At 45.8% G+C, this 72,089-nt stretch overlaps 1 protein-coding gene and 1 long non-coding RNA gene across 2 annotated transcripts; one reads left to right on the forward strand and one right to left on the reverse strand.

Moving 5' to 3' along the window:
- The first annotated feature begins 8,211 nt into the window (after positions 1 to 8,211).
- Positions 8,212 to 12,789, forward strand: LOC136612280 (uncharacterized). The gene is made up of 2 exons (XR_010790382.1): positions 8,212 to 8,586; positions 12,527 to 12,789. It is a non-coding gene; the product is annotated as an uncharacterized lncRNA (long non-coding RNA).
- LARP6 (La ribonucleoprotein 6, translational regulator) lies at positions 8,212 to 59,956 on the reverse strand. Its single transcript, XM_066592517.1, has 3 exons — positions 59,603 to 59,956; positions 11,747 to 11,957; positions 8,212 to 9,270 (listed from the first exon to the last, which is right to left on the reverse strand). The coding sequence occupies exons 1-3, from the start codon at positions 59,833 to 59,835 to the stop codon at positions 8,221 to 8,223; spliced, it is 1,494 nt and encodes a 497-aa protein (XP_066448614.1). The 5' UTR covers positions 59,836 to 59,956; the 3' UTR covers positions 8,212 to 8,220.
- Between the last annotated feature and the right edge of the window lie 12,133 nt (positions 59,957 to 72,089).

Genomic DNA, 72,089 nt, shown 5'->3' on the forward strand with positions numbered 1-72,089 from the left:
TTCCGGACTTCTGCAGCCTTATGCCACATCCTGTAATGCACTGCACAGATCTAAATCCATAAGACCTAAACTGCTGTGCCCCATTCAGATTGAAGCCCATTCCTCCCATTTACAAAGTGGCAGTATGAAGAATGCTATAGTGCATCATCTGCACCTTAGTCCATTTCATTAGATTTTGCAATTGGTTTCTTTATGTATAGGCTGTTACACATACAGTTTTGGATATAAAGTCACCAGAATCCTTTGCCATGAAGCAGATTTCCTATAGCCAGAGTGTAGAGAAAATACAAGATCTGTGTTCCTACGAAACTTAGCTTTCGTCTAATCTAGATTAAAAGCCAACAGCTGGGATCTTCCCATAAAGTTTCATTGGCATTTGAAGGGAATTAAATTGAGAACATAGTGAGAAGTCTGCAGCTGTGACACGAAAATTACCAAAACTGCCAGAGAAAATACATTAGGCGGAAAAGAAAACAAACTATTGCCAAGCAAGGTTCTCTGCCTGCCCGTTGTGCCCGTTTTCCACATCACTGTTATAATATTGGACTCAACAGTCATTTGTTCCCTGTAATTCCAAGACCCTTTGCCCTAATTGAGTTTGTTCCAGTTAAACTGTTCACAGATACAATTTTCAACTGTCTCCTTGGGCTTATGCAATATGAATCAGACATGCGTGACCACCACTCCATTGACTGTAGAGATAGCCAAGCACTGATCTCTATCAGCCCCATAGAAGTGATGGTCTGACAAGGGCCCTGCGGCTCCATTCACTATGGGGACTCAGAATCTGCCATTTATCATCATCCCTGGGGGTCTCAGAATCTGCCATTTATCATCATCCCTGGGGGTCTCAGAATCTGCCATTTATCATCATCCCTGGGGGTCTCAACAGTTGGACCCTGAGTGGTCAATCATTTGTCGTATGGCACAGAGTGTTAAGGCAGCAGAAATGCAGTCCTAAACTCTCGCTCATGACCTGAAGGTTGTGAGTTCAATCCCTGCATGGTTCAGGGAGCTGGCTCAAGGTCAACTCAACCCTCCTTGGTGGGGGGTAATAAATTACTTGCTATACAAATAAGTTTTTTTTTTTAACCTGTGCAAGCCATTAAAGAAAGTCTCCAAGGCGGCGATACATGATAAAGTTTTTTCCTGTGGGAGAATCCATTTAGGATCTATTCACACAGGGCAGAAACACTTTGGAAATGCAGTGGCATTTGCAGCAAAGTTGTCAGAATAAAAACCTATGGTGCAGATTTTAGCCAGGAATCAACTGCCTATCCACAGCTGATTTTAGTAGCTACACCGCTCCCACGCATCCCGGCAGTCTCTAGTGAACACCATGCCACTAGTCAGGTGATACCACTTTTGCATCACGTGAGCTGTGCTGGCAGTGCCACGTAGCTACTAAAATCAGCTGTGGCTGCGCCATTGATTCCTGGCTAAAAGCAGCATTTATGGTGCTTTTTTAAGTGGATTTTTATCCAGAATTTCTGCCTATGTAGACATTTTAGGGTGTTTGATTTTAGGCCCATAGCAGGTACTATAGGTGGGGATTTTTGCCATCACAGATTTTATGTTTTACAATTCAGCAAATAAAGGATCTGCATTGGGAACTCAGCCTGCGCCCCCGCTAGGGAGGGTTGGGGTCCTTCAGTAAAATGCCTGTCAGTCTTCACCGTGTAACAGATTTGTTTCTTAAATTGCAGCTGCTGTGGAATAACAAAGGAGAGGGGAATATCAAGTAATACGTTTTTGTTTTTTTTTGTGAATCTAGTCTCTGAAGGGGAAGACAAGTTCCAACTAATAGTTGATCAACCTTAAGGCTATATTCAGATGGTGCGGTTGTGGCGAGGTGCTGCAGGTAACAGGTTAAGCCCTTGTAAACCAACACTTAGCTGTACCAACATGTGGTTCTCTGCTGAACAGTTCTCAGCCATACGGCAAGAACACCTCCACATGTCTGCAGCAGCTGTGTATAACCCAAGAGTAAAAGGACATATTGTAGCTGATAACCATCAAAATAACACAAAAAATATCAAGTGCTTTTACTATTTATTATGGCTTTGTCACGCAGTTACAGTGAAACTAAAACCCGTATAGCCACCCATATTACAAGACCGTAACAAATAGCAGTAAAGCACATTTTTTATGACGTTATTAACTCCAAATGTAGTGGAAATATCCTGAAATCAGCGTGTGTTACATATAGATTTGGCTACATAGTTTACCTTTTACATTTCCACAGACTAGCCATGCTGTGGTGATGGAGATCTGCATCATTAGTACATTTGTACTTGGATTGAAATTAGCTGCAGATTACTCCACCTGGAATCTGTATGTAAACTTTTCCTTGTTCCTAATTTTCGTTAAAGAATATCCAGAACAATTAGGTACCATAAGGGGGCATTAACAGAGCAAAATCGCTGCGGAATGTCCATAGGGACCCTCTGCACGGAGATTCCACAGCAATTACAGTAGCAGCAAAGTGGACGAGATGTGGAAATAACCCATGCGGAAATTTACTTGCCGCGGATTTGAATCCCACGGCACATCAATTTTATTGTAAATTCGGCACAGACATTTACGATGAAACCAACACCAAATGGTGCGGGATTAAAGGCAGGCAGGCCACAGCGGATCTGCAGCAAAATGCCCGCTGCAAACATTTTACTTGAAATCCGCCCCATGTGGAAGCAGCCTTGTACTGACCACAAGCATTAGGTCCATGAAAGATAACAGAAGTGTGTTTATTGGGGTATAACTCCAGGCCTTTTACTGTATAATAGCACAGTACCTAGGCCCCCTGTCCACGGCCATGACAGAATATTCCACCACTGGGGAGCAGGGGGAAGAGCTGTCAGGCTCACTGCGGAGAATCGTGGCATGCCGGGATTTGAATCCTGCGAGCGGAGAATCGCTAGGATTCTCCACTCGTGGACGTCGGGGCTGCACGTTCATTGCGTTACCTGCGGCCGAATTATCTCCGTGGATAACACAATGAACTATCACCTGTGGACAGAAGCCCTAAAAAGGAAAAAAACGCCACATTGTTCAGATGATCCCATTCATCTCCACCCCATTTAGTATACAGGCAGACAACCCTTGATAAATCACACCTGTGATCACACACCAACATGCTATAACCCGCTCCAATAATGACCTGTTATTACACACTGCCTGAGTATGGGGAAGAACACCTGATGAGAACAGCTTTAGGTAATTCTTTTGATGCACACTTTCTGGATTTTTACATATAATCATATGTCAAAGCAAGCAAATCTATAGTCTGCACCAAGAGGTTCCAGACAACTGATGCTCATCATGATAAATGAATAAATACAAGTTTTAAAAGAAGTGATTTTTCCCATGACCGTCAGATACCAGCTGTCATTTTGGAGAAGCTTGCACAATTCCAGAATCGGATAGCCAAGGGGCAACACCATATGTTGTATACCTAAAAAAAAAAGTGAAGATTTAAAGGCCTACATGTTGTGCCTCGAGATAATCTGCGTACAATATGGAATATAATGTTGTGCATGTAATATTTACTGCGGGGTTACTATACATACACACTTTAAACATTATATAGAACCAACACTGTTAGGCCGCCTGCCGACGGCCAGGTCAGATCCCCTGCGAGAATTCTCACAGCGGGACCCGCCCTGACCTCTGCAGGGACCAGTGCGGGGCTCAACTCTCCCGCGGCTTCGGCTCTTTGATGCACCAGCCAGCCGGCATATGCGCAGAGCAGAGCCGGGGCGCCGGCAGAGACATTTCTGTGTGAGCCTCTCATGAGACCTGCACAGAAATAGAGCATGCCGCGATTTGTTTTCCGCATGTATTTTCACGCGGGGGTGGGGGGTTGATAGCATTATTTGCCATGGAGAACAAAATCTTCATTTGCATACCTAATTGGTATTTAGGTAGCTGAGTGGCTACTTAAATACCAATTAATTTTTATGCAATATGATCGCTGAAATGACAGTTTTAGCGATTATGTCATAAAATGGGCCTTAAGCTTATACCATCTATTAGTTGGCTTAGGCTGGATTCACAATGCGAAGGATTTGCATGCACAATAAACAGAAAATAGAGCCCATTGATTTCGAATAAGTTCATTCACATGTGTGTATTTAGGGTGCGCAAAAAAAAAAAAAATACACAGCTTGCTTTATTTTCCTGAGCATTTGCACAGGGAAAGAACATTTTGAACTCGTGAAACTATTGCCCATTTCAATGGCTGAGCGCAGCTGACTGCGTTTTTTTTGCATGTGAAAAAGTACAGTAAAATACTCCGATATGTGTGCAAATACACAACACCTGCTCTACAAAAACACGTGCAAATACGCTGAGACTTGTGTACATCTGGCATTGTACACCAAAAATTGTGCAATTCATGGTCACTTTTTGGCACAATTTAGGCCACACCCTTCCCCCCCCCCCCCCCAGATAAGTCAGAAAAGCTATCTGAAAGTGAATAAAAACACATAAATGTGATGGCAAGCATGCAACATGGTTATCTGTTGTAAGTTGCAGCAGAAACGGTTGTACTTTGAATAGTAGCAAAGTCCCATTAAGTGGAAGTAGCAGAGTTGAGATGAAAGTTTTCGTGACTGTTGCATCATGTGGGCGCTTGTGGAGTAGAAGGTTCCAGAACACTCACTGCTCATGCAAAGGAAAAAGTTCTGGGAGACCATCTGCAGCAGAGGAAGAAGTAGCCACAAAGAACACTTGTAACTTAGGGCTCCCACACACTTGCATTTTTTTTTTTTTTTTAAACACGAATGTTGATAGGACATTCTAATGTTAAAAACGCATCACAAGTTGGTGCTTTGCGATTTTTGTGTGATGCGTTAACATTAGAAAGTCCTGTTGACAATTGTGTCAAGAAAACTAAAGTGTGTGGACACCCACTTGCGTTTTTTCCACCCGATAGCGCTGCTTTTTTGTCAATGGGACTTTCTAATGTTAAAAACACCGCACAAAAATCACAAAGCACAAACTTGTGATGCGTTTTTAACATTAGAAAGTCCCATTGAAAATCGCGTTATAAAACGCAGTGATATTGCGTGAAAAAACGTGCAAGAAAAACGCAAGTGTGTGGGAGCCCCTAGTCATACAAACTGAAGTCATACTGAAAAAATAAGTATTTGCACTATAACAGAAATACTTTAAATGTTCTATAGAAAAGAAAGTACCGTATTTTCCGGACTATAAGGCGCACCGGATTATAAGGCGCACTTTCTATGAGCGCATTATAAGCAATCTTGTTTCATATATAAGGCGCACTGGATTATAAGGCGCAGCACATTAGTGCTGTGCAGGGGCCGGAGAGGCTTCTATCAAGCCTGATAGAAGCCTGTCCGGTCAGATCGCGGTTGCTAGGCAGCCAGGGGCCTTCTGAAAGGCCCTAGGGCTGTCTATGCAGAGCGCCTAGCAAGTCGTGCGCTAGATGGGCACTCTGCATAGACAGCCCTGGGGCCTTTCAGGAGGTCCCCGGCTGCCTAGCAACCGCACAGCGTCCCGCGATCTCATCGTGGGACGCTGTACGGGCCCCCTGAACATCGGTTGCAGGCTGTTCTTACAGCGGGCACCCGGCGGCAGCAGTTCTGATGAGCCGCGCCGCTCGTTAGAACTGTTAACACTTTAAATACCGCTGTCAGAGCGGTATTTAAAGTGTTAACAGTTCTGACAAGCGGCGCGGCTCGTCGGAACTGCTGCCGCCGGGTGCCCGCTGTAAGAACAGCCGGCACCCGACGTTGTATGGAGCAGGATCCACCCGCGATCCCGCTCCATACTACTACTTGTTTGACTTGCGAACAAAACGGACTTGCGAACGGGCTCCCGGAACGGAACCTGTTCGCAAGTCGGGGAGCACCTGGACTGTCGGGTTCATATATAAGGCGCACCGGATTATAAGGCGCACTTTCTATTTCTGAGAAATTCTCAGCATTTTATGTGCGCCTTATAGTCCGCAAAATACGGTATCTTTTTTTCTCCCAGTAAGAGCTCAGCATAAAATGGCAACTAGAGCTGAAAAACAGACGTCACATGATATAACATATTGCTGCCTTACATCTATTTAAAAAATGTTTTTATGACGAGCTAGACCCACCGTGGGAGTCATTTATGCCTCCTTCAGCAGTTCAGAAGCAATGCAGAGAAAGAAAAAAAAATAAAAATATCACAGGAGTGGGGGGTCACTCCAGCAAAATTACATTTTTCCACCCCTGTCCCTCTCACACCGGAGGTCCCCTCTGTGTATTGCAGCCACTTGCATGATGCTAATCAGCCACCATCTTGATGGTGAGATTTTTTTGGTTTCACTTCCACATCAATCTCATAATGCAGCAGCACAGCATTAGCTAGAGGCTACACCATTTCTGCCTGCTTTGGGGATGGTGGGGCAGTTTATCATTACCTTCTATATTTACCCACATAGTTATAGTCAGGTAGAGGAGCTGTGACCATCAGTAAGGGTACATATACACATGGATAATTACTCCATCTGATTTTCTGACAGAAATCGGTCCGAACATTGGCTGGAAATAGGACCCATTCATTCGACTGGGTTATACGTGCAGTCCATTTTTTTTATATAGCTAGGAGGGAAAAAAATAAAATAAATCGCAGCATTTCCTATACTTGTCCAATTTTCAGATAGGAATTGTACGTATCAATGTGTGTGGGCCAACACCTCAAACAGTATCTCAGGAGCAACTTTTTAATTGTTTATGTGCATGTACCTCCAACTGTGATAGAAGTGCCTGTGTCCTCCCACTAATCAGTTATTGTGGTAGGGTCTATGTAATAGCATCACACAGACTGAGAAATTGACTAGTAACTGAATACATAAGCACAAGTAAATATGAGCTGGTCAGAATTGAGATCGCATGATCACCTGAGGAAAAAGACTGGGAGACAGACAAAGATAACTAAAGGCCCATTTAGACAACGATTATAGCTCAAAAGCCGTCTTTTGAGCAATAATCGTTGTGTAACTGCACTGACATCATGCAGTATTCATTATTCCGTCGCTCATCATTGTGTTTAAGCGTTCTGCAAGACTACGATGAGCCTTATCAGGGATTCACACCGGGATACAGCTGATACTATTGTTTCAGCTATATCCCGCTCCCTGGTAACAGGCTGGGTATGAAGAGCAGAGCGGTCCAGCTCTGTTCTCCATACCCGACACGGAGCGCTCGGCTGTATAACAGCTGGGCGCTCTGTGCTGAAAACATCTGGATGCAGAAGACAAGCAGGGACACCCCGCCTGTCTTCTACATCCTCCGCTCTGAGCGCAAGGTGACACAATGATCGCTTAAGTCACTTGAGCGACATCTTTTGAGCGATTACCGTTGTGTCTAAATGGGCCTTTACCAAGGTAACACTAGCTCATTTACATACACATTAGGGGGCTATCTACATAATGAATACGAAAAAAAAAAATCAGAGTGGCTTATAAAGTACACGATTCAGAAGCCCTCATGGGGAATAAATAATCATCTCATAGAACGGTGGAGAAAGACAATGTCTAAAATATGATGTTGCAGGTTTACTGGAGAGGTATTTGTCATAATCTGTCATATTTTCGGCTTAGCTGTTTTACAAGACAGATCTAGAGCACAATTCATGACTTTTCCATATATTTAACACTTCGTTCCTTTGGTGGCAATAAGTCCGACACAAGACGCTTCAATGCTTATGGAAGTTCATTTAATTCACAGCACGGAAAATATACATTCTTTATACACATCTGTCTTTGGAGGTGTACAGTGAGCATCGCAGAAAGATTGACAACGTCCTATTGGATGAACTAATTATAGCCGCCAATAGGGTTTGGAGATTATGCGACCTGTTGCGTTCCTGGCCTTAATATTTAGATAAGCGTCAATGAATAGCGATTGCTTCAGATACCCAGTAAGAGTGACATTGAAATTAAAAGGGTTTAACAAAAACAAAAAAGTCAAATAAAAATATAATGCAGCATACCTGCTGCCACCGTACAAAGTATGTGTACCCATGAAAAATCAGATAAAAAAATAATAAATACAGACTTATCAGTCTTTCTATAAATCCATTTCTTCCCAGGTAGAAGCTTTGTCCAGCCCTGGAATACATGAGGTTCCACATGCACAGTCTTGCATACGGGAGACTTCAGTACTAGTGGCTGGTGTTGATAGGTAGAATTACAAGTCCCATTAAGTTGCATGAAATTCATAGATTCTGCACGACTTTACTCCTTTCTGTTCCATTATGGAACCCTTTTGTACCATCAGGACCTCTTGGCAGCCTCAGGACACCAGGCGGCAGTCCATCTGCATTCTGTATCTTCCTCCCAAGCATTGGACTACATGCTGGACTCTTTTCCTGTGTGACAGTTTGGGCTTGTCGTCTTCTCTGGACCCAAGGGCTACTGGATGGTGTGATGCTGCTGTCGGAAGAGTACTCTGTAGACCTCCGTGAAGCTTCAGGGCTCATGCTTTCAGCAAGAGGGGAATGCTTGACTCCTTTACGTTGGCCACATGGACTACTCCAGGGGCTATTTCTGGGTGAAGCATTTGGACTCAGGTGATTATTTGGGTAAGCGGATGGACTCAGCTTATTGGTTGACTGAATCTTGCGTCCTACCATTGGCGAGTTGGGATTGCTATCAGGCTCTGAAGTGCTGTAACCTGTAGACTCGTCTCCTATATACTGTAGCTCTTCAACTCTCTTATTCAGAGACTTGTTTTTGCGGAGATTCTTTGAGTCCTCCTCTTTGCTCCGGTCTTTCTGAATCTTTTTCTTTGGTGGCTTCATGCCTATTAGAACAACCTTTATCCCATCATCAGTGTCGCTTTCAGCATTGAGGGTTTCATGAGCCTTAATAGCAGCTTCCACCTCCTCAAATTCAACTATTGCACAATCCTTGGTGCCAACCTGAGTGTATCGGCTGCTGAATCTTTTCACATCCGATGGAAGATCTCTACCGGGTTTCAGGATTCGTATAGAGGAGATGCTTCCAAAAGCTCCAAAATTCTTTAGTAGCTGTTCCATTATCTTTTCTTGCATCCCACCATTTTCTTGCTCCTTATTTAAACATTGCAGCTCCGGAATGAAGTGGAGGTCATAAACCAGGAGCATTTTGCTGGGAAGGTTCTCACTAGGAAAGACAGGAACTGGAGTTTTTCGTCTTACTTTCCTGTTGTCTTCATTTAATTCAAGTATATCAGAATACCTTAAAGCGTAGGCAGTGGTTCTCCAGTCACGAGTGAGATGCTTTACCTGGAAAGAACAAAAAGGTTATAAAAAGTGTTCTATTAACCATTAAATATCCAACACAAATGTCCTACACGTGTACACATCATGTATGGCAGCAAGACTGCAATGTGCACTGTTTATGCAGACTGGACAGCATGTGGATGAGGGTGCTGACTGATGTAAGCTGTGCTTGCAATATGTCTGTCAGAATGAGACTTAAAGGTGGAGTCAATCTTTTGATAAATTCCCTCCATATGCCCATTTTTGTGCTATATTAGGTATGTTTAAATAAAATTTTATACTTGCACCAACATTCCAAAAACAAAGGCGAACATAGGGAAAAGGCTGAATGTGTAATAGCAGCAGGCACTGATCTATATACCATCATACCACCATCTAAGTCAGTTCTCACAGACTTAAGTTTGTTGTACTGGAAGTCAGGGTGCTATGGAGACCATACATAGCATGTTAGGCAATTGTACTTTTAGGGAAAATACTTGATGTAGATATGTAAACTGCAAAATAGTGATCAAAAGGCTAAGGGCCCAACTGCACTTTTGTCTGCTCCCCTTATTGTTGAGACACAGATCATAATATTCACATGATGTGTTAACCATCAGGCCTATATATTACTTAGGATAAATGGGAATCGATCTTACGATATGTTCGGGAAAGGGCAGATTTCCAATTTGGCCCATAGAAATATCAGTTTCTGCAAGTAATACAATTTTATGAACCCCATTTGCTTCAATGGAGATGACTGCAATACCAGGTACAGCTCACAGACAGCTGTGGCGCTATGAATGCAAGAAAGCAGCCATGTTACACGTTATTCTGGTCCTTAAAGTGGTTATCCAGAGATAAACTTAATACCAATTTATAGGGTAAGTGATAAAATTCTGATCCTGTGTTCTACTCTTCTCGTCACTTCAGGCTTGCTGCTCCTACCTGCATTGACATGGAGAGTGAATGGAGCGGAAGCTGCGCATGGGCGGTACCTCTCCAGTCATTTCAGTGGGGCTGACGGAAATAGAGTACAATCACTCAACTATCTCGGTCAGCTTCAGTGAAATTAATTGAGCAGTATTACGCATGCGTGACCGCTGCTCCGTTCAATCTCGTCCACACTGCGGCGGATGTGTGGTGAGCCTGCAGTGAGAAAGGAGGGTACATGGGACCTCCTCCATTCCTAGCATGGGTGGGGATCTCATTGGTGAGACTCCCACCGATCAGACCTTTCACTTATCCTATGAATCAGTGAAAAAAGTCCATCTTGGGTAACTCCTTTAAAAAGCAGATATGCAGGGAGATATACTTACCCTCACTGCCGTGCCGGTATCTGATGACGTGGTATGGAGTCTTCATCTTGTGACATTATTACAGGGAGCGGACCGAGTGGCTCAATCCAATAATTAAGCCACTCCCTTCTCTTTCATGACTGATGCAAAGAGAGAAGGGGGCTGATTTAGTTATTGAAATGAGCCACTCAGTCCATACCCTGCAATGTGACCAAAGAGTGGTCCATACCACATAACCTTGTGTAATAACTAGGTCAAAAGTGGAAGTACTGGCACTGCTGGACTCAGACTGAATTAGGATAAGTATAGGTCTCCAAATAAACCCTTCTCTTTAAAGAAACCCTTTAATAAAGTGGTTGCCTGTATTTGCCTCAACCATCTCAGATAAAATGTTTCCCCCGAAAAAAAGGCCCTGTTTTATAAAAAAATTTTTGTCCCAAGAGAGGAAAAGGGTCTTATTTTCATGGGGTGTCTTATACTCACCTAGGAGTTGCCGTTCGGGTCCCTCCCGCTGGGCTGCAGCGCTCCTGCAGGCTTCCATGTAGTCCTCAATGCCGACTGAGCATCTCTTGTTGGTGACGGGGCTTGAATACTCCGCATTCAGCAAGTGATTGCTCTAATTGGCTGAGGCGGTGCTCCTGAACCAATCAAAGCTGGCACTCGATGAACCAATCACAGCTATTTAATGTCATTTAATGAATGGCTGTGATTGGCTCAGGCGGTGCTCCTGAACCAATGAGAGTAATCGCTTGCTGAAGGCGGAGTATTCAAGCCCCGTCACCAACAAGAGATGCTGTCCCATCATTAATGACTGTGCAGAAGCCTGCAGGGGGACCGCAGACAAACGGGAGGGAACCGAATGGCAACTGCAAGGTGAATTTTTTTTTCATGTAGTGTAGTTAGGGCTTATTTTCGGGGTAGGACTTTTATTTCAACTTTCCCCACGAAAATCAGGGCAGGGCTTATTATCAGTGTAGGTCTTATTTTTAGGGAAATATGTTACTAGGCCTGATAATGTGGGCAGTGACATTGCAGGAAAAATTAAGGAATGCTTTTCATTGGATACAGATAGTCCCCAAGAACAGAGAACCAGCTCCAGACAATCCTTTTAGTCTTCTTGCTCTGTCCTAGGAGCCAATATGAATGTGTAGAGTCTGACATTATTTGACATTACTGCCTGCATTCATGCAAACTCCAAATACCTTTTTGAAAGAGGTAAGTAGTTTAACGCTGACAAATCCCATCTTGTTTCTTCTCACGTGTTTCAATAGAAAGGCATCTTTCTCTAAGTTCTCATCAGAGAGGTAGTACTCTATCTGTACAACAAGTTTCTGGACAAGTTCTGGGTCGGGGGGCTTCCAGTCTTGGTCGAGCTCATCGCCGTCATTCTCTCCCCCACTTGTGGCAGCTCCACTGCAAGACAGCAAGGAATAAGTCATTAGCATAAATCCCTTGACGCTTCTATAGAAGACAGATGATACCTCATGTGAGATTACATATTTCTAGAGCACCGCAGTATTGGTCTTGTCTAATTTCCTAATATATTTAGAAAAGCAAATGTAAAAATGGCATATAGTTCAGATCACTTCGAGGCCTCATGTCCATGGGCAGATTCTTGCTACGGAATCTGGATCGGTCGTCCTCCGGATTCCGCAGCAATAACCCTCCATAGCATGCCATGGAAAAATGATTCTTCCTGCACGCGAGTGGAAGCCAATTGCGGTCTCCGCTCGCAGATGAAAAGTCGTAGCATGCTCTATTTTACTGCGGTTCCCAAAAAAGAAGAAAAAAAACGTGGGATTAGAAGTTTACTGCAGGTTATCGGAATGCTTTATGTAAGGAGCGATTCTGAAGATGCCATACTTAGAGCTGCTCGAGAAAGCTGGGAGAGATTTACTAATGCAAACATGTAAGTCTTGTCTGTGCGGTTGCTGGTGCTTTTTAGTCTAAAAGTACATTCTAACTTTATAATTCCGTCCCAGTTCTGCCAGATGGAAGTCCCCAGCGATCCTGCCCGGTGAACACAGACGATCCCACTCGCCTGCCACGGGGATTACGTCCTGTCCTCCTGCTGCACATTCCTGTAACACTGTGTACTTCAGTTTCTGCGAAATTCTCTGAAAATGTTGTTTCACGGACGGCACGCAGCGGCTTCCTGAACTACCTCGTGTTTTATTAAAGCCAGATTGTGATCATGGGGAAAAGTTGTTCAATAGTAAAAACATTCTATCCCGTATTAATAGTACTACAAGTGACTGGAAACCAATGATCTATCATGACTAACTACCAAACTATCTCAGCAACACAATCATAACATAGTTTCTATATGCGTATGGCCACCTGCGAGACGGCCGGGTCGGATCCCCTGGGAGAATTCTCACAGCAGGACCCGACCAGCGCCCCTCCAGTGCGGCTCTCACCTGCTCCCGCGGCTGCGGCTCTGTGATGTGCCGGCTGGCGCATGCACAGAGCGGAGCCGGTGCACCAGGAGTGACATTTCTGTGCGGGCTTCAGTGAGACCTGCACAGAAATAGAAAATGCCGCGATTTGTTTTCCACGCGTGTTTTCACGCAGACAAATCGCGGCCGTCTGCATAGGATTGCCTTTTGTAATGCAATCCTATGCAGGCTGGCATGGCCGGAAATCCCGCCGTGGAATTTCCGCCCGTGTGCAGGGGGCCTATATGAGAAGGACCAGAAGACTGCCATCCATGTAACACTCAGGCCGGCCAGAGCAGGAGCCTCTCTTAGGACTAAAGGCTTATTCATATGCGTAAAACACTGTATTATGCAGCGTTCTACCGCAGTCTGAATTGGCTATCGTTGTGCGCGGTAGTGTATCTCACACACTTTTTTTTTAAATTCCCTACTCTGTCCAGAGGTGTTGTGTATTTAACACTGCACACAGGCAATGTATTGTGTATGTACAACGTTTAATACTCAGAGAACAATAGGGCTATATGCGCGTAATATGCGGTAAAATTTCACGCACATATTACAAGCAAGTGTAAACGGATCAATGAAAATCAATGGACTTTGATGCCCGCAGGTAATACGTGGTGAAATTACATTCGCGGGAACAAGCCCTAAGCCACACAAGTGTTTTTAAAAATAGTTGTCCATGTGTAGTGGCCCGAAACACCTGTATCTGGCCCCTTCATAATGGTCATCCATGTCATGTCTTATGTGGATGCAGTGTGCGGTGCCTTGTCTGCTGTTGTAGCATGCAAGAGGTTAATGTCTGAAAGTGTCTGGGATATGTCTGGAAAAAGTATTAAAATATGTCTAGTCATGTGGTGTCTTCCCTTCTATAAAGGTGAGTGATTGAGAGCTAGGTGTGGTTAGTCTTTCATCCTCTTCAATGGTTGAGAGTGAAGTAGGAGTGCCGGCCACATGGGGGTACCTTCAACCCTCATGTGGTGAAGTGATGGAGAAAGAGGAAAAGTACCCAGAGTCCTTCCATGCCAGGCACCTTACATGTATGAAATTCTGTCTTCTGCAGACACGTGCATTTCTGCATGTGCCCCACATGTCAGTTACTTTAACTTCTGCATGACATCTAGTTTTCATGCTACAAAAACCAGACCCCCCAATTCATTTTTCCCTGCACCTCTAAGCCAGATGAAATACACAGCACACGGATAGCGTTCATGTCCCGTCCATTTTTTCTTGCATCCCCGTTAACTTGAATGAGTGAATCTCAATTACAAATGGAACCAGAGTATAGCTGGCTGTTTACCCCCATGCAGACTGTGTGAAAAAACCTGATGTGTGAATTGGCACAACTGACTACCATGGGTCCATGAGCTATCAGAGTCTGGTCCGTTGTACACTGGACCGAAAATACAGTTGTGTGAATCAGCTCTTACAGGGTCTCTCAGCTGGGGGGCACAATCGCCTCTCTGAGCCACATCTATGCTGTCCACATGCCCCAATTGGCAGGGGTTGTCTTCATGTGACTACTCCTTTAAAGGGAGTAGGGGATAACGTTCTATTTGGGCACAACCACTTAAAGTGGCTCTGGAGGAGATGACCTAACCCAATGATGAGAAGGCACTGTAGCTACTCTATAGTCACAGATCACAGCTCTGTTCTGCTAGTGCCCAGCTAAAAGCGCAAGTAACTAGCAGGTCATCCTTCTCCATATCAATTCTGAGCTCCTGATGGGAAGGTCACTTTAAAGAGTAACTAAACTTTTCAGGAATATTTGCTGTCAGAGACACATATCAAAAGTTTTGATCAGTGGGGTCCCACTGCTGAGAACCCTGTTGATTGCTCTGTGCCCCTTTGCTCCTCCCGGCAGCTGAAGATGGCCCACACAGATGTCTATAGAAGCGCTACAGACCTCTATGCGGGCCATCCAGCTGTCAGGTGAGTGCTGAAGCCACCCTCGCTCTAGCAATCAATGGGGGTCTTAGCAATTGAACCTCACTGATCAAAACTTTTGACACGTCTCTCTGAGATGTTGAAAGTTTCTGAAAAGTGTAGTTACTCTAAGTAACCAAACAAAGAAGCCACAAAGCCCACTGACCACATACTGACCACAGGGATGGAAACCCCCTGCAGACAGGAAACTGAATAAACTAGGTCCTCTTCCAATCTACACATCTCCCACAAGTATGAAGCACATGACATCCTGACTTTGTAAAACTCTGATAAGCTGAACATCTCTGGAAATAATCAGATTGAGCCCATTCTATTTCAGTCCCCCAGAATCCTTATCAGCGCAGTTTGTTTGCATGAAGTGCATTCATGGATAAGGAATGTATCATGGAGATGCAATGAAGCAGAGGAGGAGTATGTATTGTACTCCAATTAGCTGTACGCACTCGCCAAGAACCATGCCAAGACACGGAAGGAATATAGAAAGGGTTACTATATAAAAACTGGCACACTCTACTGAAGTGCCACACAGCCTCTGCCATGTACATGCCCCTTATTTGGGCGGCAACCCTTGTGGTCGTCATTACAGCTACCACAGGGTATATGATTCAGCATCTGCAGACTTGAGTGTGCCAATTTGTGTAGCGATACTCCTCGTTATGATTACGGCAAGTTTCTAGGAAAGCTGGGATGTTGACAATATTGACCCAGCTTTTTCAGAACCACGTATAACTAGGAAAACGTAGGGCACAATTTTTGACAACTTGACAGGAGATCAAATAACTTAAATTAACCTCGCTTCTTTTAAAGACCTAATACCAAGTATTTACGGTATTCTTACTTTCAGAGGGTCTTCTCTCCACCAAAGGCTGCGTTCACACATCGCTGAGCTGCAGCAGATTTCACCATTTCAATTGAATTTAAATTGAAGGGCACACATCTGCTGCAGATCTGTACCGAAGTCTGCAGCAAATGGGCCACGTATGAACGCATCCCAAGAGCCGCTGTGTGGCAATCTTATTGTCACAAAAACCATGTAAAGTGCCTATATTTGGCGTCTCATAAAAAGTTGTGCTTCCCCATCAGGACAGATATAGCATTTCCTGAGATGAGTATCGCATCTCAATATCTGCAAAATGTACAAAGTCACAAGCTGTTGGTTCCCAGGTAATTCGTAAATGTGATCTAGCAGCCAATGCCAGGAACGAACGCAACAAACATTGAGAAACTTTTTATAGCCCCAGCCTTCTCCATTTCTGAGTATTTCCACTCAGGGGTATAGCTAAAGGCCTGGATGCAAACAGTCATTTCTCTGTAGATAGTGATCTGCTGGTATAATCTGGGTATCGCCTGTATATAATTATATGTGTACAGCTAGTTATACAGCTATGCATACATGACTATATCCAGAACATACCTAGGTTACACCAGCATGCTTCCCTGCCCTCCATTATCAGACACCCCCAGCCGGACGTGCACTGATAGACTGCATCTGTGGCAAATCACAACTGCAGTCTCTCAGGGGTAAGGAGGACCACGCGCCCGGGGCGGCCAGCATTGCATTGGCACTTCTCTGCCCCAGGTAATGGCCCCTCCCCTCTCTGAGCGTCACCCGAAGTTGGCCTGGGGCACTAAACCAGCGTAAGGCTGCATTCACACGAACGTATATCGGCTCTGTTTTCATGCTGAGCCGATATACGTCATCCTCATCTGCGGGGGGGGGGGGGGGGGGGGGGAGAGAGAGGATGGAAGAGCCAGGAGCAGGAACTGAGCTCCCGCCCCCTCTGCACTATTTGCAATGGGGAGAGGCGTGACAGGAGCGTGGCTAAGTCCTGAGAATTAGCCCCGCCCCATCCCGCCTCACCATTGCAAATAGTGCAGAGTGGCGGTGAGGAGGCAGAGAGGGGGCGGGAGCTCAGTTCCTGCTCCTGGCTCTTCCATCCTCCCCCACCCCTGTAGATGAGGACGACGTATATCGGCTCGGCGTGAAAACTGAGCCGATATACGTTCGTGTGAATGCAGCCTTAGGCAAGGGCCCCTTGGGTTCTCCTAGTTAAGCGACCGGGTGACAATTGCGCCCCCTAGTGGTACGCCAGTGTTTGCACTGTATGAAAGGCTATAGCCATAGCCTTTATTATGTACAGTGTACATCTAGCATATCAAGCAGAGACAGAAAGAGGCTGCTTACTATATAATAGCACATATGTGACCTCTGTGTTACCCCCTTTGGTTACATTGCATATTTGTGCCCATTCCCTAATCACAAAGCTATTGTTCCAAAACATACAGACAAATGTAAAATACCTGGCCTTTTCAATCCTGATGTAGTCCTCGTCACTGCAACTTCCCGTCTCTGTGACTCCATTTTCCTGGTCACCATTATCTGGCCCAGTATTTATAATAATTTGGCCCAAATGGTTTCCAATTCCATAGCACTCCATTCCTGAGAACGTTCCAAACCCTATATCAAACTTAAGGGGTCCTCTGCTAGATTGAAGTTTGGACCATCCTTCAGGAGAAGAAACCATTTTCTCACTGGGTTCTAAAGGAAGCCACACATCAGATTCAATGGAACTACCAAAATTCATCGAAGAGACCACTGAATCATCCAAGTATCCAAAGAAGCTGCTCAACTCTTCATCTGTCTGACATTCCACAACTGCTAATGGGATACCACTTCCTGGTTCAAAAACCGTTAGCAAGTCTTCATCAAAGCTTCGGTCTATATCTAATCCCGAACACACCGCAGATTCTAACAGAATTTCAGGGCTGAACTCAAATTCATCTACAAAAAATTGGTCAGGTTCTTGCATGGGCATTTCCGTTTCCAAACTACAATCAAAATGATCATCCTCTAGTTGAGGAGGGGGCTCAAATTCCTCTTTAACTTCTGAAAACTCGTCTGTGGAGTCTACTGCAGTCGAGAACTCAAACCCCATTACAGCATTAGAGCAATCATTGTCCGTAGCATTTGTATCTGACTGCATTATGGCATCAGAGGGGTTAAGTGGTTTGGGGAAACCTAGTCTCCTCTGTAAAGTCTGCAACACAAATGGAGAACAAAAGTGCCAGTCCACAGATTGCCAGACTGCCCAGAACCAAGTGCTTATTCCCCAGAGGAAGGCCACCGGCCCAACAGGGGACATACAAGCAGCATCCGGTCCATCAGCCGCAGCCTGATCCCCATCGCCAGGACTGTACAGCGATCCTCTCTTCCGTCCACACAGACAACCAAACCACTTTATCTCACTCTGCCCCGGCCATATTGCCTCTTGGACTGGGAAAGGCAAATGGGTTAAAAAGCAGCGGACAAATGTATTCATTAATTGATACATCTTGGTGGAGCCCTAATATAACCCCACACTGCCTGCAGTCCCAGTCTGAAAGGGCTCTGCCCCCTGCAGGCTCTGCTCTATATAACATAGGATCTTTAACCCTTTTGTGTGCGGTCTGCCCACAACTAGACAAGTGAAGCTATTAATTACAGGTGGGTGGTCAGCCCTTCATCACTGCACCTGCACCACCTTGTATCCTGCTGCTCACAGGAGTGTTGGTTAACTCCAGAGGAGGGTTCTGCAGGCTCAAGTAAGTGATTGTCTTCATGTATTTAGGCCGGGTTTGTAAGATTGTGGTCATGTTCACATTTCTTTCTGTAGTGGGAATCGAGGAGGGGCCCACTTGGGAGATTCAAGTGGCTTAAGTTGCTCTATTTTGTTAAATGTTAAAAGTTTGGGGATGAGACATTGCAAAGTCCTGTCACATGCTAAGGGCAAAAGTTTCTGCTGCCTTTTTATACCCATTTATTCAATGGAGAAAAAACAGCAACTATATTTAAGGCTAGAATTACAATTTTGAACTATCTTTGTTAATAGGTGCCAATTTTTTTGTTGTTGTAGTGTGTAAATATTTAAAAAGGTTTTACAGTCTTTTTTTCAAAAGAAGGTTTTCTTCCTACAAAACTGCATGATGCTCTCTTAATGCTTTTTCATGGTGATTTCTCCCCAATATATAATTTTATTATTTTTTCTTTTAAAGCAAACAACCATGGCAAACAGTCCATGGAAGCCGTCTGACCTGTAGCTCATCCGCAATTCACATGCGACTGTGCGGGAAAAACAAATATTAAAAAAAAAAAAAAAAAAAAAAAACCTGGACTGCGCATAAGAGCTTATTTCAGACGACCGTATATTGGCTCGGTTTTCACGCCGAGCCGATATACGGTGTCCTTGTCTGCAGGGGGGGGGGGGAGGGAGGATGGAAGAGCCAGGAGCAGAGACTGAGCTCCTGCCCCTTGCCACTATTTGCAATGGGAGGGGTGGGATGGGGGTGGAGCTAAGTGCCAGAACTTAGCCCCGCCCCTGTCTCACCCCCTCCTATTGCAAATAGTGGCAAGGGGCGGAGAGGGGGTGGGAGCTCAGTTCCTGCTCCTGGCTCTTCAATCCCCCCCCCCCCCCCCTGCAGACAAGGACATCGTAGCTCGGCGTGAAAACCGAGCCGATATACGGTCGTCTAAATAAGCCCTAACTGAGAGGAAAAAATAAGAGCCATGCCTAGAAAAAAGAACACACACAAAAAAAATATCACTGACTGTTGTGCATTCTCTATTCACCCACATCTAACAGCCAGTAATTTTTTTTTTTTTTTGTCTGGTTTTTGTGTTTTTTCCTAGGCATGTCTTTTTTTTTTTTTTTTTTCCGCCTCTCTGGGCAGTTTTCTTCAATGGCTGCTTTTATACAAGTCGAAGATGCTGCGGAATGTCTGCTGTCAGAATCTCTACATAAATTTCACAGCATTTACAGAACAATCCATCTGAAGGTGATTTTTAAAAATGGTCTGCACATGGTGCAGAATATTTCCATAATGAAGCCGCAGCATGTCTATTTATGCTGCGGAGTCCAACCTTTAGGGCTTATTTACACGAGCGTATACCAGCCAGCGTTTTCACGGCCCGGCCGATATATATACGCTTCCATCTGAGCAGTCCCCCTCCCCAGTTCTCTGCCTCTCTCCTCCCCTTCGAGCGGTCTGTCCCGCCCCTTGTCCATAGCCAGCAATGGGGGTAGGTGGGATAGAGCGGAGCCCTGCCCCCTCCAATTGCAAACACCGGAGTGGAGGAGAGAGGTAGAGATATCGGCCAGCCGTGAAAACACCGGCTGGTATACGCTCGTGTAAATAAACCCTTAAGGCTGGTCTAACACAGGCGGATATAAAATCGCCTCATGTTCTATTCTTGTGCGGAATCCTCATGGACGGCTTCCATTGAAGTCAAACCTATAGCCCATCTGCAATTAAAGGGATTGTCCCGCGCCGAAACGGGTTTTTTTTTTTTTTTCAATAGCCCCGTTTGGCGCGAGACAAACCCGATGCAGGGGTTAAAAAAGAAAACCGGATAGTGCTTACCTGAATCCCCGCGCTCCGGTGACTTCTTACTTACCTGGTGAAGATGGCCGCCGGGATCTTCATCCTCGGTGGACCGCAGGTCTTCTGTGCGGTCCATTGCCGATTCCAGCCTCCTGATTGGCTGGAATCGGCACGGGGTGGAGCTACGAGCGGCCCCATTCAGAAAAGAAGACCGGACTGCGCAAGCGCGTCTAATCCGGCGATTAGACGCTGAAAATTAGACGGCACCATGGAGACGAGGACGCTAGCAACGGAACAGGTAAGTGAATAACTTCTGTATTGCTCATAATTAATGCACGATGTATATTACAAAGTGCATTAATATGGCCATACAGAAGTGTATACCCCCACTTTGTTTCGCGGGACAACCCCTTTAACACTGTGGCTAGGCTGTAGGTACCTGCGTCATCGCCTAGTGACGGCGTGAGAAAAATATATATTTTTAAAAATGTACTGCGCATGACCAATGGCAAGTGTCCACGGTCATCCGTAGTAAAGAAATGACAGGCACACAAGGTCGCCGGCTGGGGTGAGAACTAGATTCCGCTTTGGGTTCCTGTATGCGGTATCTGTCCTGTCCGTGTGATACCGGCCTAAATTTCAAGGGTTAAATCCCACAGCAGATTTGCAATTTTAAAAAGTGGCAAAACGCCTATCCTTTAGGGTGCGTTCGCACGTGCGCAGCGTATAATCGCCGGAAAGAATTTTTTTCGACAATCACGTCCAGAGCTAGAAAGTGTATTCTCGTCTGTTCCTACTTTTCAAACTATCTTTTTTGGCCATCGTATATGCGTTGTCGCGTATTTCAGTCGCGTATGTTCAATTTTCTGCGGGTCGCCGTTTTTACGTGCCGTAAAATCGCCCGTGTGAACAAATATATTGGAAGCCAATGCCTCAGATGGTCACGTTCATAAAAACACACCGTTTATGCGCTCGTGTGAATTCACCCTTAGATACAGATTTGGTCCCAGTGGATTTGGTGCATATTTGTTGCGGGTTTTCCGCTGCAGAAAGCCCCAGTGAATCTCCGATGTATGAAGGCAGCCTTATAGGTAAGAAAATGCGTAAAAGAAAGAATAACATTTCTGTCTGTATATAAATTAAAAACAAGTCTGCTAAAAATGCTCGACATCCATGACTTTTTTTTTTTTTTTTGCCTTTTGCAAGCCTCAAAAAATGCTGCAAAAATTGTGTGAAGAAAGCCTAATTAGGTCTGTTTCACACGGGCAATAAAACCATGTAAGATCTGTGTGCTGCGAGACGCACAAATATGAACCCCATTCATTTAAATTGGGTCATACACATGAGCGATGTTTTCTCACATGGCACCGCAGGAAACGCATCATAGCATGTTATATATCCCTGCGCTATCGCCCACTTAAAGCAATGGGAGAACTCTGCAATCCTCTATGACAGCAGCAGGGGATGCCTTCATCCCCATGGGGAATCCCTTCTGACGCAGCGTGGGTGAGGGGATTCCCCACGAGGATGAAGGAATCCCTTACCGCTGCTGTCATAGAGGATTGTGTTCTCCCATTGCTTTCAATGGGGTCGGTGCTGCTGCCACCCCATTGAATACAATGGGATGAAGGGATTTCCTGATGTGATGCAAGGATGTTTGAACATGAAAACGCCTCGCATCCAGGGGGCTTTCACATGGTGGGGAGCGCCATATGTGTTGCCCTTGCCCGAGTGAAACTAGCCTTCATACTGTGCAGCATTACTGATCCGGGGGACGAAATCCTATAGCACATATGTAAGGTATTAGGGCTACAAGATAAAACAGTCCAGCTTGCAGCAGATGTACATGTGAAAAGTAACCTGAGCCATCCCAGATTGGAAAGAGTTTATATCCGGCCATCAAAGCCGAGTTATAAGGGCTTGTTTAGACTAGAGCTTGCCGCCTGCTGTCAGGGCTCTGTATATGGATGTAATAGAAGTGGTTTGGCCTGCTTCACAGCTGTCCGCATTCTGGCAGCGGCTGACAAATACTAGTTTACAAATGCATGAAGATTAAACTCCAAAAAGGTAAAATATGTTGTATAGCAGTGTCTTCCTGCCAGCTGCAGCTTGTTCAGGGTATGCTGGTTGTTGTAGTTCAGAAACAGCTGGAAAACCATTAGTTGGAGATTGCTGTTTGCTCACCAAGGTAGCTTCAATTGTTAGTTGCAATGCAAAGGGGGCGTCACCCCCTCTGTCAATCTTAAAGGGGTTGTCCCGCGGCAGCAAGTGGGTCTATACACTTCTGTATGGCCATATTAATGCACTTTGTAATGTACATTGTGCATTAATTATGAGCCATACAGAAGTTATAAAAAGTTTTATACTTACCTGCTCCATTGCTAGCGTCCTCGTTCCCATGGAGCCGACTAATTTTCGCCCTCCGATGGCCAAATTAGCCGCGCTTGCGCAGTCCGGGTCTTCTGCTCTCTTCAATGGAGCCGCTCGTGCAGAATGCCGGCTCCGTGTAGCTCCGCCCCGTCACGTGCCGATTCCAGCCAATCAGGAGGCTGGAATCGGCAATGGACCGCACAGAAGAGCTGCGGTCCATGGAGGGAGCAGACCCCGGCGGCCATCTTCAGCAGGTAAGTATGAAGACGCCGGACCGCCGGGATTCGGGTAAGTACTACCTGGTGTGTTTTTTTAACCCCTGCATCGGGGTTGTCTCGCGCCGAACGGGGGGGGGGGGGGTTAAAAAAAAACGTTTCGGCGCGTGGACAACCCCTTTAACTCCACCAGTACTTCCTGGTGGCATCAAGATACAATAATACCTGCAAAGTCTGCATGTGAGCCATCACATTAATGTATATGAAGCTGCCCAAGTACCTTAGAAGACTACTGCCTCAAATACTAATCATCCCCAGCATACCCTTCAACACAGAGGTTCACAGGATTCCAGACATCAATCAGTAGCGCCACTCCTTTCTGTTGGCTAGACCTGTGTTACCCAGCAAGGGATAGAAGGCGAGCTCTTGGACGTTTGCTTGTTGGCAGATCCCATTGTAAGTAGCCAAGTCTGCCAAGAAAGAACTAATGTTTATGGGCATGAAATTCTGTAGTGAATATAAAAAAAAAAAAAACAACTCCTCTGATTCTCTATTTGGATCAACACTGAGCGTATATTATACATACAACCTACAGATCAAGGAGAACAAACTCAAGCTGACATAAGGTGCTGTGGATGCGGCCACATGACACACTCTAATAGCAGACAGCACTATTTCTAATGATGTTACAGCTGGTAGTTTGAGGGTCTACTCTGCACTCACTGTCTTGCCGAGGCATCAGCTTGATGTTGAGATTCTCCCTGCTTTCTCTTTCATCATTCTTTGCTAGTAATCCCATAATTAATCAACACAACATCACATGAGCAGCTAGAGCTTGTACCGTCTCTGCTTGCTGTGAGGACACTGTGATTATCATTACTTTCTACCTTCACCTTAAACTACAGACCAGGAGTATACAGTCAGGAGGCTTAATTATCATCTCCTTCATTATAACTGTGTGACAGGAGCCTCTGATCACTATCAGTAACGGATAGGAGTTTGTGCTCCCCCCTCCCCCTTCTAAGCTTGTGTGTTCAGAAATTATGCTGACTGAAAAACTGACTCCTTGAGTAAATATTCTCCAGTCACTGTGGGGGTTGCTTTTCCCTTTGCAGTGTTGTCACCTTGAACAGAGCGCTGGCCGAGCATTATCAGTGCCCCATTCACTTTCATTCACTTGAGTATTTCCGTTACTCCCATTAAAATGAATAGCTGACTGCATGCTTAGCTAGTGCTGTGTTCAGGGTGACGTCACTGCTGGGGAAGAAGCAACCCCCACAGTGACAGGAGAAGGGGAGTCCCATTCTGGAGATCATCAAGAGTCTCAGCGGTGAGACACCCACAATCAGCAAGTTATCCCGTAGCCTGCGGCTAGGGAATAACTTGTTCTGGGGAAAACCCCCTTTAAGATGGATGGATACTAACATAAGCACGGCAAAGCCAAACTCCTGATCATCGTCATGAAAACGGGTAGAAAGATAAGATGCCTTCCTGATACATGGGTTGGTTATTCTCATTTGAAGGGGATCTGCCAGCTCTTCTGACGTATCCATTTCAGTAAATACTTGCATTTCCTATAAACTAACAATTCTGGAGCATCTTTTTCTCCTAGAAATGTATGACCCGACAACTGGGCGTTATAATTCACCTTGTCAAATGGGCGTGTCCCTACAATCAGCACTGATTGGACAGAATGTATGACCCCTAGCCGTCAATTCATAAATTTATAGTGAAAATAAAGTGGTACAGTGCAAAGTTATAAGATGAGATGACCTGAATTAACTCTAAAGGTGACATTACAGGAGCGCAGACAGATCCTCTACAGGTATAAGCCTATAGAGGAGGTAAGCGATCTAACCTAGCGTTATCTACTTGGGTACATTACCTGGAGACCCTGCGTGAGAAGAAGCTCCTGAACATCTGGTCTTCTAACGTTACGCCGACAGCTATAGTACGCCCTCCGCACCAACGGACTGGGGAGCACTGGTTGCCTTCATTTAATTAGACCGCTTTGCTCAACCCATTATGTCAATATGACTTTGCGCTTCTGCGCCAGACTATTCTGCCAGAGATTATGATCAGCGTACAGGAGAGACACTAATCTGATTATCAGTTCCCTAGCAACAGATTCCACTTCATCCGCAGTGTTTCCAGTCCCCGACGTCATCCCTCAAGATATTGTATTTGCTAAATAAATAGGTGTCTATCGCAGGAAGCCAGGGGTAAAACTACTATGAGCCGTGCTCCAGTGTGGGGTATTTCTCCTCTACTGTATGTGGCATCTTTCTGTAGCATGGTAGTTGGGCATCAGTCTACGGTGTCCACCATCTTCGCATAGTAGGAAGTCGCGGACAATGGCATTAATACTGCTTTATGATGATCATGTGACATCATTCAGCGGCCTGCTGTAAACCTACATGTGTGATTCCAGAAACGGATCCCACAGACCACATGGAACACTTCTCTACCAGTTTGGAAGCAGGACTGGTGCGCTATTTGTCCAAAAAAGTGCTGGATGGAAATGGCTGATGTATGTGAACGCACCCTCCGTTACTGAAACCTGCTGCTTCTTTAACGAGAGTGTCCACCATGTTGTTTTAAGGTTCTACGTTCTATGCTCGCTTGTCCAATATAGCTTTATAGGGTCAAAGCTTAGTTTGAAACAAAGCAGAAACTTTTTTTTTTTTTTTTTTTTTTTTTAAAGCCAGGCTCACACAACCGTATCGTAATACACAGAGTAAAATTTGCGGTATTTCTCTGCGTACTGAAATGCGTAACCCCGCCTCTTCTTGTGTATGTACGGTGTATTTTAGGCCTGTTTCATACAGGTGACACAATATCGCCGCAAAAAAAATTACAGCGATATTGCATCATTAGTTCGTATGATGTCGTTGCGCTTTCTCGCGGCAATACCATGATTTTATGGCGCAACAAAGTCGCGTAACTTGTAATATAAGCCCTACCACAAATCTAAACCATAGCTGCAGAGATAACCAATCACAGCCATTCATTGGTTTATTGAGCGTTGGCTCTGATTGGCTGTGATTCAACCAATCTCAGCCATTCATTGGTTCATCAAGCCCAGGTCTGTTTGGCTGAGCGCCACAGCGCTCAACCAATCAGAGGCAACACTTCCTGGAGGCAGGGAGTTTCCAATCTCGGTCAGAAGACATGCCTAAAGACCAGTGTCGGGGACTGGAGAGAAGACGCAGCGGAGCTGGACAGTGCTTTTTAGGTGATGTATTTTTTTCTGCAGCTAGGGCCTAGTTTAGAGCTTTGACAATAGGATTTTCTACTGCCAAATTTGCATTGCACTACACGAAAACTGCGCTTTTGTGCGATGTGATGCAAAGGAGAGGAAGGCTCCATAGGAACACATGGGCTACAAAACATCGTAAGTCGCGGGCATATCGCGAAACCAGCAATGTTTTTGACTTACAATGTTGCATACTACAAAACATCACAAATGTGAAGGAACATATGGGAAAGCATGGGCTTCACATACATGTGAATTGTAGCATTGTCGCAACGCTAGAAAATTGCGCGACTTGTGAAACAGGTCTTACACACACAAAAATGTCAGAAGTTACCCAACCCCATGGAAACGTCCATCTAGCGCTCACATGATCTCGCAGGCGCCATTTTCTTGTGCTGTCCTGTGTTGGTGAGAGTTCGTGGCGCTCTGAGAACCGTGTCCTCACCAGAGGATGAGGCTCTCTTGGCTGGTTTTTCCACGTTTGCACAGCCACATCCGATGCATCAGAGCAATGAGTTTGACCCTATCAAAGGTAGCCATGGTAATGTTATTATTTTGGCCTCCAACACCCCCAGCAGCAGCTTGGCTGGGCCGGTGCTCCAGTTTGTGCTTTGTGAAATAAAAAAAGAGGAGGGAAACATGGGAGATTAAAAAAAATTAAGAGAAAGATAGGACATGCCGCGATTTTTATCTCTCGCAACATCGGATGAGTGAAAACCTCGCAAATGTGAAAGAAACCATTGAAGTTCATTGGTTTCATAATTCAGCATTTTGACTCCCTCTCGCATCGCACGAGAATCGTGCAGTTTTCTTGCCAGTATGAAGGCGCCCTCATGCATTCGTTTTTTTTATGTGGGCCTAATGTACACAAGTGTAAGTGGAACAATGAATGTACTTTTGCTGACACCATTTTTTTGTGTCTTATGCGCATGTACAATTCACGCATAATACATAACGAAAATCCAGTCCTGTGAGCCCGGCCTAACTTGTCTAATTTGCTTTTGCTGACAAGTTTTCTACCTCCATCTATCCAGGGACCATGGACCTTTCCTCTTGCCAAAGGGCTGAAAATCAAATATGTGATCTGACCCCTTCTTTACAACTGTTTTATTTCTAATTTCAAGTTGATACCTTGATGTTGGTACCTCCTGGACTGACCCGCCACACTAAGGCTGGGGTCACACAGGACATATACCCGGCGGAAATTTTGCTGTTAAGATGCAGCAAAAAAACCGCAAGATTTCTGCTAGGAGAGCGCTGCTTCTAAACCCGCGGGTTTTGGAGTGGCTTGGCCGCCCGCTTTTTCGTTGCGGCTGGCGCTCCCATAGAGGAGAGCGTGGCTGCCACGGAAAAAAAAATTGACGTGCTGCGGCCAGGGAATCCACGGCTTTGCCGCGACAGATTGGCCATCTTGTGTGGACGAGATTTTTGACAAATCTCGTCCACGTAGCTGGCTAATCGCGGGATTAGCGGCCAAAGCCGCAAATCCGCCCTGTGTGAACCCAGCCTAACATCTGATATTACTACCTTTTGAGGTGTAGACTATGGGTGCTTTTACACAGGACTATTTTTTTTTATCCAAAAATGGCAGCAGGACTAGAGATGAGTGAGTATACTCGGTAAAGGCAATTGCTCAAGCGAGCATTGCCTTTATCGAGTACCTGCCCGCTCGAGATGAAAGGTTCGGGTGTCGGCACGGGGGAGCGGTGAGTAGCGGCTGTCAGCAGGAGGGAGAGAGAGATCTCCCCTCCGTTCCACTCCGCTCTTCCCCCGCAGCTCCCTGCCCGCCGCCGGCACCGAACCTTTCATCTCGAGCGGGCAGATACTCACTAAGGACAATGCTCGCTCCAGCAATTGCCTTTAGTGAGTATACTCGCTCATCTCTACACAGGACGACTAAGCGCCCCACAGCCATCCCAACGTTTTTACTCCTGTGCTTTCAACAGAAGCATTGGTTGCTCACTGGATGGAGGAAGAGCGTGACGGAGACTCCTTCTGGCCGCCCACCTCCACTTAGAGTAAACAGGCAGTCATTCACCTATGAGTGACTGCCTGTTTAAATGGGCCGATAATCGCTTGTTTTTTAGGTGAGCTAAAAACCACACAACTCCAAGAAGAGAGTGATTCTTGCTCACTTGCCCTGTTGGGTCTCGTCTTTACATGGGACAAAAGTGGCCTGTTATTACTGGGTGACTATCAGCCCATGTTAAAAGTACAAGCATGGCCAAGAGATTAATAGAAGATGTACATTCAGTAGAGCGTAACTAACCGAATCCTTGGCAAAACCTACCAGACACAATTGGTTGTGGTAGCCCTCACCCAGGGACATGATTAATAATAATCTTTATATATAGCGCCAACATATTCCACAGCACTTAAAGGGGTTGTCCGTGTCATAGAATGTCTATACATTCAGCTCTCCCATAACAAACCTATACTCTCCTCTCCCTGCTGCAGTCCTGCCTGGTTTACAAGACGTCGCAGGCAGTGCAGCCGATAGCAGATCAAGCGCTAAGCTCTGTTATTGGCTGAAGCGCCTGTGACATCCTGTAAATAGGCTGGGGAACCTGTAACAGTGACGTCAGAAGGGAGACCTGGGGAAGCACTGTGGGACACAGCGGGAGGCGAGTATATGTTCAGGCATTCTAGAACTCTGACAATCCCTTTGACGTGATTCAGATATTCTGCACTTTCCGTTAAAAACGTTCCTCCTTTTTAGTAGTCGGTATTTTTCAAGTGAAGCTGGAGGAGGACGTGACTCACTAATTCAATGTTCTTGTGGTGTGGTCTTTGTCAGTCCTGGCTACGTGATGGCTGGTCTCCAACTGTGTTATAAGTCTGGCACTGGAAGAGAGCAGTGTAAAACAGCAAAAACTCTGCAAATGTCAAGATAACAATAATAGTTTGATGCGCAACCATGTTTGTAGAAAGCCTAAACTTGTCACCGATGTAAACCTCACATGCAACTCTACACAAATCCCATCCCAAGGTTCTAGATTTCCTTTAGATATATACAGTTTATATGTAAAGATCTTTTAAACTCTTGACAGCTGAATGATGATAAATAGGACAAAGGTTCAACTCTGTTGTGTCGTCCAACAATGTGACTGGACTGGGCAGTAAGTCGGTGTTCCCCAACAAGTGGTTTGAGGGATTCGTGTGGCTCCCAGTTGTTGGCATTAGTGGAACCAGAGATGTTCACATTTCGTCTGAGCCTTGTATTTAGCATATGTGTCGGGAAAGGTTGCAGATGTAGACCTCAAATCTATTGTCCACTAGTGTGGCTCAGTAGTGTATTTCTTAGGCTAGGGCTACTGGCAGCAGGCGTCATGCAATAGCAAATTTCACACAAGTCGTGTGGCCGAAAACATTTGTGCAACTACGTTGGATTTGCTATTTGGTTGTCAAAACCTAGCGAAATCACACATGACTTCTATTGTGGTCTATGCTGGCAAAGCTGTGTGTGACTGGTGCCCAAATACTTGTGATAGATGTTTAGTGAGTAGAGATGAGCGAGTATAGTCGTTTCAAGTAATTACTCGATCGAGCACCGCGATTTTTGAGTACTTCTGTACTCGGGTGAAAAGATCCGGGGGGCGCCAGGGGGCGGGGGGAGGCGTGGAGGAACAGGGGGGATCTCTCCCGGCACCCCTCGAATCTTTTCACCCGAGTACGGAAGTACTCAAAAATCGCGGCGCTCGGGTGAAAAAGGGGCGTGGCCGAGTAGGCTCGCTCATCTCCTAGTAGTGAGGTTGGAACACAGCTCCATTTCAACTGTTACATACAAAGCTGCATGACCTGAGATGCCTAGCCTAAGGCTACCTGTGCGAGCGCGATGACAGGTCGTGAAACGAAGCCTGATAACGTGATCTTGAACGTGTGATTTGCCCGCACATGCGAGGCATTTTTCAGGCAAAAAATCCTCGCATCTGAAGTTTCGTTCTTTTCGCGAGAGTTTCACATGCAATAAGACCCACACCGCATCCGGACAGGTGAGTAATATGTCCATGGCTGTGGGAACAGGTGGATTCCGCTGTGGATTCCTGCACTTGGAATCCCTGCGTGCCTATGGACATGAGACCTAAGAGAAGGAAAACTTCTTCTCCTTCCCTGAAGAAGCAGAAAGAGAAATAAGGAAAAGAAGCTTGGTGGATCAATGGTTAGCACTATTGCCTTTCAGGCCTGGAGTTCCAGGTTCAAGTTTGACTATGGACAACATCTGCATCGAGTTTGTATGTTTTGCGTTCTTTTTTTTTCTCCGAAGAAATCAAAACAAGCAAAGTGTCTCAGTAGCTGGCACCGTTGCTTTGCAGTGTCGGAGCTCTAGGTTCAAGTCTGACCAATGGCAATATCTGCATGTTAATTTGTTAAAATCCTTGCAGATGTTGTCTTTGGTGAGATTTGAACCTAGAACTCAGACACTGCAAGGCAACCACTAAGCCACATTCATTGTAGACCATCACCACACAGGTGTCCTTAAGGTAGTACAAATACCTCCTGTGGTGCAGAAGGGCAATATCCACTGTTGGATATTGTATTAGTGTATCTTGACGCCACCAGCGTGGAGTTAAGATTGACGGGGGGTCACACAGACACTGCACAAGTTTTGCGGAACCTGCTCAGTATGGGGGCAAAAGGAAACTGACAGTGTTAGGCCAGTGAAACAGCTGTCAGCGAGGTACGGCAGCCCAGGAGGACTTCTGCACTGCAGGAGAAGGTGCTTCAGCGCTGTTTCTCCTTATTGTCTTCTCCAGCGGCAACGGCGTTTCTCTGTCCTTCCAGGACCTACAGCCTTGCCACATTAACAGCCAATCAGGGACAAGGGGGCGTCACCCCTTGTCAATTTTGACTCCACCAGGACTTCCTGGTGGCGACAAGATACACTAATACCCCACTGTTGTACGGGTTTGGGTTGCTCATCTCTAACACGCTGCACAAGAAAATTGATCAGTTTGCAATACCATGAAACGCAAATCATTGTTTTTTGATGGATCCATTTTACAAATCCACCAAAACGCTCTTTTCTCCTTAGGGAGAGCAACTATAAACTAAGTGAGGAGACTCAAATGGCCACGCACGCTCCTCTGGGTAATATGCAAATAAGGGAGATGGAATAAATCCTCCACAGTGCCATCTATTGAAAGGCAGCATTCCTTCGAGTCAAAGTGGGACTTTTTATACAAGTCTTGTTACAATGACTGGGAATTAAAAGCAAAGCCAGACTTGTATAAAAAGTCCCACTTTGACTCGAAGGAATGCTGCCTTTCAATAGGTGGCACTGTGGAGGATTTATTCCATCTCCCTTATTTGCATATTACCCAGAGGAGCGTGCGTGGCCATTTGAGTCTCCTCACTTAGTTTATAGTATATAGTTGCTCTCCCTAAGGAGAAAAGAGCGTTTCTGACCCCTGTCCCAGGCCTCTCACTAGCAAAAGCCAGACTCCTACTGTACACTAATGAAGGGCAATAACCCGGAAACAGCTGTATGTACATGGAGTCTGGCTTTGCTTTTAATTCCCAGTCATTGTAACAAGACTTGTATAAAAAGTCCCACTTTGACTTGAGGGAATGCTGCCTTTCAATAGGTGGCACTGTGGAGGATTTATTTAATCTCCCTTATTTGCAAATCCACCAAACAAATGGAAAAAAGGTTTTCGTTTCACTTTTGTTTTGCTGAATTCCTTTTTAAGTAAAACTAGATCAGTTGATAAAACGCCAGTGTGAATGTAGCTTTACAGGTATTGGTATTTTTGTATTTGCTGTGTTCCAGTTTTTGCAACAATGACCCCAAGAAGTGCAGTGACACTTATTAACTTTGAATCTGCATCCCCAAAACAGATGGTAATCCTGCCAACATGTCATTAGTGCAACATGATGATGGAATGATGATTTCTTCTCCACTTCTGAGAGGATGATCTTAAAGTGCCAAGAATGTGGTTGCACTTCCTGTTGTATAAACAGCTGCCCAATAAAAAGGATGCCAATATTGATGCAACACAAACATGATTAAAAAACTATAACTTCTGATTTCGTAATATATATGATTTCTACATTTTGGGTGGAAATCCTCTTTAAACGTACAATAAAGGGTAAGGATGCAGTGCGCTGGGGATTTCCTTTTCCTGCTTTATTAGAACAGAAAAACTGAATCTCCTGACCGAATGTTTCCCTTTTATGGTGAACTGAGCAGCGCTGAAGAGACCCCATTGACTATAATAAAGGGGTCTGTTCGGCTCCTGCCATTTTGTCTGAAATTTTACTGGCCAAAAAAGTTTTGTATCCAGACTTTTTTTGCCCAGAATTTCATGTTTTTTTTCATGGAGGATGTGAACTGAGCCTTTGATGCAGATTAGAGATGAGCGAGCGTACTCGCTAAGGCAAATTACTCGAGCAAGTATTGCCATTTCCCCCAGTCGTCTCCACGACAGCACCAATTGAGATTGCCTCCTCCTGATAGGACAGGAACATACTGAGAGGTTAAAAGCTCCCCCCCTTCCCCACTTCCTCAGTGTCTTCCTGTCCTGCCAGGATCTCTGAGAGGGGCTGGTGGAGAAGCCAGCCAAAGCATACTCATGGGCGGATCGGAGGGCAGTGGGTCAGCCTGTCCTTCTGTCCTCCCTTCCCAGCCAGACGACTCCCGGGACGCCACATGGGGTGGTAGCTCCCGGGCCAGGTTCCTCCCGCGGCGGCCCATGGGGGGGTACAAAGCAGGAGCCTCAGTCCCCCTCCTCCTCCTCGTATAGTCACAGCGCGGCGCTCCAGAAAGCCCTTTGACGGCGGGGGGGGGGGGGGGGGGGGGGGGGGGCGTCGCGTCATGTGTCCAGCGTGGTGACGTCATCACGCTCGCATCAGGAGACGCATGGAGGGGGCGGGGCTTAGCGCAGGAGCGCAAAAAAATTCAAAATAAGGAACCTGAGAGAAGCCAGAAGGTGTACCAGCACTACAGGTCGCAGGGTGTCTGCAGCACCGGTATAGTAATGAGTGCTCCAGCCCCAGAGACGCCTGAAACCTCAGCCACAGCGGCTGTAAGTAGCCAGTGCGGCAAAAAATACAAATGCAAAATCCAATGTATTGTATATGGAAAATTGCATATTTACCCGCAAAAATGCTCTTTTGTCAGGGGGATAAAAAAGATGCCCCCCCCCCCCCCCCCCCCGAACAAAACTCAAAAAAATGCGTGGAGTGCGGGACAAGACTGCCAGCTACGTACCAGAGGCCTCTATGCAAGGCGTGCGTAGCTAGGCTAGTCAAAGAGGAATCGGGGGGATTCATGGAGGACATTAGGAAGCTGGTGAAAGAAGCGATTCGATCAGCCCTAACAGCACAGATAGCGCCGCCAGCTAAGCGCCAGAAAAAGGCGTATGTTCCCGAGGAGCCTTCCGACTCCGAGAGTTCAATCGGGTCGGAGCAAGAGGAACCGGCGGCCGAGGAGTCCTCAGATGAGGAGGACTACAAAAAGTACTTATTTCATCAGGATGACTTAACAGAACTGATTAAGTCAGTCAGGGCTACCCTAAAAATGGAAGAGCCCAGGGAACCACGCACCCTGCAGGATGAGATATTTGGGGGACTAGGGAAGAGGCGTAAGCATACCTTCCCTGTCCCTCCTCAGAAGGAAATTCGTTACCACAGGAGGTTCAGGGCAACAGTTACACCTACTAAGGCAAAGCGTTCAGGAGCTACAACAACTAAACGCAATATCCCCTGTACCTCGAAACGAGGAAACCCAGGGCCATTATTCCAGGCTCTTCCTAGTAAGAATACCCTGCGGGAAACAGCGGATGATAGTGAATCTGAAGCCTCTGAACGCCTGCGTCAGATACAGGAAATTCAAAATGGAGTCCATCTCCTCAGCAATAAAGTTGATTCCCAGAGGGGCCTACATGGCATCTATCCATCTAAAAGACGCTTATTTCCACGTGCCGTTCCACAAGGGGTCCCAGAAATACCTAAGGTTCGCAGTGGATATGGGCAAAGGAATAGAGCACCATCAATTCAGATGTCTGCCTTTCGGGATTTCCTCAGCACCCAGGATTTTCACCAAAATTATGGCAGAGGTAGCCGCCTATCTGAGGAAGAAGTCGATCCTAATAATACCCTACCTGGACGATATTTTGATAATAGCAGAGTCCAGGGAGCTCCTAACAAAATACCTGGAGATAGTGCTAGAACTTCTCCAGTCCCTAGGATGGGTCATAAACTGGGAAAAATCCAGCTTAAACCCCGGCAAGGAAAAAACGTTTCTGGGCATAGCGCTCAACTCAGAATCTCAATGCTCCTGCCTGCCCGAGGAAAAAATACAAAAAATCTGACAGCTGGTCAAAATCTTCCTACGGAGACAATCATGCACAATTTGGGAAGCCATGTCTCTCCTGGGAAGCCTGACGTCATGCATTCCAGGAGTATACACGTGAAGACTGAGGGGTACAGCAGCACTCACCGACCATATAGGGGGACCCTTCCAAAGGAAATAGCTGCTCGCCTGAAGAAGGGATTGAATCCACAGAAATCCCAATGTGTCAAATCCAAAAAGGAGCAGGGTCAGGCAGCAGGTTAGGTGCTTAAAGATTTTAATGGCTTGACAAAGACCCGCTTTTATATAGGGTCGAAACGTCGCTATTTTATGGCTATGAGGTGTTTATAACTGATGCTTATGCATTAAAATCTTTAAGCACCTAACCTGCTGCCTGACCCTGCTTCTTTATGCATTCCAGGAGTAGCATGGGCCCAGGCTCACACCAGAGCTCTGCAAGCCGCAGTCCTATCCACGTGGGACAAAAAACAGTCCTCTCTAGGGGCAAGAATGTACATCCCAAACACAGTAAAAACATCCCTGCGTTGGTGGACATCCCCAGCGAACCTGCGGAGAGGGGTCCACTGGATACAGAACCCGGCCACGCACATCACAACGGACGCAAGCGCTTGGGGAGCGCATGTGGGGGACCAGTTCCTTCAGGGCCTATGGCCACAGAGGATAAGAGACCAATCCTCAAATTACAGGGAACTACAGGCCGTATGGTGGGTCCTACAGCAGTTAGGAAACTCGCTGCAGAACCAGCACATAAAGATATTGTTGGACAATACCACCGCGGTCGCCCATATTTGGCACCAGGGGGGCACAAGGTCTCTCGCCCTGCAAAACATTGCGTAAAAAATTTTCCGCTGGGCAGAGGGCCGGATCCTTTTGATCACGGCAACACATTTGAAGTGGACACTAAATCAAAAAGCATTCCTGACAGCAGGGCTAGACTGCGACTCAGGCCCATAAATGTTTGCCCAGACTGGAACCTTAATTGGGCCCTAAAAGCCATGACAACGGAACCATTTGAGCCGATCGAAGCATTACCAATAAAAATGCTTACGATCAAGACTATTTTCCTAGTAGCCATCACCTCCGCAAGGCGAGTTAGCGCGTTGCAGGCCCTGTCCATTCGCCACCCGTTCCTGAAAATCTCAGACACCAAATTAGTATTTAAAATGGACCCTGCCTTCATGCCGAAAGTAGTATCACATTTTCATAGGTCACAAGACATAATAATTCCCTCCTTCTTCAGTAAGCCTAAAAACGAAGAAGAAAAAGCCCTAAACTGCCTGGACGTTAGGAGAGCAGTCCTAGGCTACATAGATGCGACAAGCCACTGGAGACGGGACAACAACCTGTTCGTCCAGTTCAGTGGCCCAAACAGAGGGAGCAAAGCAGCAAAAAGCTCCATAGTCAGGTGGATCTGCCTGGCCATCATAGAGTCCTATAAGGCCCTCGGGAAGGAAATCCCTTTAGCTCTTAAAGCCCATTCTACAAGGGCAGTAGCATCCTCATGGGCCGAACATAGCTCAGCCTCGGTCGAGCAGATATGCAAAGCCGCAGTCTGGAAGAGGCCCCACACGTTCATTAAACATTATAGGGTAAAAGTGCAGCAGGACAAGGACCTGGCCTTCGGCCGCAAAGTCCTCTCGGCAGCAATCCCACCCTAGAAAAAGACTTTAGTTGGTACGTCTCAATTGGTGCTGTCGTGGAGACGACTGGGGAAAAAATAGATTATACCTACCCGATAATCAGGTTTCCAGTAGTCTCCACGACAGCACCCGTACCTTCCCCCCCCTAAATTGATAGAAAAGAAATTATAGAATATAATTTACCCCCCAAAAAAACACAAAAAAACACAAACAAACAAATAAATAAAACTTTAATTTAAGCTCCTACCCCGGCAATTCGTTAGAATCCACTGAGGAAAGTGGGGAAGGGGGGGGAGCTTTAAACCTCTCAGTGTGTTCCTGTCCTATCAGGAGGAGGCAATCTCAAGTGGTGCTGTCGTGGAGACTACTGGAAACCCGATTATCGGGTAGGTATAATCTATTTTTTCGAGTACGTGTCTGCTTGTGCCAAAAGATTAGGGGGGCGGCGGGGGTGAGCATGGGTGAAGTGGGGAAGAGAGAGATGCACCCCCCCCCCCCCCCCCCCCGTTCCTCCCCGCCAGCCCCCGACTCTTTTGGCACGAGCGGGCATATACTCGAAAATGGCAATACTCTCTCGTAATTTGCCTTAGCGAGTACGCTCGCTCATCTCTGATGCAGATATGAACGAGCTCTTATCTGGTGCTGTATTGTAGATCCTTTTCCTTTAGGGTCCCTTTACACCAAATGATTTCTCGTTTGAACAAGTGACTCACGTTGGCGGTCGCTCGGGCAGCCTGTTTATACAGGCAGATACATCGTTGGCTCGTTCAAAGGAGAAATCATTCACTTGTTCACATTCACTGTATAAGTGAATGTCAAGGACTGAACGATCGGTATTTACACTGAACGATAAAACTGCAATAATTTTTTATTTTTTTTTTAATGTTCATAAGAAAAAGTAATATGTTTTCTGTAAAATTAGAATCTGCTGATCACACCGGTAACCTTGAATAGCAGCACGTCTCACTTTCAAGTTACGAACCACTTCCCTTTTATTTAACCCCTTCGTGAACGCTGATACGTCTGTTAATAAAAACAAAAATACATATTTGGTATCGCTGCGTCCGTAAAAGTTCAATCTATCAAGATAATACATTATTTACCCCGCATGGTGAATATCGTCAGAGGAAAAAAAAAAAACCTAAAGAACGCCACAAATCCACTTTTTTAGTCACTCTGTCTTCAAGAAAAAGATGCACTAAAAAGCGATCAAAAAGTCGTATCTATTCCAAAATGGTACCAAGGGAAACTAAACGTCCCGCAAAAAATGAGCCCTTGCACAACTACATCAACAGAATAATAAAAAGGCTATGGCGGCAGGAAACAATTAAAAAAAAAAATTATATAATTTTGATATTGTAGTAATTTTACTGACCCATAGAATAAAGTGATGTCATTTTTGTTGCAGTTCCTCTCCACTTTTTTTTTAAGGTTTTTCAGTACATTATATGGTACATAAAAAGTACCAGTGAAAAATACAAACGGTCCAGCAAAAAAACAAGCCCTCATGCAGCGACTTCAATGGATAAATAAAGGAGTTACGATTTTCTTTTTAAAAGGTGGGAGGAAAAAATGGAAATGGTGGTGGGAAATGACGCTTGGATCTTGACTTCCTGCTGTAGGAAACATTACTTTTCCCTCTGTAAGAAGCAGCATTAGAAGCCCATCCTATTCGGATTGTACTTGCCTTTGTAACGGTCTTCAATGACTGAGGTGTCTTGTGTGCGGAATACGCAGTAAAGGTACAACCGTGTGAAAGAATACGCAGCATGACCTTGTTGGGGCCTATTACACATTGCAGTAAGCCATTAAAGTGAATGGATGGGCACAAATACGTAGGGAGTGCGCAGGAAACCCGCTTTTTTGAACACCATTTTAGTGAGCCCGTCCACATTCTTTTTTTGCACGCGCAAATATGCAGTGTATTTGTGCACTTTTAAAACGTTCCAGAGCAGCTGAAAAACACAGGCGTAAGCGATTTTTGGTTGTACAAATGCATATCGTATTGAAATGCGCTTAGGAATGAGCCCCAATGGTGTTCCCACCCCCCACAATGGCCCCAGTAGTAACAGTGTCCCCCCACGGTGGCCCCAGTAGTAATAGTGACCACTATTTACTGGAGAAACCTTTGGTATTTGTCAGTATGGGGGTCTCTTTGTTCTCGCCATACCATCGGAATGGCGTTCTACTCTTGCCTTTCAGCCACTGTGTGAGATGAGTGTTACATGACACACAGATGATGTGCGATGCCACTTCTTATCTTGGTCACCAAGCTTTATTCCGAAATACTTGTGGTGGAAACACTTTACCAAAGATAAGAAAAATAATCCAGCAGCACTCAAAAAGACGTTTTTACCCAACAAGGTAAAACAAGGAGGTGAAAAAAGATGCAAAGCCACCTAAAGAGCTATGAACCCACAGCTCAAATAGAATCCTCCAAGTCCATAAAAAAGTGGCAGCATAAATGGTGAAGTAGAATAATCACCAAATCTTTATTGTTCCATGTATAACAAGACAACGTTCCAACCCTTCTGGGTCTTTGTCAAGTCTGAAATGCCATAGACACCCTGGTATTTAAATACCACATAGTACAAATCAATCCACCAATCACATAAAATAAGCACAGCCACATCATAAACACAAATTAACTACACACAAACCTACATAACCTACAATACATATCACCACATGTGTAAATATTGGCGGGTGCCTGCAGATAGACAAAGAATTCACCGACATCTTCCCCAGTAAAATGCGCATGCACGAGATTTTGCAAGCGCCGTGAGAACTTCAAAGTGCACAGTGTGTAGTCGCAAGTGTCTGCCCTAGTACAGTGCGCATGTGCGAGATTTTACAAGCGCCGCAAGATTTTCAAATGGCACAGCATGTAATCATAAGCGTCTTGCATCTCCACAGAGACTCTGCGCATGCATGGATATAGCGCAACGTTATACTGGGCTGTATAAACATTAAAAACGGGGGAATCTCCGTACATAAGAGTCACAATTTACTAAGGATGTTGTTTTCCTCTGCTGTGTCTTTGTTGTGAACTGTCCGCGGACATAGCAGAAATTGTCTGGGTTGTTCAGACATCCGCGCCGCTCAGCCATATTGTTATAAAATTTTGAAAAATAGTCCCAGTCTAACCAATCACCTGTAAAAACGCAGTTTGTTAATTACAACTAACTAGTAGATGATCCGCAGTGTTTCCGTCACGTGGAAACATACCCAATATCAGGGGCGTCAAACTAATTTTCACAGAGGGCAACGTCCGCCTTATGGGTGTCTTCAAGGGGCTGATTGTAATTGTAAGACAGTATAGTAATAGTGACCCCCCCCCCAATAGTGGCCGCAGTAGTAATAGTGATCCCAGTAGTACGAGGGTCCCCATAGTGGCCCCAATAGTAAGTGACCCCAGTAGTGATATGGACCCCCATAGTGGCCCCAGTAGTAACACTGATCCTAGTCATAGTAGTGACTCCAGTAATAAGAGTGACTTCCATAGTGGACCGAGTAGTGATAGTGACCCCCATAGTAAGTGACCACAGTAATCAGAGTGGCTCCAATAATAAGAGTGGTTTCCATAGTGGCCCCAGTAGTGAAGGTGCTCCCCATAGTGTCCCCCATAGTAGGCTCGGTAGTAAGTGACCACAGTAATCAGAGTGCCCCCAGTAGTAATCGTGACCCTAGTAGTAAGTGACTCCAGTAATAAGAGTAGCTCCAATAATAAGTGCCCCCTCCCCATAGTGGCCACAGTAGGGATAGGGTCCCCCATTGTGGTCTCAGTATAGTGACTCCCTCCCTATAGTGGTCCCACTGGTAATGGTGACTCCTATAGTGGCCCCACTGGTAATGGTGACCCCAGTAGTAACAGTGACCCTCATAGTGGCCCCAGTAGTAATAGTGACCCCCACAGTAGTAATAGTGACCCCCACATCAGCCTCAGTAGTAATTGGCCCCTGGCCGGCCAGCATTCCTACAGGCATTACATTCACCCAGCCGCTGCTGAGCCTGTAACTGCTGGCCTCTCCCCTTGGCATCCACGTGGCATACAGGATGGCACCCACAGACACAGCAGGAAAGATCAGCGGTCACTGACTCTGCGCCGTCGGACCGGAGCTGCAGGCTGTGTGAGTGAAGTGCCTGATATATGCTGCCAATCTGATGTGTTGGTTTCCAATGCATTCGTGCGGATGGGTGTATTCCCACAACATAAAAATGGTCAGCAAATATAGAGCATAGGGTGCGCCCCCCTCAGCGTACCTCTCCAGTGTCTTCTCTTCTCTGCTGCAGATGTGCTGGCTGGCGTGCCACTGCGCATGCGGAGTAGAGATGGTGCCGCGCCATCACTATGGTGATGACGTGGCTCCCGAGACCATTCTGCAATGATTGTTTGCAGAATGGTTGCGGAACAGACTGCTTCCATTGACTTCATGCTGCGATTTCTTCCCCGCATCCGGAAGATTGCAATCTATTTCCACTCGTGGGCAGGAAATCGCGTATTGTCATAGCATGCTATGGAGTGGATTTACTGCGTAATCCGGAGGCGGATCCCCGCTCCGGATTCTGCAATGCAAATCCGTCTGTGTGCAGGCGGCCTACGGTGGCGGCTCCCATAGACTCCTATGGTAACTGCCGGAGAAGGGAGGCGGGAGGGAGTTTAGCAGCATGTCTGCTAAACGCCCGCCCCTTGCTGGCTGTTTGCAATGCGAGGGGGCGGGATGGGAGCTAGTGTTCAATGGGAGGAGGCGGGAGCTTATCACACTAGCTCCCGCCCCCTCCTTTTGCTGAGTGGGGGGAGGCGGTTTAGCAGATCTAAACTGTCTCCCCTCCCCCCTGCCGACAGTATAATGGGCTCCGTGTATACTTGCCAGATCAGGCCGTTTGAACTATCTCATGGACCAGAGATGCAGCCCTGACTTAATCATGGTTGCTTCTCGTTCACGTGATTTTTGGTCGTGCTGTGGCCGTGACTTGGTCGACCAAAAATCGCTGAGCAAGCCACATAATATGAGGTGGCAGTTGTGTGTGCCCTATATGTTACATAAACCTACCCTTATAGTGTTCAGTCAGCGCGCGGTGTGTAACAGCAATTGCGAAATAGTTGTGCCATCTCTTTTGTTCTTTTTATTAAGCAAGGTTAATGGCAAGCATATTGGATTAATTGTATAGGCATATTTCCAAAAAATAAAGTACAACCGCAATTGGATTACATTATTGTCCATAAGTGGAAAACCTTACGTGGCAGAAAAAAACATATCATATTTGAATTCAGCGCACTAACGTTACTATTAGCCACCTATCTGCTTATCTGTTACAAAAATGGTGTTGGTGAAGGAGCCAACGATGAGTTTTGCGCATACGTAAAACAAATGAACGAAAAATGAGCGATTTGTTATTTGATCGTTGGCTGCATTTACATTAAATGATGATCGTTCTTTTTTGCTTGTTTGACGGATTTTTCTTCTTCGTTAAATAATCATCCCGTGTAAAATGGCCTTGAGCATATAATCCAGAAAGCCTAGGGCAGACAAGAGTCAGATGTCCGTACTGGTTGCTAGGAGCATGATTTTGTTTCTCCCACAGGCTCTGAGACGTGTTCCAGACGAGTGTGGTAATAACATGGTATAGCATAACATGCTCCTTAGATCTGGTAAGAGGCAGCCACAGCACCAACTAGTTTAGTGTCTGCAGCACCTCTCTCGTTAGGTAGACGGCCTTCGCTGATGTCATTATACGTCCTCCCACAACTTGTCCTCATTGGGTGTGGATATTCTGTAATGCTACTTCAAATATTTTCTGCAGAAAAACTGTTTAACCCCTTCCAAGCACAGGGCAAATAACCATTCCTAACTCTAAATTCTAGAATATTGCTTTATCGCATTACCCCCGTAATGCAAGACTGAGACGTGAGTCATTCCAAGAGTCTAATTACCGCTCTTCTGCAGATTTGCTGTACCCTTCAGGGAATTTTACTCCCGGAATAGATATTATCCTCATGGGGAGAATTTGCCAACGTGGATCTATCTACCTGTGTGCACAGACATCTATAATGGGCATGTTAAAGGGCATTCTGGTGACTTTTTTTTTTATTTATTCATTTATTATGTAGCTATCTCCCCAGTATATCTAAGTGAGCTAGTGTTGCCTTGATTGGATATTTCTCTGAAACTCTTGGCCTCTTTTTCTCATGCGATTTCAGTTCTGACCAGCTGTCAGTTACTGATGATCATGGCTCATGTCCCACAGTTAAAATGGAGGCAATCACAGCTCATCCTCCTGACTGTAACTAGCTTATTTAGATAAATATGGAAGGTAATGGTGATTAAACTGTCCCTCCTGCAGGCAAAAATGGTATAGCCTTAAAGGAGTTTTATTATTACTATAAAAACTTTTCCCGCAGCTGGGCCTGATATATATAACAAAAAAAACTACTCCCCTCTCCTCGGACCCCTGAAGCGGAAATGAGGGGCTCATACTCATGTGACCGCTATGGCCAGTCAGAGGCCACAGTGTCAAATTCCCAAACTCCTGGCATCATGGTGCCCAATAATGAGTGTTGATGCCTCTAATTGGCTGCAGAGGTCAAGTGCTTCCGTCCAGTCGTCCACACGGAAGGCGGGGCAGTTTGAGCCACTGAGCTACGCTTTGGGGGTCTGAGGAGAGGGGAGTATTAATTATTTTATTTTACAAGAGGCCCAGCTGCTAGAAAAGTGTTTTTAATTTTGTATTTTTTTTTTATATTAATGACAAAACTCCCCTAAAATAATGTTGTGCTGATGTATCGTAGGATTGATTAAAAGTTAAAAACATCATCATCAAGATGGTGTCTGAGAAGTATCAGACGGGGATACACTGCATGGAAGTGGCTGCACTACACAGAGGAGACATCCAGAGTGTGACGGGCAATTGGCTGTGGGGGGGGGGGGGGCAGCCATGAAAACATATATTTTTGCCAGAGTGGATCTTAAAAATATGGTGACTTTATTTAATTGGGTTATAGTAGTATGGCTCCTGGAATTCAGATATTTTATGGTGATTGCTTGGGATTTAGTAATTTAAATTCAGTTAATATCAAAGGTCTTAAAAGAGCCCAAATGGTTCATTTCTGGATTATTCTACAATGCTTACACATTTTCCATGAAGAATAAGAACAAATCCCAAGAGGACAAAAGCTAAAGGAGAGAAGGGTAATACAGCAAAAGTTAAGAGTAAACCAAGAAATAAATGATGTATACATTGATATTACAAGGAGTCCTGTTCCCATCATCTGATAATCTAGGAACCTTTATTTTAGGCAGTAAGCCATTGCCAGAGTGTCTGAAATACTTGAAACCCAGGAGCAGAAGACTGATGTGAGAAGACTGCGGCTGCAGCTGGTTGCACACTGTGGGTTATCATTCTCTGCAGGCGCTCTTCCTAGAAACCATTACAAGTGAGATTTATGTACTTATTTTTTACACAGATCAGGGCACAATTACTAATACTGTCCGAAAGTTTCAGTGCAAGCTAAGACAAAATTCAAGTGCAGCAGAGTCCCAACTTTCCCAGGTTGAGATTTACCACCTGGCATTAGCGTTAGGACCCATCTGAGAGCTTGGTCACCTGGACGTTGGTAGATGGGCCAATGTAATTTGATCAAATTATATACCAAGAACCTTGTATTATTTAATGTGGTTAGAGTATTGATTCTGGTATGTATGCTTCTGATAGTACATTTATTTTGCGTGCTGTTGCCATTTTTGGTTTCTGCTTCTACTGTATGTTGCAGCCATGGTTTAACGTGCGCTTATATATTTCTATTGGGATATATTTACATTGGGTAGTGCTGACCTATTATCCTTTTTTTTTTTTTGTACCAATATTGTGAAGTTTTGGATGCCTTCACCTGGTTGAGCACACCTGCCGCCCATTTACCCTCTGTCCCTCCTACTGGATCATATGAATGGTATCCCCTGGTCTTATTTGTAGGCTTAGTCCCAAGAGAGGAGCATTCTGAGTTTAAGATTATGCCACCTGGTATTAGCGTTAGGACCCATCTGAGAGCTTGGTCACTTGGATGCTGGTGGATGGGCCAATATGATTTGATCAAATTATATACCAAGAACCTTGCATTGCTTAATGTGGTTAGAGTATTGATTAGTTATGTATACCTCCTGATAGTAAATTTATCTTGCGTGCTGCTGCCATTTCTGGTTTCTGCATCTATTGTGCAGCAGAGTCCTTACAGCTGGATAGTAAGAGTCCCTCTGAGGGTGGTATCACATCTACGTAGGAACCTCTGGTCGGAGGTACTGCCGCAGGTCCGGCTCAAAATACTGAAAGAAAACTGCTGCATCCTTCTGAAAACCCCTGCATGCGAGGTGTTTTAAGATGGAATCATTCTCGCATCTCTGCAGAGGTTCCCTTGATCGCCGCCGCGGTTGGAGATCGCAATGTTCTCCTACTGTTTTCAATGGGCCGATGCTGCTGCTGGCCCTGTTGAATACATGTGTAAACCCCTGGATGCAACAGCCTCACATCCCTGCTGCCGCCGGCCCCATTGCAGCACCTCCTTTCTTTTTGAGATATCGCCCATTGTTTTCAAAGTTTTTTCCACGCAGCATCGCAGGAGTGAAAACACTGTAAATGAGAATGGAACCGTTGAAAATCATTGGTTTCATAAGCATGCGTTTTCACTCACTCTCACATGGCAAGAAAATTGTGCTGTTTGGTTTTTTTTTTCCCCTCGCCAGTGTGAAAAGAGCCCTAAAAGCCAAACAGCTGAGTGGAAAGTGAACAGACCCCATTATCGTCAATAGCAAGAGTTCTGTTCTGTCCTGAGACAGAGCCATTTGGCCGCAGGGATTACCCTTTCCTGCTCCCCTGATGGAGCATTAAAGTGGAACCCCAGGCGCAGGTGTAAAACCACCCTGACTCTTCTGTTCTCTCTATGGATGAATAATCTTATCTGCATTTCTATTTCTCTATGTTGGCATGTATTTTTTTTCCATAAGGCCTTAAGCACACAGCACGTCTGGATTCCATCCAGCTCAGATTTACTTGGGTTTATATGTTAAGTTTTTAGTCAGTTTCTCAGTCTGTGTGATGCTACAACATGGATACTACCACAAAACAGCTTGGAGGAGCACACACACTGCTGTCACAGATGGGTCTTTCACATGGGTGTATTTTGCGTCTGTATTATGTCCATATTTTTTACAGATGTAATACAGACAGCATAGAGCACTATTGATTTCCATGTTACTGCAGTGACGGTACAGGCGGTAGCTGCTTACTTGATGCCGTGCTGATGCATCGTGGGATTGATGTGAGGGAGTCGGTGATGGGGGGGGGGGGGGGAGAGAGAGAAAGTGTTTTACCTGGAATGGCCCTTTAAGTGCATCCAAAATCCTAGACTGTTCTGCATTTCCTTATTTGCTGGATGGTAAATCTATTTGAATTGTAAGACTGTATAGTCTTTTATACCATCTACTAGTTGGCCAAAATCTTGGCGCACTTTTTAGTGTCATTTAAGTTACATTCCCTTTCCAGAAGAGTTGGAGAAACTGTCTTAAAAACACATAGTAAATGTGGCGCAAAGCATGTAAAACAGTTTCAGGTGAAATCTGTGCCAGAAAACAGTTGTATCTTGATTAGTAAATCTGCCCCCCCCCCCCCCCTCCTCGGATATTAATGACCTATCTTTAAGGTAGGCCATCAATACCGGACCTCTGGGAGTCCAACTCCCAGCACCCCCACCAACCAGCTGTCTGGAGGAGAGCTGTGACACAATGATGGGCACCATATTCTCTTCATTGTTTACTAGATACAACATGGTATGTTTTGTAGCTACTGTGCTTGGTACTGGAGCTCAGTGTAACTCAAGTGAGTATGACTGAGCTGCAATACCAGGTATATCCACTACAAAATGTACAGCACTGTACAATATACGGCATTGTGCCTGATAAACAATGAAGGGGACCCTTCTGCTACCTGACTTGTGAGGGTGCACTAGAACAGAACCCCAACCAATATGATATTGATAGCCTACCCTAAAGATAAGCCAGCAAGATCAAAGATCCAAAAAACCCTCTAACATCTTTACAACTATAATATGTACATTTGCATCTAACATGCAGCTAGTTTGTGACTTGTTCTTGGCTTTTAATGATAGATTACCTCTTCTCCAGATTTTGGAGCAGCAGAGACCTTCTCTCATTTTGTGGGCTCACAGATATAGTTGTCTATAGCCCAACAGTACAGAAGGCTGTGCTTGTTCAGACAGCTCCATATCTGTCATGTCGAGAACAGCGTGCCATCGTTTGACGGCAGCTTTTCTCTCCTGCAGTGTTCTGTGCAGGACCTGAAAGATGCATATGAGCCGCCAGAGGACCCTCGCATGCTTCTGCCAGCTTCTGCACTTGTTTGCTCAAAAGAGCAGTAGGCAAGGTAAGTACTAATGGGGCTATTACTGCTATGGGAGGCACTGGAGCTGGAATGTGGCCCTAATGTTTTGTACAGATGGGATTCCAAAATGTATTATACTGTTTCCGTGTAAAAAAAAAAAAAAAAAACCTACCCCGGAAATGAGCCCTAGCATGATTTTTCAGGATTTTCGGGGAGGTTTGAAATGTAAGCACTGGTTACAGTTGATAAAAAAAGTCAATTGGAAAGCATTAAATGTGCACGAAAAGGGCCGTAAAAATGCAATTGCTGCATTTTTATAGAGCTTTTCACACAGATCAGCTGAGTCACTTACCCAGCAGAAATGGTTTAGGTTCTTCCCGCTGCTCTCCAGAGCCCCGTTGCAGTTCCCGCAGTCCTCGGCTGCCCACACAGGATCCCTTTCTAGTTACAAGATTCATAAATCCTGCCCCCACGAAGCGATGGCTCTGATTGGTTCTTTGTGAGCTGCATTGATTGACTGAGCAACACTCGAAGAAGCCATCACTTGGTAGAGGCAGGAATCATGAATTGGCTGAGCCGCAGCTCAGACAATTCATAAATCCCGCCTCCACAAATCAATAGCTGTGATTAGTTCTTCAAGTGCTTCATTGATTGGTTCTTTGAGTGCTGCTCAGCCAACCAATGCAACGCTGCTCAGCCAATCGCAGCCATCGCTTCGTGGAGGCAGGATTTATGAATTCTGTGAACTGATCCTGTGTGGGTGTCCCAAAGACTTTGAGAACTGTACCGGGCTCTGGAAAGCATCGGGAAGGACTTGGACCAAGCCTGCTAGGTAAGTGACTCAGCTGATCTGCGTCAAGATAAGACATCCCCTGAAAATAAGCCCTAGAGCATCTTTTGGGACAAAAATTAATATAAGGACAATGTCTTATTTTTGGGGAAACTGGATACGTACTCTTCAGGCATTGAAAGTAGAATAACTATTGCACAGGCTGGAAAAAATGTTTCAAAAACTTGAGTTTAGTGAGTGATTACTAAGTTTTACAGGAAGAACAGGGAGAAATTAAGATAGCAGTCAGCCAGCTTTCTATAAAGATGATCTAAATGGACTACGTGGGGGGATTCTCTTGGAACTATGAACGGAAGTCTTGTTACTAGGAAATGCTTCTTTTATGTAGGCAAATTGTATATCGTTCTCATTCTTGTTTCTTATGAGGTACTGAGAGAAACTCTATTTTCCACTGCCATGTTTAATATAAGGTTCTCTATTACTGCTGATGCCCACATCAGTACTGTTCTGAGGCTCCTGAATTACCTGCAAGTGCAAACCTAGACCGGCTTCCAATCCTGGAATGTCCCAGACACTGATTAATACACAAGTGTGCGGACACTAAGGCCTCATGTCCATGGGCAAAATATGATTTAAGATCCGCAGCGGATCTCCCGCATGCGGATCCGCATCCCATAGGGATGCATTGACCACCCGCGGGTAGATAAATACCCGCGGATGGTCAATAAAAGGGATTTTAAAAAAAATGGAGCCTGAAAAAATCTGGACCATGCTCCATTTTCGTGCGGGTCTCCCGTGGGGACGGCTCCCGCAGGCTTCTATTGAAGCCTATGGAAGCCGTCCGGATCCGCGGGAGACCTAAAATAGGAATTTAAAAGTATTTACCCATCCGGAGCGGACCGCGAAGGTCTTCTATTCCTCACGGCCGGATCTTTCTTGCTTCGGCTCGGCGGATGTGCCCGGCGCATGCGCGCGGCACGTCGACGTGCCGGCGACGTGCCGCCGGCGTGACGAATTCATCCGCCGGCCGAAAAAGAAGATCCGGCCGTGAGGAACAGCAGACCTTCCCCGCCCGCTACAGATAGGTAAATTCTTTTAAATTCTTCTTTTCAGCGCTCATGTCCGCGGGGCAGGAGGGACCCGCTGCAGATTCTCCATGGAGAATCTGCAGCGGATCTGATTTTCCCCGTGGACATGAGGCCTTAAGGTTTGCTCTATCTATTTTACCTGGACTTGAATAGTTCTGCCTTCTGTTCGTTATACATTTTACTCCTTCACGTAGCACTGTCATATATGCTGCAGAGCTGCTCAGAGATTGGAATCGCTCACATCCTTTCTTGTCGCCCTTGGGGATCACAAGCCAGATTCCAAACTAACCTGTTAGTAAGTTTTTGGAATGTGAAAGAAAACTCCTACAAACACAGAGACAACCTACAAACTCCATACTGGTGGTGCCCCTAGGTCAGTGGTGGTGAACCTATGGCACATGTGCCAGAGGCAGCACGCAGAGCCCCCCTACTGGCACGTGCCGCCATTGGCCACTCACCACTTGTGAAAGCCGGCAGGGGAGCCGCAGCCCCTGCCGGCTTTCATTTAGCTGTGCTGCTAGCAGTGCCCATCCCGGCGCGCACACTGATGTCAGTGTGCAGCCGAGATCCTCCTCCCCCGACGTCTCCTCGGTACGCATATTAACTTTTTCCACAACACTTCAGCAATTCCAGCAACCTGCTGAATATGGCAGAATAGGGCAGAAGTGTTTGAAAAAGTTAATATGCCCTCGGTACTAATGTATTCTGTCGCCACCGGAAGTAAAGGGTGGTGACATAATACACCGGATTCACGCCCCCAGCTTCTGATTGGCTGGGGGCGAAGGACTGAGGCGAGGCTGAGAGCACTGGCAGCGCAGGGCCTGGCCAGCGGCCCCGGCATAAAGGACAGCGGCAGCAGAGGCTGAGGCGCAGGAGGAGAGCGCACCACAACTGTGAGCGGGGGAGGGGAAGCCGCTATGGGATGTCGCTATTACACTAGGGGCCACCGTGGGATGTCGCTGTTGGGGGTCGCTATTATCGCTGGGGGGTGTCGCTGTTACTCTGTTGGCTGCTGTGGGGTGTCGCTATTACCGCTGGGGTATGTTTACATGTGGCAAAAGTGGGAAGGGCTGTTTCAAAATAGACTGATTTTGAATGTTTTTTGGATGCGGAAATGCTGCAGAATTTTCCAAAGGAATTTCCGCTGAGGACATTCTGCAGCAAGTCAAACTTCTGCACGCTGTCTATTTTGAAGCGGCCCTGTCCTTTTTAGAACAACGGGGGTAAAATCATATGTTGTGATAAGCCCCGCCCCTAACATGTTGGCACGTTATGATATATTAGTGGGTTTTGGGTTGCAGTTTGGGCACTCGGCCTCTAAAAGGTTCGTCATCACTGCCCTAGTTGGATTTGAACCTAAGACCCCAGCGCTACAGTAACCAAAACTGTTGCCTTTCCATACATATGTAATGCAAGTCCATGGATGATAAACCTCCAAGCTTCTGTCAATTTTAAGGCGTGTTCACAGGTCACTGACTTACTGCAGATTTAACTCCTTAAATTTGAGATCAATTGAAAGGGTGAAATCTGTAGCAAATCGGCAACGTAAAAATGCACCCCTAGGCCTTCTTCACATGAGCATTTGCTGGCAGCTATTAGCTGTAAGAAAACGTTGGCGAACAGTAGCGACCATGTAAAGCATTGGATTCCAATGCATTCATTTACATGGGCGTTTTTTGTTTTTTTCCCTCTTTGCAGTGTCAACAGGCCATGGCCTATCGTTTGACGAAAATTGCGGGGAAGCAGAGGGCGTTTACCTGTGTCCAGCGCTCATTGAAGACAGCTGGCTCTGTTTAGCTATTTATGCTAAATAGAGCCATTTTGCTGACCGTCGCTGCAGCGTCTTTTTCATGCGATGCAGATGTGTGAACAGATGAGAAAATGCTAACTCCTTTTGGAATTAGATCACAGCAATGCTGTTGCTTCAATATTTTTTTCTTTTTCTCCCTCCGATGTGACCTGTGTGAAAACAGAGCGGGGCCGGAGAGCGTTCCTTCCTACCCGCCTTTTGTTCATAATAAACAGGCAGTCCTTCATAGACGGACTGCCTGTTTACACAGGCTGATCGTTAGTTAATTTTTAGGCCTGCACAATCCGAACGTAATAGTCCAGCGTAAAAGGGCCCTTAGACCAGTTTCATATTGGCATAATTACGGGTGCAAGTCCCAGATTGACCGCGGGTCTAATGACTGGAAATGACAGCAGCTATGACACTGTCTGTTGGGAGCATTAGGGCTCATGTCCACGAGCAAAAGAAGAATTAAAATCCGCAGCGGATTTTAACTCTTCTCCCGCCCGCGGATCCGCATCCCATAGGGATGCATTGACCACCCGCGGGGTAGATAAATACCCGCGGATGATCAATAAAAGTGATTTTAAAAAAAAATGGAGTATGAAAAAATCTGGACCATGCTCCATTTTCGTGCGGGTCTCCCGCGGGCTTTATTGAAGCCTATGGAAGCCGTCCGGATCCGCGGGAGACCTAAAATAGGAATTTAAAAGAATTTGCCCATCAGGAGCGGACCGGGAAGGTCTTCTCTTCCTCACGGCCGCATCTTTCTTGCTTCGGCTCGGAGGATGTGCCCGGCGCATGCGTCGGCGTGACGAGTTCATCCGCCGGCCGAAAAAGAAGATCCGGCCGTGAGGAAGAGAAGACTTTCCCCGCCCGCTCCGGATGAGTAAATTCTTTTAAATTCCTATTTTCAGCGCTCATGTCCGCGGGACAGGAGGGACCCGCTGCAGATTCTCCATGGAGAATCCGTAGCGGGCCTGATTTTCCCCGTGGACATGAGGCCTTAGACTCCCAGTCACACCTGGGCTTGTGGGCGTAATAGAGGTGCACGAAGGTGTCCGTATTAGGCCAGGCTCACACGACCAGATCGATTCTGCATGCAGGAGGCTGGCAGCGCATTCCATCTGGGAGTCCAGCTACAGAACTAACCTGTATTGTGTATGGCTTCCTATGCTCGCTGGCGGTCATGCACAGGTCAGCTTTGTTTTGTCTGTATTTCCTGCGATGACGTGAGTACCCGCAGCTTATATGCAATGTTAGTTGCGTATGGGCTGCAAGTCGGTCATCTCCATTGACTTCAATGGAGGCCGTCTGCGCGGATTCCGCAGCAGAATAGAGCATGCTGCGACGCAGGATGAACCAGAACAAGCAGACTCGTATTTCATTGTCTGCTATTGGCCATGGAGGTGACAATGCAGCGGCTTCTGGTCAGGACTGGTGTAGTGCCTTTTGCTGCTACATTTCGCCTCCTATAGCACTGTTTTCCAGCTTAGGGGATCAGGGAGGATGATTACTCCCATAGCCGGCGTCTTTTCCACTAGGCAGCAGAAAGAATGTGTTGGGATGAAAATCCCAGCCATCCCACATCTAGGACGCTCTGTGCGAGACAGACAAGATTATCTTAATTGCCAGCTATCTGCTGCCATTGACTTGTGTAAAAGCCAGCTCTCCCATAAGGTACGGATCAATAGCTTCCGCTTGCTGGCAGCTTGTGATAAATACTGGAGATCCCTGCAGTGTTTAGCCGGAGCAGATACTAGTTATACATGTTAATTACATAGATCTCATGAATGGAGCGGCTGCTTCGTCTGCACCTTTCTCTACTGTTACTGGATTGTGAGGAGTGACAAAATAGTAATTAATAAATCTTTAGATAATAACTAGGAATTGCTATATCAAATTGCATTAAAGGGATAGTCCCCATATGCACAGGTTTGTGGAGGGGTGTTTTATTGGAGAATTCAAATTAAATGGATACTATGCTTTCAGGCAACTTCTGCTTATCTAATTGTCTGTGTGTTGCATCAATCTTGTAATATACTTGCATTTAAAATATTTTTGTTTTACTACTAAAAATCTAATTTGAAGTGCCTGCCACTAGGGGTCTCCCTTCCAGCACCTTTGCAATCCACTGCCTGTCTTTAGGCATTTGGCTACTCTGGTAACAAGGACATGAGGATACTGGTAGTTGCTGCATGCAACAGAGGGGTGGGCATTCACCTTGCAAGACAGCATGGAAAGCTTGGGTGAGGAAGTCCTGGCCAATACAGGAAGAATGGCTGCTTAGGACACCCTTCACCCGCAAGTGGCCTGCAGACAGTAGGGCAGCAGAAAAACGGAAACATCTACATGGAGAAAACTGAATTGGGAGAGATTAAATTGGGGGCAAACAGCAGTAAAGAAATAAAGATCTGGACTACTTTTGAAAACTTAGGTACACTTTAAGGAACCAACAAGGGGTGTCTCACAAAGCTGGAATTTTTGCACTCCAATTCGCAGTAAATTGCGCACAGCCCCGTGTAGATTTTGATGCAGAATGAAAATGACAAAACAGCCTGCAATTCCTCATCAAAATCTGCAGTTAGCCCAGTGGACTTTGATGCACAATTCCACCACAAATACCAGTGCATCCCGACAGCAATATTCCGCCCACGTGAAAGAGCCTAAGGGTTACATTACTGAGTGACACGGCATCTGCCAGTTCAGTGTAGATCTACTTCATCAGTTAGGTCTCATGATAACCTCTCCCATTCTTGTTAAGGTATGTTCACTGAACATTACGCCTGGAAAAACCCGAAGTTCAACGGCTTCTCCACGGCTCTAGTGCCGATCCCGGCGCGGAGTTAGCAAAATCTGCAAGTCCCTTTCCGTGTTGGAATTCTGCATGCGAAATCTGCCCACTGACAGAACACGCATGCCCGTTTATTATTCCACAGGTGGATTGGCACAGAAAAGCCGCAGATTTTGATGCAGGTTTTAGACGTGGAAATCGCAGCGGACATTCCGCCACGTGAGCCTACCCTTAAAATGAGAACGGGTTTAGTTTTATTTCTGCTGGCGATTTGGAATGTCCATACCTGATATATGGATACCTTAGGTTGTCACTGGCTCCTGCAGCCATACTCCCGTTTCCTATGTACTTACTGGTCCCTGTAGTCTGTATTTTCAGATAGAACAGGACTTTGGGTGATTTCCAGGCTGTACTTTTTTCATAGTAGGAAATCCATATAAGCTGGATGCTGCATGAAGTGGAAAAAGAGCTTGCCCCAAGGAATGAATGATGATCCCATATATGCTGTGGATTTTCTGTGCCTTTACAGTGCAAGCCACATTAATGAGACCTGGGAACCCCCTGCTGCGCTCCCCGACGGCAGCGCATTATAGTGCCAGACATGCTGACTCCAGCGATACGTCACTTATAGGGTAATGTGCAGGAAACTTGGAGATCTTACAGCAAGAGAGGAGTCCAGCTTATTCATGAGGACCTAGTAGCCCCGCCCACCTGCCCTGATTGGCTGACTTCTAGCTATTACACTGCATGCTTAGAAAACTGCCAATCAAAGAGAGAAGGCGGGGCTACTGCATCCTCATGAATAAGCTGGACTCCTCTTATTGACAGCTACAGAAACAAGCTGTAAGTTCTCCTCAGTCCATGCACATTACCCTATGGCTGACAGACCGCTGGAATCGCCATGTGTGGCACTATGTGTTGTCCTCATTTACACACTGAAATTGGCACCGTTTGCTGCTCCCCTGGTTTAAAGGGACTCTATCACTTAACACGGGCGAGCGTGATATCTGGCTGAGAAACCCGGGCCATTATTGTGCTTGTCAACGTGCGTTTTACCCACAGATGCATCACTTCCCTGAAATTCCGATCCCTCGGCGCTTGTTTCACACGTTGGAGGATCGGCAAGCGTTTTCCATTGATTTCAATCGGAAACCTCACATCGCATGGCGTGCAATGTGTTTGACTGTCCCATTGAAAACAATAGAAGATGCGTTCCAGGGGATGCAAAAAAAAAAAAAAAATGGGACAAGTGATTTTTTTTTTATTAATTTTTTTTAACCTCGCATCATCGCTGTGATGTAAAACATCGCTCATGTGTATGACTCAACTCGAAAGAATGGCGTTCATACTTGTGCAAGTTTGGGGCATCTCGCAATGCACAGAACTGGCGCAAGATTCGCGCTTGTTTGATTGTAGTTTTTATGTTCTTTCACTAACTAGAAAATTTTTTTTCCTTGACTATTCAGTTTTAATGTTTTTTTCTTTTTTGACTGCAGACTCCCTATTTCTTCTATTGCCAATGTGGGCTACCATGTTATCGGAGCTGCAGCTGGAGGGGGATACCGGTTAAGAAAAGTTACTTTGAAATGAAGAAGGATAATCAATTCAGATGAGCGAGTAGTGCCTTAGCCGAGTATCTCCCCGCTCGTCTCTAAAGATTCGGGGGCCGGCGGGGAGCGGGGGGGGGGGGGGGGGGGGTTGGGGGGAGAGGGAGATCTCCCCTCCATTCCTCCCCGCTCTCCCCCCACTGGCCCCCGAATCTTTAGAGTCGAGCGGGGAGATACTTGGCTAAGGCACTACTCGTTCATCTCTAATAATCAAATGTTGTTAAGGTTTGCAATGCGGTTCTGCTGCGAATTCTGTGTAAACCCATCACCGTCCCCCGGCACTCCAGACGTGTTTATTCACAGGTTGCCCCTGGTTACGTCCTGTAGGCTCTCCAGGGTTACAGATCGGGGTTGCTCTGTAGGAACGACCAGGGACGGCTTTTTTTTCTCTTCGGCTCTCAGGACCGGATGATTGACTAACTGTAGGGTAGCGTTTAGCGGGGACGCTCAGGAGGGAAGTACAGAGCGGGGTATTGTGCGGTGCAAAACTATATTTTGCACATCAAAAGGGATCCGGCAGTCCTCTTGGAAATTAGTGATGCAAGGAAACCTTAACAGAGGACAGGAAAAGGTAACGGCTGTGAGGTTATACCCATAACCAGCTGTGCGTGAACATGGCGCAAAACCTTTCACAGCTGGAATTCTTGAAAATTTGCTAAACAACCAGAATACCCCTTTAAAGATATGCTACACAGCAGAACTCATTGCCTGCAGACACAATGATCAGGATCTGACCCTGTGACTTCTATGGGAGAGTATTCTAGGCATACTCTGTGACATGTGCAGGGAGGGGAAAGAGGTGAGCTGTGACATCACTTACATAGTTAAAACACAGAATTCTTCACAATATGTCACCTTTCATTGTAATTCTGCCATGACGTCTGCTGAATAGTGCTATATAGAACGTGAAGTCTCAGCATATTATTAGGCTTGGAGCTCTTTGCTTTGAGGATGACAACTGCACTATTCTTTCTGACAACTATGACCGATCACTGCTTGGAAACACCTGCATAAGGTGTAAGTCCTCGTGTCCGCGGTTCAAGCCGCCCATAGGGAAGCAACGGGCATCCGCACCTCAATTTACACATGCGGAAAACAAATTGCAGCATGCTTCATTCTATTGCAGATTCCGTGCGAACGGTTTCCATTGAAGTCAAAGGAAGCCATCCTATCCGCAGTTGATATACTGTCCAGAATTGGTTTTAGGGTAACTTCTCGCACACGCGCACAGTATTTGCAGTGGACATTGGCAGAGGAAAACTTGCAGCAAGGCCTCCTGTCCACGGGTGGACCGGATTCCGCATGCAGATTTCCATTTGTGGGAGATCGCCGCGGATGCAGTACTGATCTTCCGCGCTGAAAAAAAAATACGCCACCCCACCTAATTGATTTTAACCTTCAAATCCACAGTGCGCGTACAATTGTATTTGTGGATGCACTGCGGATCGTCCGCACCCGTTGACTTCTATTGAGCCCAACTACACGGAATTCGCACTGAAATGCAGCATGCTGCGACTTGTTTTCTGCACCAAACGGTCTGCAAATCAAATCTGCATTCTTAAATTTAGTTGCAGATTCCAGCGCTTCCCTATGGGAACTTGCAATTGCGAATCTTCCGCACAAATTCCGCAAATCAAATCCACCCGTGGACACTTGGCCTTAGGCTGCAGCGCTGAGCTCTGAGTCCTACTTCTGAGGCCTCTCACAGAGGTGCTTTTTACAGCGTTTTAAACGCCCACTATAAATGCTGTACTGGGCCTCCATTGATTTTACTGGTTTAAATACCGTGCACGAGGGCCAGCGAGCTAGCCGTGACGTTGCTCATTAAAATGAGAATCTGCTCGTCTAAAAGGACCTTTCAATAAAGTGAAGTTTTTAGATTTTAAATTTAGATTTTTCTGGAAGAGCTGGACCGATGTCTCTCCTCTATGGTAAATAAATGGTGCCCCCAGCCGCCATAGCCTCAGCACTTGAGACCTGCACTTTAAACCATTAAGGACCAAGCACCATAAATATACAGCAGTCCTGGGCTTTAATCCTAGCCAATAGTAAATTTATGGCGCAGGATTACCCCTTTCCAATCCAGACATTCTGATTGAAGGCTGTACAGCTTCAATGTCAGAAGATGTCCGGCAGGGTATTCTTTCTGTATATTACTGGCCGCTCTGTTGTCAGGGGCCTCTCCAGCATGTCCCATACCGCAATACTGGCTATAGCCAGCAGATGGCGCCATTGTATAATAGCGGAAAGAGAAAAACCCCTAGGAAACCCTGAATCCAAAAGTGGATTGCAAAGGGTTGAAGCTGCTGCTCTGGCAATCTAGCAGGAGCAGGTCGGTTTCTTGGCTATCGGACACGGTTGAGGGCCCGAAGAAGTTTTTTAAATTTTTTTTTTTTTTTTCTTCCCACTTCTGTTACAGGCTACATAGTGCTCAATGAGCATTAGGTAGAGAATGCAGGAAACAGCAGTGCAGTTTCCTGATAGGACCCAGCGATCACATGACCGCCAGCGACCTCCAGCATGTCACATCTGCAGGGTCTTAGCAGACCCCTGACCAGCTCTGACAGTGACCATTGTCACACTACGGGGATGTTTTTCCCTGTAAATGGGGCTCCTACAGTAGAAGAGAGCATTTTTTTTTTTTAAAAAAGCATCGCAAGTGTCACCAGAGGTCTTACATGACGTTATGGGGGACACAGATGTTTTAAAAAAAATTTTTTTATTTTTTTTTACTTTTTGTATACCTGACCCCATAAGCCTAGGTTCCCACGCGGCATATTCCCGGCGGAAATTGCTGCTTCAAAACCCACAACACTTAGCCGTGGGTTTTGGAGCAGCTTAGCCACACGCTTTTCTGTTGCGGCCGGCGCTCCTATAGAGGAGAAAGCGACCACAACGGACCAAAAAGAATGGACGTGCTGCAGCCGGCGAATCCGCGCCGCAACACCTGCTTCTGCTGGCCTTGCTGCGACAGATTTGCTGTCCCATGTGGACGAGATTTAGCAAAAATTTTAGCAGACCGGGAAATAATAGGGCCATAAAGCTATCCTAGGTAAAATTGCTAAAAAGCGTCCGGTCCTTTAGGACCAAAACACTCTGGTCTTGAAGGGGTTAAATGTGGATTTCACATGAGCTGTTTAGTGGCAGAACGTTTTGCCACAATTTTCACTCGTAGCAAAGTGGAAATTTTTTTTTCTTCACAAGATGGTTTTGCTGTGCTATTTTCCCAATCGCAGCCAAGAAGGGCTCCGGTACATATCTGCCCCCTTCACACCCCGCGTCCTTATGAAGAGCTCAGAAAGTGCTGGAATTAGATATTCAGTTAAAGCCAATACTGAAATAAAGGGGCGCCACAGAAAATTAACCAGCGCCACACTCGTATGATTATACCGCCATCATTATAAAAAGCACAGGGCCGGTTCAAAAAAAGGCGGGGAGCAAATTGCGCAGCATTTCTGCATCCAAAAACAGTCAAAATGCGCATCATTGCCACAGATTTTGACTGGAAATCAGCTTAGTACCCACAGCTGATGTCATACTATGCGGCGCTCCCCCTCACCTCCTCCGAAGGCTTCCCACTGTCAGTGTTCTCCGGCTTCCAGTTCCCAGTGGCTTTGCCAGACCAGCCGCACCTGACCAGACCGCTGGGGAGGGCTTACTGGTTGAAGCCTACGGAGGAGGTGAGGGGGAGCGCCACATAGTATAACGCCAGCTGCAGATATCCGTACCGATTTGCACAGATTTGCAGCACTTCTTCCATGTGTAAAGATACCCTAAGTCAGCTAGAGGTATTGCTATACCAGCCCCAACAATAATGGTGCCCCCCCCCCCCCCACAGTAGCCCCAATAGTATTGCGCTCCCCTAAGACACCTATACTGATCCTCCTCCTGGTCTTCACAGTGCTGCTGCTTCTCTCAGTGTTTCCGGCAGAAGTGCATGTGCCCACCACAGCGCCGCCTCCCCTCTTCTGGAACAAAAGAGATGTGAGGGGAGGAGGATCCTGGATGCACACACTGCTGTCAGTGTGTGCATCTGGCCGCAGCACAACAGAGTAATTACTGTCCGGGGAGCTGCGACACACGGGCTGGTAATCCCTTGGAGTACCTGCAGCTGCCATTGTGGATCCGCTGTGGATTGCGCTCTTTCCATTGTAGTCTGCGGACTGAAATCTGCAGCCTCTGCTGCGATAACTGACTACTGTGGATCTGAAATCTGTCCCGCGGCTCAGTTTCTGCCCAGATTTTGGGAGAATCTTTTCTGCAGCGCGAGAACGAGATTTAGGAATGTCCTTCACTCTGCGGCTCCTGTGAATTACAGCACCGCTGCGGAATAGCTGCCCGTGTGAACAGCCTGAGAGCGGCTTCACGAAAGCTCCACTGAGCATGCTTTAGCGCAATTCCTCTGTACTTTTTCTGCCCGCAGGGCGCTTATTCGTGCATGGCACACAAACGTGCCGATTTAAAATGGCTATTGGTTCCAGATTGTGCAATTCCACTGAAACGCACACTTGTTTCACGCACCGCCGTACGTATTGGATCCACATTTGCGCATGGGAACGAACTCTATGAAATCAGTGGTTCTATTCACGGCATATAGAGCGCAAATCCGTCCGTGCGAAGGAGCCCTTCGCCTTCGTTCTCAGATGTATTTGAAGCTCAGGTGCAAAATCACATAAAACGGGCAGCATCACGCCAACCCGACAGACTCCATTATACCAACGCGGTCCGCCGTTCGTATCATCATGTGACAGATCCGTCCCCAGCTGGCATTCCGGTGTTCTTTCCTATAACAGCCCGCTGAGACCATCTTAGGAGAGTCGGCTCTGCCTCTTCCCTACCATCCATGTGCCCACCTCTGTGCCAGCCTCCCACACTTGGCATTTTGCTGCCATGAATGACCCTGTGCAGTGTTGTTATTCTGGGGGCATCGTCAGCTGGTGCCTGCGTCACTGCTGGAGGATGGGCAGACGGTGCCCCACTCGGTGAAGGTGGTGACCCTGGCAGGACATCCCGCAGGCTACACGTGTGGCAGCTGCGAGCAGCTGTGTTTAACCCTTCCCTACCTGTACTTGTCGCCGCGGCTGAAGTCATCCTCGCTGCAGCTGCCTCCTTCCAGGCCGCCTCTGTAATCCACGCCGTCCGGCTCGTCGTCCTCCGCTGCTTCTATGGCCACCCTGATTTGCACCTGTGTGCCCAGGTCCCATCCGCTGCCGGCAGCCATGACCACTGTGACTGCAGGTGCCTCCATGCCGTCAGACGAGGGCAGGAGCTCCGCGGCTGGCACAGACTGAGACATGGTGACAATGCAGAGCCTGCCAGACCCTCCCGGAGAGCGGGCGCTGGCACTGCCTCACTGCAGCCCGTTCTAGCCCCTTCCTGCTGCTGCTGCTGCTGAGAACACGGCTCCGGTCCCCTCCTCCCAGCCTGAGCCGCCCTCCTCCTCCTCCAACAACCATCCGCAGCGTCTACAAGTCCTCCTCAGCAGCCAGAGGGAGGCGGCCACCACACTGTTCATCCCTCCATACGCGGCCGCTCCGTGGACTGCATCTGTGCGGGGGACGGGCGCCGCCTGCCGGACGCATCCAATACTACCACCATAGGGTACCAGAGCACGGCGGGCTGCAGAGATGTGTACCCGGCAGACGGTGGCAGAAAGTGACACTTGTAGCCCCATTTTACAACAGAATCACTGAAGTGCCCCTTTCCATGCTTACCATGTATGTAGGGCACAGCAACAGTTAGAAAACTGGATTGACCAGAAATGATTGTAAATGTAAGAACTATCGAGCTGAGGATTCGGCTTCAACGGTTCGCCGTCCACGGCTTGGTCTCCCACGTTGTGGGGACTTGGAAACTGGTTAAGCTCTTGATTTGAACGTCACTTAGTAATGCTTAACTCTCCCTAGCGGCGCTATTGGCTGAAGCACAACAGCGCCACTAGACTAACATAGGAACTTTGACCTTGCCTGTCAGGTCACTCAATGTATCAAACTCAAACTTTATGGTTTTACGGCGGTGGTGAGGATGTCACAAATCTAATGACCCCAAAATCATCCACCAAATGTCACACAAAGTGGTCAAAGTGTGGTGCCTGTAGGCTTTTTTATATTAAGATGGGCCCTGTGCTCCGTGCTTGAGGGGGTCATAGTGCTTTCACATCTGTGCTGGGGATTCCGCCTTCCTGCTCCGTTCGGAACCTTCATGGCTGACCAGTTCAGTTTCTCGATGGAACCGAACAGTGCCGGGCAGACCCCATTGACTATAATTTGGTTTGCCTGATTTCTGCCCAGTTTTGGGATGGAAGAAAAAGCACTGCATGCGCTTTTGCTTTGGGTATCACAGGGCTGCTGGCTCCAAGGACCAACTCATCAGTGAACTGAATACTACCAAGCAAAGGTCAGATTCAGAGGTGAAGGAACTTCGAAGAATGCTAATGGGTCTAACCGATGATAACACTGTATTAAGAGAAGAAATAGAATTGTTACAAAGTCAGGAAAAGATAATAATTATAAAGCTGGAGGGATTGAAAAATGAATTAGAGACTGTAATCCATAGCAAAGCCATGCTGGAGCATGAGCTACAAGAGGAACTGGAAGAGTACAGAGAGAAGGTTCTTGAGCTAGAAGAAACCTTTGAAATGAAGGTTCAGTTTGAAAGACTTAACAAGCCGTTGTGCACTGAAAAGGAGGACTTGGTTAGCTCCAAGGATGATGATGAGCAGAGTGAAGACAAGAAAAAGGAACTTGTCAGACAAGTAAAAACAGAAAGAGACCCCTGAGCCTGGAGTTTTGACCCTGGAGGGCCAAAAGAGAAAAGTGTGATATGGCCTACTGCCTTTATCAAAGGGGGGATATGTAGAGGTGCACTACAGAGAGGGGCCTGTAGGGGGGCTACAGACAGGCATTCTGGTAGCCTGAGAAAAGTGAAAACGCCCACTGGTGGGGTCAGGAGGGGGGATATAAGTGTGCATTCTGGCTACAGTCAGGGGAGATGTTGGCTGAGAGAGACAGCTCAGTGGAGCTGGAAGGGCTGCTAGCCCCAGGGTCTAGTGTAGACCAGGAAAGCTGGGAGGTTGATAGGGGTGACCACCCTAACCTCAACACCCAGGTGGGGTGTGTATATGGATGTGTGATCCGCCTGACAACCTGAGGACAGGGATCCAGCCTGACAGCCTGAGGTGGGAATACCATCTGTGTGGGCCTAAGCACCCTGCGTGGTGCACCTTGTTGGATTCTAAGGACTTTGTGTTGCTTTTTATTTGGAGTGTGCCGTACCAAATAAAGACTGAAGTTGAGTTTATGCACGTTTTGAAGTCCAGTGTGTCGATGCCACCCCTTTCCTGGAGGACAAATGGTTACAGTACCTACATATGATTTGTTTTTTTTTTTTTTTTAAACCTTAAATAATTTAATTACATGGCACTTTCAACTTGCAAAGCACTGGTCTATAAGAGAAGTATGATACAACTGGCAAGACACTAGAATCAATATTTTGCGCAAACATCTATAGTAGTGCCACCCAATGTAGTAGGTGATTCCGATGGGTACAAGATACAAATTTTAAGTGCTCTTCATAAAGCTAAGAGCGTGTAAATGTAATCTAGTGTCTCCCTTAAAGTCACCAAATATAATTGGCACATCAGTATCCAACTCCATGTTGTCACTAATCAGCCTAGTTGTTGAATATTTCATCATCGCACCAAACATCATTTCCATATCCCATATCGACACATTAGGCTGAATGTAAACACGGCCAAGTATAAATCTCGCTACACCATTGTACAAACTTTAACCATACAAATGCATCACTCAAATCCCACGGTAATGATGCTACAATGGTCGGCACATTGACTGACACATTTATAACTTGGCCCACAAATGCCGCAGTTGCATGAATGGTAGTCGCTGTGATGTAAGTTGCTCTGTGATCACATCAAATGCTGGCAAATTTGTCTTCGGTGGGTATTGAAAGCCATTAGTAAATCACTGAAGGCTGCAGAAACCCGAAATTGGAAATCACAGAAATAAGGTCCCTGTTATTCTTTAACTTTTAATGTATGTCGAGGCACCACTGTATATCCGAGTTTAATCCGTTCCAAGACTGAGCTCGTAAGGCAAAAAACTCTTATGTCAAAGCACTTTTCCCCATTGAAATGCATTGAAACGCCATAAATTCCAATGCATTTCAATGGGGAAACTAACTATCTGTAGGGGGAAAAAAATCAAGACTTACCTCCCGCGGCGTTCTGTGGTGATCTGCGGCGCTGAAGCAGTCTGACGCTCCCTCCTCCATGCCGACAGAGCATTGCTTTCTGGATGCGGGGCTTGAATGCCCTGCCTACAGGCTAATGCTCTGGTTAACTTAGTGCGGCGTCAGCCAATCACAGCCATTCAATGACATCATTGGCTGACGCCGTGCTGACTAAACTAATCAGAGCATTAGCTTGCTGGAGGCGGGGCATTCAAGCGTGGAGAAGGGAGCGACAGCCTGCCGCAGCACCGCAGACCATTGGGAGTTAGTGCCTAATATCCCACCACTTCTACTGGGCGCATTCCTGCTAAAATTGTAAATCACTACGGAGTCTCATATATATAATTCCCCCCCCCCCCCCCCCCAAGGTCCATAATTCATCAACACTTGATGTATATAGTTCACTATTGATAGTATCCATTATAATGATATTTGCGTTACATTAGAGCATACTCTCAGTAGCATTTCCTTACACCACAGCACTCTCAGTAGGTTCTCCCCTTATACTATCGATGCATACTGATATAGTCCTTCCAAGAAACTAATACTGTTTCTTGGAAGGACTATATCGGTATGCATCGATAGTATAAGGGGAGAACCTACTGAGAGTGCTGTGGTGTAAGGAAATGCTACTGAGAGTATGCTCTAATGTATTACTTAGTTTTTCTATGAATAATACTAAATCAGAATAAAATATCTCCTATTTTTCTGTATATTTTTATATAAGCGACAGGTTCATCATTCATGATACATGTATAGTAGCGGAAGTTTAGGATATAACCTCAGCCAGATTCGCCATGAGGGTATCTTCAATGAGCTCTACTACAAAGCAGACATTTTAATTTAAAGGGGTTTTCCACGGAGAATACTATTGATGTCTTCTCCTCAGGATAGGTCATCAAGAGTTGATCGGCTGGGGTCCATCGCTCGGGGCCCTGACCAATCAGCTGATTGTGATTCCACAGGATAAGGGAGGAGTTCGGGCGCACACACTGAGCAGACAAGGAGGAGGTAAGTATATCAGTCTCGGTGGAGCACTATTGCTACTGGGGCCGATATACAGAACACTATTAGTAATAGTATTACTACTGAGGCCACTGTGGGGGTCACTATTACTACAGTGCGGGGGCTACTACTGAGGCCCCTCTGCACATGGCAGCATACCTCTAGCTGACTGGGGGTATGTTCAGACGTGGCGGATATGCTGCGGAATGTCCGCAGCGGACCTTTTCACAGCAAATTATGTAGCATTTCCGTATCCAAAAGGCAACCATTGGTGCGAATGTTGACTGGAAATCTGCTGTGTACCCGCAGCTGATTTCATACTATGAGGCGCTCCCCCTCACCACCTCTGAAGGCTTCCCGCTGTCAGCAGTTCCCAGTAGACTGGTGAGGTGAGGCCACTACAGGCCGCTGGGAACCGGAAGCCAGTGAGCGCTGACAGCAGGAAGCCTTCTGAAGAAGTGAGGGGAACGCCACATACTATGAAATAAGCTCTGGGTACACAGCGGGTTTCCAGTCAAAACCCGCACCAACGGTACAGATTTTGACTGTTTTTTTTTTTTTTTCGGAAAATACTGAGGAATTTTGCTTTGTTTTATATTTTTTTGTTTGTTTTGTTTTTAAATGGCTCTGTACTTTTTTATAACGACCTGAGGTAAAATCATATGTTGTGTTAAACCCCGCCCCTGACCACACCTCTGTTCCACGAAGAATCAAAGTGTTCCCACAGCGTTTTTCACTTGCTGTGAGATTCCGTCTGGGGGTCATGGCCTTAGGTGCCAAAAACCGCATTGTGATGGAACCCCCGAACAAAACTATTCAGTCATTAGTGAAACTGACACCACTTTTGTCTCTTGGTATCCGTTTGACAGGGTGTTTACTGAGTGACAACTAATGACAGTGAATCTTCCATTTCGGGGTTCTGTCACAATGCTGTTTTCGGCACCTGTGATGTAACCCTCAGGCGAATTCCCACAGTATAGTGAAAAATGTTCCTCAAAGAGCAATAAAAATGAGTGCCTCAGCTGTATGGTAAAAATGTGATGCAAAATAGCCTTAAAGGGGTTGTACAAAAAACTAACGTTATCTCCTACCCACAGGGGAGGGTTAACTTCACAATATCAGTAGGGGCTTGGAACTGTCGAACCCCCACTAATTGTAAACAGAGGTCCTGATGGTCCTCCTATGAATAAAGTGGTAGTGAACATGTGCAGCACCGCTCCATTTATTTCATTGACAGCGCTGGAAATTATATGGACGCGTGCCTGCTGCAACCAACTGTTGACTGTGACAGAATGACATACAGCTGGTGAATATGTGCCTGTGGCAGGATATCCTCACTAGAGTCACAACCTTCAGATATTATCCAATATATGAATCCCTAAACCATAGGGAGAGTGTCTGGAGGGAGGGCCCATAGATGGAAGGAACCTTTGTCGTAAACACAATGGAAGAGTATAATAAGTTTCTTCTATTGTAATAACTATGAAGCACAGGGACTTTTATTATACTCTTCTATAGAGGGAAATTGGGCACACTGGGGATGGGAGCTGAGGGGGATGAGGAGGATTCCCAGACTATGCCTTTAAGCTACCTGAAAAAGAATATACCCGTTCCATGTCTACAGATGTCTATGATTCAAATATGAATGATATAAATGTAATTCGCTGTGACCTGAGCAATCCAAATCATATGATGGCCAAATTGTAGGCCTCAGTTGCCGTTTCTTTGACTGGTGGTTTCTTGGCATAGAACCGATGACGGCAGCAGCGCTGGTAGAGCGTGTGCTTGGTATGGGGATAAAATGTGTGCATAGCATTATTCACCGCTGAGCAAACACTGTAAAGCATCTTAGTGCTTCCAGCATCTGTTGTCTCCCTGTGCACAGGTCTGCTTGTTGTAGGGATCTCCTCTCCGTCCATTACCATGGTGAACTGGAAGGAAGAAGGCAGAGGATTGCTCTGATAGTGCCAAGAGTAATGTAGAGGGCTATGACATCAATAACTCTTGTTCATGTCTATAATGGAGGATGGATGGAGGATGGATGGAGGCACCGAGGCCCTGCGCCTCTTCCTGTGGGACTGTATGAACTCTGTATGCTGCCGGATTACAGAAATATTTGACATATAATGCCACAATTTTTTTTTTTTGCTAAATTCATACAGAACACAAAAGTAGGTGAAAATGTAAAACCGTAGTATGTAATACCATGAAGTCGGCTCCACTGTAGAAGCGCAGCAACAGTCCAAAAAGGGACCGGCGGTGTCATTTGTCTAATGTAGAATAAGGCCGCTGTCACACAGGTGTCTGTAAAAACGGAATGGTTTTGAACTGCGTTTTTAAACTTGTTTGACAGTGTATATAACACACTCCATCATTGCAATGGGTGGTGTGGTGCGTTAAAAAGCGCTGCAATGCCGACTAATAGAAAAGACAGAGCTTGATTTGGCGCGCATTAGAAATGCTGTGCTAAAATAATCGCCTGGGAAGCCCTATTGAAATCAATCGAGGCTCAGGAAAAAAAAACGCCTACGTGAGTGGCCTGAGATGAAAGATCTGTCCCGCTTCACGCGAAGATTTCCTCAAAGTAGGTCATCAATAGTTGATCGGCTGGGATCTGCTGATTGGGTGCCCGCTGTCGGCGCCATCCTGAGTAGTGGCTGGCGTTTGTCATTTCAGCCACAACAGTCAGTATACTGAGGTCAAAGGAGCAGCTTTTGCTCTGACCCATGTGTATTGCAGCACTGACAGTGGGCACCTGCTCATTCTGGAAAACAAGTGATGGATTCCAGCTGATCAATTGTTGATAACCTATCATGAGGATATGTATTTTGCCTGTAAAACCCCTTTAAAATCGCCCAGTTTTCAAGTACTATAGCATGCATTCTCTATATAATGGGCCACTGCTCCTGATAACATTGATTATTTCACCTTCTTGCTAGTGGTTACCACTTTCCAACCACACACTATATTCTCTGTACTAGGCCTCCTGCATATGGAATGCATAGATTCTGCATGGGGAATTGCCTGTGGGGTGCTTACCTGTGTGTGCAAACGGCGGCAGCTGCGCCAAGTTGGAGCAGATTACTAATAAATATTCATTTGACTCGATACTTTTGAACATTGAATTTCTTCAAATTGAGGTGAAGAAAAAACAAACTCTTCTGCGTGAGATTGAACGACAACCAATAACCCAAATGTCTAATGGTGACTGGGTTCTATTTGCCAAACAGATGGATGAGCTGTGTCAACGCCATCAAGAAGGTATACAACAGGTAAAAAGATCAAAGTGGTACGGACGACTATAGGGAAGGAAGAATCCACCAGTGGCGGCAACTAAAGAACCACACATATGATCAGTACCCACAGAGAAGATATGGATCTAGAAGACTGGGTCGACGCCAGAGACAGCCACCTACGTTTGGATTTTTTGTCAGGCCAGTCGAACTCTACAGATTCATGTAGCTATGGGATCACTAGTGGCCCTACAGCATCTGCTTCTTTTTTAGTCCAACGCCCCCTATGGAGAAAGGAGAGAAATATTGTAAACGTCATAGAGGGGGAAGGAAACCTAATGGAAGGAGAAAGAAGAAGAATCCAAATGAGGTTGGTGGCGAGCCGTTTTCACCCATACAAGACTCAGAGTTGATTGTGAACTTGTCGTCAAGACCATTATCAGATACTGAGTGTAAGGTACTAGTTAGGGGTTTGTCGTTTTGTCTGACATCTAAAATTGATTGGTTCAGACTAGAATTGGATTGTGAGAGTTTTTCCATGAGTTGAGACTCCTAATGTACTTAGCTTCTAAGGAACCACATGCCCAAAATATATCCCCGCAGTCCGAGCCTCCTGGGACTTGCAGTCTAGGAGGTATCAGACTGCGGAAGAAAAGTCAGTTTAATCCCATTATGAATGATCCAACTGTGGAAGCATATGTGAAATTTGGTATGGGGTGACATACCAAGACTGCAATCACGGAGATTTGATTTACACTATAGGCAAAACCTGAGTAGAGAAGAGCATGAAGCTCTTATTAATTTGAGTAAAGATGATACCATATCCATTAAACCTGCAGACAAGGGGGTGCGGTAGTGATTATGCATACTTGTATGTGTATACGTGAAGCCAGGAGACAGCTTGGTGACACTGATGTCTGCGAAAGGCTGACAAGTAACCCCACACCCCACCTGTGCTCACAATTAAGATTGATGATAGATGATGCCAAGTTGCGTGGTGTGATCAATCGACAGATTTTTCTTATGGTTGAACATCCAGAGGTACTGTGCCTGTATTTGTTGCCAAAGATCCACCTTGTGGATCCACCTAGCCATCCGATGGCCTCTGTTCAGTAATGCATCACAGTTTCTGGACCGTGTTTTTTACGCAGATTTGCACCTGAGGCAAGATCTTACCTCAGGGACACAGGAGACCTTTTGGTTCAACTCACCGAACTTCCTGTGACAACTGACACATACCTAATCACTTTTGATGTTGTTTCTTTATACGCAAACATCTTGCACACAAAAGGATTAGAGGCAGTACAGGATCGAATAAATGAGGCAAAGTGGCCAAATTTGAATAAAAATTTTGTTATGACACTGTTAGCATTTATCCTTCCTAACAACTTTTTTTCACGTTTCAGGAGGAGTTCTATTTGCAACATCAGGGGTCAAACATTGCGCCAACGTGTGTGTGTGTGTGTGTGTGTGTATATGTGTATATATGTGTGTATATATATGTGTATATATATGTAGTGTATGTATAAAATGTGGACTGGGTAGAGTGCAGATGCATCTATACGTCACCACTCATGTGCTGAAGTGGTGGTGTTATATAAACGATATACTTCTGTTCTGGAATGGCACGTATGAGGAACTTCAAAATTTCCATCAATACATCACTCAGATCTTCCCTGAGCTTAAATTTACTATCAATAGTTCTCAGGAACAGATCCAGTTCCTTGATGTACTCATTAAGAAAGAAGGTCTATCTATAAGGACTGATATCTATTGTAAGCTGACTGACAAAAATAATCTGCTACATTATAATAGTTGTCATCCAGACAGAGTGATGCAATCACTCCCCTGGAGTCAACGGCTTTGTGTAAGACGTATTGTGAATCACGAGACGGTTGATGACAGGTTGGAGAAAATGTGCAAAAAGTTCCTGGCAGGGGGATATCCAGATGAACTAATTCACAAAACAGCTAATGCAGAATAAATCGATCAGGATTGTTAACACCAAAGGTGAAGAAAAGCACACAGGCGCACATACCGTTTGTCTCAACATACGGTCCACTAAGTAAACAGGTCTCCAACGTTTTGAGGAGATATTAGCCATTACTTGGCAAGAATTGCAAGCAAGTGGCTGAGTTTGCTGTACCTCCTATGATGTCTTTCAGACGTGGTCCAAATCTGAGGGATAGTCTAGTTAAGACACAGTTGATAAAGGCGCCATGAAAATTTTCTTACGGGAGCTAAATGTGGTAATTTCCCCTGCTTAAATTGCTCTTGTTGTGCCAACCTTGTGAAGAGCAGGGAGCATGATTAGTCCCGTTCGGATGTATGTGTACAGCGTAAGAATAGGACGTTCGGTGCGCATGCGCACTAGTCCGCTATATGGGAGTCACAGTAGTGCTTATTAGCATAGGGAAACGGGTAGCTGACCTGACGCAAGCGTACCAAGCCTCTTTTGGATAAGCACTTCCAGGTTCCACACATGGATTACAATGGAGGTTGCCATCTTTATGCCACAGGGAAGATGCAGCTCACATAGAGAACCCAGCGCTGAGGTAAGTGTTACACCTGTTCCACCTTATGTCTAATTTATGTTTATTCTAATTGGCTGTGGTCACTATAAATTCTGAGGTTGTGGCAATTACTAATCAGCTTGACAAAGACTCGGTCACTGAGTTGAAACGTCGCATCTTTTGTGTGTGGAGGAGGCACACTTGTTGGTGTCTGCATATGGATACATAAAAATTCAAAGTGCACCAATCTGCTGCCTGACGTCTGTTTATTGTATGACGCTGTTCTCCGTGGGAATCTGGACCCGGTCTAGGCGTGCAGACCAGCTTTAAAACTACATCTTCAAAAAATCCCCCCCCCCCTCCCGATTGGTGGTGGTGAGTGCTGCTGTATATCATATTTTGTTCACGAACCTTGTGAGAGGTGACACGTTTCACCATCCGTTAACTGGTGAAAGATTTAAGATAGCAGGTAGATGTATATATATCGCTCAACATTTGTGATATGTCATTTCATGCCCGTGTGGGCTGTTTTATGTGGGGGAAATTACCACTTAAATAAAAACACGAATTATAGCACAAAAAAGTACGATATGGACTAAAAACGGGAACTACCAATCCCAGAACACTTTTTGAACAATGGCCACTCAATTGGTCAATTACAGTTTAGGGTTCTAGACCATGTCCCACAAAAGATAAGAGGTGGAGATAGAATGGCAATTTTGAAGAAGAAAGAGCTGCAATGGATCTTTGACTTGGATATGAGGTCCCCACAGGGACTGAATATCGGATTTAATGTAACTCCATACCTGTAGTCTCTCAACAGCGTCTTGTGACTTGTTTTTATATTGTCATATGATGATTTTTTTTATTTTTATTTATTGATTTTTGTATGTTTTATTTTAGAATGTGGATGGTCACCCTGCAAGTGGATTACCTGGCTCTGGACCTGCTTCTCTTGTCTATAAATAAATTGGAAGATGGCCCAAACAGTTATGAGGGAGGATGGATGGATGGATGGATGGATAGATAGATATTTAATTTTTGATCATTAGAAGGGGAGGATCCCTTAATTTTTCATTACAGGAGTCCCTTATTAATCAACCATTGATGACCAACAAATTCATATATCCTTGTTAAGCTTTAACGGTGATTGATAATAAATATTATTGCATCAAATTCCAGTGTTTTTACTTTACTACGAGTCACCACGGACATGGGTACTGTATGGTCTGTAATATTTCTTGACTATGGGCCCTGAATCAATGGTGTGTCCGTCTTATGGAGTAATGTTTTGTAATCCAAGGAATTTTTTTGAAAATTTTTTTAAAGGTGGTCTATAACATATTGCACCTTTAGATAAGGGTAACTTTTAAAGAATCGGATACATTTTAGAAGAGTAGTATCTTGGAGTGTATCCTATAACTAGCTAATGACAATAAACTAGTATGCTTTCTAAAATGGAAGATATTATGCTTTTAGCGAATTCCCCTACTGTTGGTAGAAGCTGTGGTTGGACGCCACATTAGGAGGGTTACACACTTTTATTCACCTCAGGAGAAACCCTGAACCCCATTATATGGTGGTCAACATATTATAAGACACTCCTTTAGAGCCATTAACGGGATAATGATTGAACACTTGGTTGGCTACACTGTGATCATAACACGAGTAATAGGCTATTGGACCCTTGGATCAACTAGACATCCACAGTAGAGAGAGAGATGACGTAGTGGATTGCAGTCATGTGATCTTCAAATGACTTGATGATGAGGCCATTGCTAGGCAACGGGACGCCGAGAGCGCTCACTAATACTGCGCATATCCGATGCGCCAATGTTGGGCCACTGTGCTCTCAAGGGACTGGATCCGAGTGTGGACATGTGTGGTGATGTGCCGGTGCCCGGGGAGTTGGATTAAGTCTTCCGCTTCCACGCTGTGTACGGAGCAATACATCATGTGTTAATACTAATATGGAGCCGGATACCAAACCAGGTTGGCTGTAATCTGCTGCAGCTGGTACGGCCATTTGTATATAGCGGTCTTGTTTTTATTGGTTGTACACTGGTGCTGGGGGAGAGTGTATTGTACTTTTAGTCACTATTGTATGAGTTTAGACAACTTAACAAAGGCTAGAGTCGAAACGTCGCATTGTGCTGTTCTGTATTGACCTGTGATGGAATAAAAGAAGCCCAGTTGGGGTGATGTTGATGCATCGTTCCTTGCTGCCGGAGTTACTCATTTGGATTTCTCGGCGTCTAAGCAGACCTCTCTTCTTCCAGGTTCTCTGTACTGCGGATGGTCTGCACTGCTCGCCGTCGGACATGCGCAGTACAGATTTGTATTCCTTTATTTTTTAAAAGTCCTGCTTTTTCCGTGGAATCCGCGACCCGTCCGCAATGTTTATTGCGAATGGGCCGCGGGTTTGACCGCTTCCATTGGCTTCAATGGAAGCCGTCCGTGCGTGAACCACAGGAACATGGAGCATGCTGCGACTTTTTATCAGTGAGCGGAAACCGCAATTGGTTTCCGCTCGTGTGCTTGAAGAATCT

Source organism: Eleutherodactylus coqui, chromosome 2 (genome assembly GCF_035609145.1).
Source record: "Eleutherodactylus coqui strain aEleCoq1 chromosome 2, aEleCoq1.hap1, whole genome shotgun sequence".
Classification (NCBI taxonomy): Eukaryota; Metazoa; Chordata; class Amphibia; order Anura; family Eleutherodactylidae; genus Eleutherodactylus; species Eleutherodactylus coqui.

Coding starts and splice junctions, on each gene's coding strand:
- LARP6 (XM_066592517.1), bottom strand. CDS start 59,835: ATGTCTCAGTCTGTGCCAGCCGCGGAGCTCCTGCCCTCGTCTGACGGC. Junction 11,958..59,602: donor AGCCGCGGCGACAAGTACAG/GTAGGGAAGGGT, acceptor GCTGTCTTGCAG/TGGAGCTGCCACAAGTGGGG. Junction 9,271..11,746: donor TACTTACCTCTTTCAAAAAG/GTATTTGGAGTT, acceptor TGTTCTTTCCAG/GTAAAGCATCTCACTCGTGA.